Source organism: Octopus sinensis, unplaced genomic scaffold (genome assembly GCF_006345805.1).
Source record: "Octopus sinensis unplaced genomic scaffold, ASM634580v1 Contig08463, whole genome shotgun sequence".
In the NCBI taxonomy this organism is placed as follows: Eukaryota; Metazoa; Mollusca; class Cephalopoda; order Octopoda; family Octopodidae; genus Octopus; species Octopus sinensis.
Window position 1 is genome coordinate 1 of NW_021831041.1, and position 64,248 is coordinate 64,248.

The following is a 64,248-nucleotide window of genomic DNA, read 5'->3' on the forward strand; positions in this document are numbered from 1 at the left end:
CGAGAAAGTCGTTTGTCGGAATAAATGACGATACTTTTGGCTTTAAACAGGGAAAAGAAAGAGTCACCGTACTTCTTTGTTGCAATTCTATGGGAGAAAAACTTGAGCCATTGATTGTTGGAAAATTTAAAAACCCTCGATGTCTCAAAAATTTCAATGTGAAAGATTTTGGAATTTCATACTCATTATCTAAAAATGCATATTACTCAAATTATCTGATTCAGTTTTTGTGCTTTGAGGATGATGGTGATGAATTCAAACGGTCGATAAACAAAATAAACCTTCGTCAGGTAATCCTGCTAATTTCTAAAAGCTGGGAAAAACTTGATATTTAATTGTTGGAATCAAGTTGAAAAGATTCGTGATTCCGTAATAATTAAAGATAGCATTACAGAAGAATTAATCAACAATGCCGTAAACGAAACATTGGATGGGGAAAATGACGAATTCGTCGATAATATTTATAACGAAGGTTTAGAAAACGATAACATGGAAACAAGTCTAAGAGAAACGCAAGATTCTCTTGATCAGTTAAAAAAGAAAATTTTTCACATATCTCCTGAAATGCTCAAAGAATTTTACGATTTTCGACTTAATTTTATGAAAAACTAGCTCGGCAGCTCGCTTCGCTCACCGCGACCTAGCTCCTGCGGAGGGCCTGTTTCATCAAACAACTATAAGTTTATGTAGATGTATAAAACTACCTGGTTTAATTTAACCCTATTCTATCGCCTGTTGATAAACGATGTTTGTCGTCCGTCCTTCCTTGGCATATATGAATAAATTTTCTCTTCTGCTTACCCTCGAGCATCCCACATACAGCTGTCCATGTGAAAAGCACTCACTCTCTAAAAATAACCCAACTACCTTTAATGACTGTCCCTGGGCCTTGTTTATTGTCATTGCACACTTTTTTTTCATTTTTTGTGGTTTATTTTTTTTATATTTAATTTTTTCATTTTTCCTTTGTAATTTCCTTTTTTTTCTTTTTTTGTTTTTTACTGGCGGAAATGGGGCAGGGGGAGATGCGGCAGGCGGAAATGCGGCAGGCAAGAAAGCGACACACAAAAAAGCGACACACAAAAAAGATTTAATTAATTACCTTATTAAGCTGACCGTTTTTTCTTCAGCTTCGTTTTTCCTCCTTCGGTTATCTATTTAAAAAATTATTTTTGAATAATAAAAAAGTTTAGGAAAAGAGGCATACCGAAAATAAATTCTATCTTTACGAAAAACTCAAGTAAATAGTTAATATTTTTACGCAAATTCTTCTGATTGCGCTGTCAATTGGTGGTAAATTGTGTTAATGGTTGTGCTAATGTGGTTTCAACTATCAAAGAAAGTCCTCGACTCACATGATGTGGTTCCCCAAAACCTTCAAGGTAAAAATTAAAAAAATTATTTTCTGCGTTTTTGTTTGTTTAAATGAACAACAAGAAAGTCCTCGACTCACATGATGTGGTCCCCCAAAACCTTCAAGCCAAAAAATTAAAAAAAATTATTTTCTGCGTTTTTGTTAAAATGAACAACAAGAAAGTCCTCGACTCACATGATGTGGTCCCCCAAAACTTCAAGCTAAAAAATAAAAAAAATATTTTCTGCGTTTTTGTTAAAATGAACAACAAGAAAGTCCTCGACTCACATGATGTGGTCCCCCAAAACTTCAAGCCAAAAAATTAAAAAAAATTATTTTCTGCGTTTTTGTTAAAATGAACAACAAGAAAGTCCTCGACTCACATGATGTGGTCCCCCAAAACCTTCAAGCTAAAAAATTAAAAAAATTATTTTCTGCGTTTTTGTTAAAATGAACAACAAGAAAGTCCTCGACTCACATGATGTGGTCCCCCAAAACCTTCAAGCTAAAAAATTAAAAAAATTATTTTCTGCGTTTTTGTTAAAATGACCAACAAGAAAGTCCTCGACTCACATGATGTGGTCCCCCAAAACTTTCAAGCCAAAAAATTAAAAAAATTATTTTCTGCGTTTTTGTTAAAATAAACAACAAGAAAGTCCTCGACTCACATGATGTGGTCCCCCAAAACCTTCAAGCCAAAAAATTAAAAAAATTATTTTCTGCGTTTTTGTTAAAATGAACAACAAGAAAGTCCTCGACTCACATGATGTGGTCCCTCAAAACCTTCAAGCCAAAAATTAAAAAAAATTATTTTCTGCGTTTTTGTTAAAATGAACAACAAGAAAGTCCTCGACTCACATGATGTGGTCCCTCAAAACCTTCAAGCCAAAAAATTCTAAAAAAATTATTTTCTGCGTTTTTGTTAAATGAACAACAAGAAAGTCCTCGACTCACATGATGTGGTCCACCAAAACCTTCAAGCCAAAAATTAAAAAAAAATTATTTCTGCGTTTTTGTTAAAATGAACGACAAGAAAGTCCTCGACTCACATGATGAGGTCCTCCACAACCTTCAAGCCTCGTGAGGCCATTAATTAGCTTAGCTATCTTTTTTCGATGACATAAATTCTTTTTTGTTAAATTTTCGTTAAAAAAATAAAATAAAAGCTCTAATTGTTATCGACCATGAATAGACTGTGCAATTATCAGATTTTGAAAACCACTAAAAAGGAAAAAGCAAAAATTATTAGAGATTTACATAATTGATTCTTTTTAACTGCCGAAACTGACAAATTCGATTATGCTACTGTTTAGATTTCTTAAAAGATAGAGGCAAATAAAATTTAAATTAGTCATGTAAATTTCAATTTGCCTATATTTAAATCTCCTTGATTTAACAGGCTTTAATTTTTTTCCTTATAATACTACAAAGATGAAGCTGATTATCATTTTCTTTACCGAAACAGACAAGTTCGATTATGCTAAAGTTTCAATTCCTTTAAACATAGAGGCAATTAAGTATAATCGCTTTGATTGGATAATACACTTTACATAAATTTCACTAAATAAATTTACGTAGAAATCTTAATAATAAAATGGTATGGTGTGTGTCTGTCTGTCTGTCTGTGTGTCTGTCTGTGCACACCCACATTCAAATTGTTACAAACCAGATCAAATTGTCAAAACCTTCCCTTTTGTAGTTATTCGATAATGAGGCACAATAAAAGGTTGATATCCTCTAAGAACCTTCCTGTCAAAAAATTTTAATAAGAAAGAATATCCTCGATGATGAGGTCCCCCAAAACCTTCAAGTCAATTTTCTGCGTTTTTGTTAAATGAACAACAAGAAAGTCCTCGACTCACATGATGTGGTCCCCAAAACCTTCAAGCCAAAAAATTAAAAAAAATTATTTTCTGCGTTTTTGTTAAAATGACAACAAGAAAGTCCTCGACTCACATGATGTGGTCCCCCAAAACCTTCAAGCCAAAAAATTAAAAAAAATTATTTTCTGCGTTTTTGTTAAAATGAACAACAAGAAAGTCCTCGACTCACATGATGTGGTCCCCAAAACCTTCAAGCCAAAAAATTAAAAAAAATTATTTTCTGCGTTTTTGTTAAAATGAACAACAAGAAAGTCCTCGACTCACATGATGTGGTCCCCCAAAACCTTCAAGCCAAAAAATTAAAAAAATTATTTTCTGCGTTTTTGTTAAAATGAACAACAAGAAAGTCCTCGACTCACATGATGTGGTCCCCCAAAACCTTCAAGCCAAAAATTAAAAAAAATTATTTTCTGCGTTTTTGTTAAAATGAACAACAAGAAAGTCCTCGACTCACATGATGTGGTCCCCAAAACCTTCAAGCCAAAAAATTAAAAAAAATTATTTTCTGCGTTTTTGTTAAAATGAACAACAAGAAAGTCCTCGACTCACATGATGTGGTCCCCCAAAACCTTCAAGCCAAAAAATTAAAAAAAATTATTTTCTGCGTTTTGTTAAAATGAACAACAAGAAAGTCCTCGACTCACATGATGTGGTCCCCCAAAACCTTCAAGCTAAAAAATTAAAAAAATTATTTTCTGCGTTTTTGTTAAAATGACCAACAAGAAAGTCCTCGACTCACATGATGTGGTCCCCCAAAACCTTCAAGCCAAAAAATAAAAAAAATTATTTTCTGCGTTTTTGTTAAAATGAACAACAAGAAAGTCCTCGACTCACATGATGTGGTCCCCCAAAACCTTCAAGCTAAAAAATTAAAAAAATTATTTTCTGCGTTTTTGTTAAAATGAACAACAAGAAAGTCCTCGACTCACATGATGTGGTCCCCCAAAACCTTCAAGCCAAAAAATTAAAAATAATTATTTTCTGCGTTTTTGTTAAAATGAACAACAAGAAAGTCCTCGACTCACATGATGTGGTCCCCCAAAACCTTCAAGCTAAAAAATTAAAAAAATTATTTTCTGCGTTTTTGTTAAAATGAACGACAAGAAAGTCCTCGACTCACATGATGTGGTCCCCCAAAACCTTCAAGCTAAAAATTTAAAAAATTATTTCTGCGTTTTTGTAAAATGAACAACAAGAAAGTCCTCGACTCACATGATGTGGTCCCCCAAAACTTTCAAGCCAAAAAATTAAAAAAATTATTTTCTGCGTTTTTGTTAAAATAAACAACAAGAAAGTCCTCGACTCACATGATGTGGTCCCCCAAACCTTCAAGCCAAAAAATTAAAAAAATTATTTTCTGCGTTTTTGTAAAATGAACAACAAGAAAGTCCTCGACTCACATGATGTGGTCCCTCAAAACCTTCAAGCCAAAAAATTAAAAAAAATTATTTTCTGCGTTTTTGTTAAAATGAACAACAAGAAAGTCCTCGACTCACATGATGTGGTCCCTCAAAACCTTCAAGCCAAAAAATTTAAAAAATTATTTTCTGCGTTTTTGTTAAAATAAACAACAAGAAAGTCCTCTACTCACATGATGTGGTCCCCCAAAACTTCAAGCCAAAAAATTAAAAAAAATATTTTCTGCGTTTTTGTTAAAATGAACAACAAGAAAGTCCTCGACTCACATGATGTGGTCCCCCAAAACCTTCAAGCTAAAAAATTAAAAAAATTATTTTCTGCGTTTTTGTAAAATGAACAGCAAGAAAGTCCTCGACTCACATGATGTGGTCCCCCAAAACCTTCAAGCTAAAAAATTAAAAAAATTATTTTCTGCGTTTTGTTAAAATGAACAACAAGAAAGTCCTCGACTCACATGATGTGGTCCCCCAAAACTTTCAAGCCAAAAATTAAAAAAATTATTTTCTGCGTTTTTGTTAAAATAACAACAAGAAAGTCCTCGACTCACATGATGTGGTCCCCCAAAACCTTCAAGCCAAAAAATTAAAAAAAATTATTTTCTGCGTTTTTGTTAAAATGAACAACAAGAAAGTCCTCGACTCACATGATGTGGTCCCTCAAAACCTTCAAGCCAAAAATTAAAAAAAATTATTTTCTGCGTTTTTGTTAAAATGAACAACAGAAAGTCCTCGACTCACATGATGTGGTCCCTCAAAACCTTCAAGCCAAAAAATTAAAAAAAATTATTTTCTGCGTTTTTGTTAAATGAACAACAAGAAAGTCCTCGACTCACATGATGTGGTCCCCCAAAACCTTCAAGCCCAAAAATTAAAAAAAATATTTTCTGCGTTTTTGTTAAAATGAACGACAAGAAAGTCCTCGACTCACATGATGAGGTCCTCCACAACCTTCAAGCCTCGTGAGGCCATTAATTAGCTTAGCTATCTTTTTTCGATGACATAAATTCTTTTTTGTTAAATTTTCGTTAAAAAAATAAAATAAAAGCTCTAATTGTTATCGACCATGAATAGACTGTGCAATTATCAGATTTTGAAAACCACTAAAAAGGAAAAAGCAAAAATTATTAGAGATTTACATAATTGATTCTTTTTAACTGCCGAAACTGACAAATTCGATTATGCTACTGTTTAGATTTCTTAAAAGATAGAGGCAAATAAAATTTAAATTAGTCATGTAAATTCAATTTGCCTATATTTAAATCTCCTTGATTTAACAGGCTTTAATTTTTTTCCTTATAATACTACAAAGATGAAGCTGATTATCATTTTCTTTACCGAAACAGACAAGTTCGATATGCTAAAGTTTCAATTCCTTAAACATAGAGGCAATTAAGTATAATGGCTTTGATTGGATAATACACTTTACATAAATTTCACTAAATAAATTTACGTAGAAAATTTAATATAAATTACTGATTCGCGTTTACAAAATCATAAGAATGTCCTATAAAGAGAGATCTGAGAATGTTAACAAACAAGAGAATATGAACCATATAACAAAAAAAGAGAAACGAGGGAAGATGTGCTTAAATGGTGAGGGAACTTAGACAACAGCTGAACAAGGTCAGGACTGCTGTTAGACTCAACTACGGGTAATAGAATTATGCATTCTAGGTTAATTGTTTGGGATGAATGTACGATGGCTCATAAAGGCGCATTCAAGCAGTTGACCGAACATATAGAGATATCAAGAATTGTAGCGACCATTTGTTTGGCGGAGCATTAGTTGTATTGGCAGGTGATTTTAGACAGACGCTGCCAATTATTCAAAGAGGGACGCCTGCGGATGAATTGAATGCCTGCCTCAAATCGTCATATTTGTGGACACACGTGAAAAAGGTAAGCTTAGATGTAAATGTACATGCACATTTACAAGGCGTTAATAGCATATTCCCACAAATCCTTCTAGATATTGGAAATGGGGCAATCACTTCAAAAATGCACGACCAGAAAATTAGGCTACCGGAAGAATTATGTATTTTCGTAGAAACAGCAGAAGAATTATTGAATGCCGTCTATTCCGAACTATCTGAACACTACGTGAATTTCGACTGGCTGCGTGAACGAGCTATATTAGCTCCACTTAATGATGAGGTACTTAATATAAATTTAGATTTATTAATGAAAATCCCTGGCAGAGAAAGAATATATAAATCGGTCGACGTTATTATGGACCATGAAAGGGCCTGCGATAGATTTAAGAGACTACAATTTCCGCTGAAGATAAGTTTTGCTATGACAATAAACAAGGCCCAGGGACAGTCTTTAAAGGTAGTAGGCTTATTTTTAGAGAACGAGTGCTTTTCACATGGCCAGCTGTATGTGGGGTGCTCAAGGGTAGGTAGAAGAGAAATTTATTTATATTTGCCAAGGATGGACAGACTGCAAACATCGTTTATCCACAGGCCTTAGAATAAGGTTATATCAAAGCAGGTCGCATTTATATATCTACATAAATTTATAGTTATTTAAGGAAACTGCGAGCGTAGCGAGCTGGGCCTCCGCAGGAGCTAGCTCGCAGTGAGCGAAGCGAACTGCTGAGCTAGTTCTTAATACGTGAGATTTTTGCCTTGAAGGTTTTAATGGACCTCATCATGAATGTCGAGGACATTCGAGTTGTTCATTTTAATCAAAATGCAGAAAATAATTTTTTGATTTTTTGGGGGAAAGGTTTTAAGGACTTCATCATGTAAGTCGAGGACATTGTAGTTGTTCATTTTAACCAAAATGCAGAAAATTTTTTTTTAATTTTTTTTGGGGGGGAAGGTTTTAAGGACTTCATCATGTAAGTTGAGGACATTGTAGTTGTTCATTTTAACCAAAATGCAGAAAATTTTTTTTTAATTTTTTTGGGGGGAAGGTTTTAAGGACTTCATCATGTAAGTTGAGGACATTGTAGTTGTTCATTTTAACCAAAATGCAGAAAATTTTTTTTAATTTTTTTTGGGGGGGAAGGTTTTAAGGACTTCATCATGTAAGTTGAGGACATTGTAGTTGTTCATTTTAACCAAAATGCAGAAAATTTTTTTTTAATTTTTTTGGGGGGGAAGGTTTTAAGGACTTCATCATGTAAGTTGAGGACATTGTAGTTGTTCATTTTAACCAAAATGCAGAAAATTTTTTTTAATTTTTTTGGGGGGGAAGGTTTTAAGGACTTCATCATGTAAGTTGAGGACATTGTAGTTGTTCATTTTAACCAAAATGCAGAAAATTTTTTTTTAATTTTTTTTGGGGGGAAGGTTTTAAGGACTTCATCATGTAAGTCGAGGACATTGTAGTTGTTTTTTTAACCAAAATGCAGAAAATTTTTTTTTAATTTTTTTGGGGGGAAGGTTTTAGGACTTCATCATGTAAGTCGAGGACATTGTAGTTGTTCATTTTAACCAAAATGCAGAAAATTTTTTTTTAATTTTTTTGGGGGGAAGGTTTTAAGGACTTCATCATGTAAGTCGAGGACATTGTAGTTGTTCATTTTAACCAAAATGCAGAAATTTTTTTTTTAATTTTTTTGGGGGGAAGGTTTTAAGGACTTCATCATGTAAGTCGAGGACATTGTAGTTGTTTATTTTAACCAAAATGCAGAAAATTTTTTTTTAATTTTTTGGGGGGGAAGGTTTTAAGGACTTCATCATGTAAGTCGAGGACATTGTAGTTGTTTATTTTAACCAAAATGCAGAAAATTTTTTTTTAATTTTTTTGGGGGGGAAGGTTTTAAGGACTTCATCATGTAAGTCGAGGACATTGTAGTTGTTCATTTTAACCAAAATGCAGAAAATTTTTTTTTATTTTTTTGGGGGGGAAGGTTTTAAGGACTTCATCATGTAAGTCGAGGACATTGTAGTTGTTCATTTTAACCAAAATGCAGAAAATTTTTTTTAATTTTTTTTGGGGGGAAGGTTTTAAGGACTTCATCATGTAAGTCGAGGACATTGTAGTTGTTCATTTTAACCAAAATGCAGAAAATTTTTTTTTAATTTTTTTGGGGGAGAAGGTTTTAAGGACTTCATCATGTAAGTCGAGGACTTGTAGTTGTTCATTTTAACCAAAATGCAGAAAATTTTTTTTTATTTTTTTGGGGGGAAGGTTTTAAGGACTTCATCATGTAAGTCGAGGACATTGTAGTTGTTCATTTTAACCAAAATGCAGAAAATTTTTTTTAATTTTTTGGGGGGGAAGGTTTTAAGGACTTCATCATGTAAGTCGAGGACATTGTAGTTGTTCATTTTAACCAAAATGCAGAAAATTTTTTTTTAATTTTTTGGGGGGGAAGGTTTTAAGGACTTCATCATGTAAGTCGAGGACATTGTAGTTGTTCATTTTAACCAAAATGCAGAATTTTTTTTTTAATTTTTTTGGGGGGGAAGGTTTTAAGGACTTCATCATGTAAGTCGAGGACATTGTAGTTGTTCATTTTAACCAAAATGCAGAAAATTTTTTTTTATTTTTTTGGGGGGGAAGGTTTTAAGGACTTCATCATGTAAGTCGAGGACATTGTAGTTGTTTTTTTAACCAAAATGCAGAAAATTTTTTTTAATTTTTTTGGGGGGGAAGGTTTTAAGGACTTCATCATGTAAGTCGAGGACATTGTAGTTGTTCATTTTACCAAAATGCAGAAAATTTTTTTTTAATTTTTTGGGGGGAAGGTTTTAAGGACTTCATCATGTAAGTCGAGGACATTGTAGTTGTTTATTTTAACCAAAATGCAGAAAATTTTTTTTTAATTTTTTTGGGGGGAAGGTTTTAAGGACTTCATCATGTAAGTCGAGGACATTGTAGTTGTTCATTTTAACCAAAATGCAGAAAATTTTTTTTAATTTTTTGGGGGGGAAGGTTTTAAGGACTTCATCATGTAAGTCGAGGACATTGTAGTTGTTTATTTTAACCAAAATGCAGAAATTTTTTTTTAATTTTTTTGGGGGGGAAGGTTTTAAGGACTTCATCATGTAAGTCGAGGACATTGTAGTTGTTTATTTTAACCAAAATGCAGAAAATTTTTTTTTAATTTTTTTGGGGGGGAAGGTTTTAAGGACTTCATCATGTAAGTCGAGGACATTGTAGTTGTTCATTTTAACCAAAATGCAGAAAATTTTTTTTTAATTTGTTTGGGGGGGAAGGTTTTAAGGACTTCATCATGTAAGTCGAGGACATCGTATTGCCAATTTGAAGTTGGTGTGCACACACAGACAGACAGACAGACAGACAGACACACACCATACCATTTTATTATTAATTTGCAATTTTTTGCAATTTTTTGTAGTCATTTTACAATTTTTTGCAATTTTTTTAAATTAAAAAAAAAAATTTTTATTAAAAAATATGTTTGTTGTAATGGGTAAAAGGACAGTGTCACAGAAAATTTCATTTTATGCAAAGAAATTCCCCGAGTTTGTTATTGACAGTGAAGGGAATTTATTTTGCTCCAATTGCTCAACTGTTGTACGGTGTGACACAAAATTTTTTGTTGATGCGCACCGTTCTTCAAAAAAACATTTAAAAGCACACAGTATTTCTTTGAATTTAAATTTATAGAATGGACAAATTCATCTCAGAGTTCACAAACATTTCTTTCGGCGATAACGGATACTCGAAAGGATTGGGGGATCAAAGTAACACAAGCGTTTAATAAGAATCTATCGTATTCTTGAATTCTCAAATAAGAATCTATCGCCAGAAGTTTATTCACATCTCAGAAAATGTAGCGCAAGTTCAGCATCTATCGAAAGGGCAATATCTCTTTTGACGAAAATTCTTAGTAAAGAGAGGAACTTTAAACCTGAAAATGTTCAGGAATATTTGATTTCCTATTACAATAAATAATTTCGTTAATTTTTTGCATAATGTAATGTTTACAATTAAAAAAAATTATTTTTGCAATTTTTTACAATTTTTAAAATTCATTTTTGCAATTTTTTTTATTAAAAAGTGCAATTTTTTGGTTGCCCTACTGATTATTTTTCTAAAATTGATTTTTGATGTTTAAAAATCTCTGTTTTTATTAAACCCCTGTTTTTGGGGCACCCCCGCTTTTTGGGGCACTTGGTGCCCCAATTCGGGGTCGGACTGTACATTGAATAATGAATTTTCTAAAATATTCATTGTTTCTTTGATGTTATAATTAACAATTTCAGAATTACATCCATCATATAATTGAGAGTCATTTTCAGATCCATAAAATTCTAGTGATTCAGTGACCCGTGTATCCAAGCTCAATGGGATGCCATCTCATGTGAAGCTCTTGACGTACATCTACGCAAAAATTTCGATCAGCACAGACTTGCATGTCTCCGCGCAGGCTGCTGCACAGGGAGTGGGGCCTGGCTGGATGCTCTCCCTGTCCCTGCCACCGGTAACCTATTAGACAGAATACAAATGACCGGAGGGAGACGAGCTGGCTTTTCCAGCGCATCTCGGTTGCAATTCTTCGCGGGAACTGCCTCTCTATCCGCAGTGCTTCGTCGTCGGACTAACCCTCAAGTTCACGACATTAATTCTCTATTAATTATATTGTACAATTAAAAAAAATTAAAAAACAATTTCTCAAAATTCATTTGTAATGGGAAAAAATTGTTTACAATTTTCTCCAATAATATCCTTTACGATGTTCAAATTATTTTTATTGTTTTGACATGGAGGGAATTGTTCTACACGTCATATGTTATGAATGTGGATATAACCCCGAAAACATATATTCAATCTATTGAACTAAAGAAATTAAATATTGAAAAATGTATATAATCAATTTTTTAAGATTCTGAAATATTAAAGAAGAATCTAAAAAAACAAGGAATAGAGACGAAATGAATATTCAAGTTAGATTAAGGAAACTGATAGCCAATTGTAAGAATGAAAAGTTTTTTTAATCATACTTCAAAAGAACTCTACTCAGGCAGCAAGCTTCCTCACTAGCCACTGTTTTAACCTAACTATTTTACAGGGTAAAAAATTAATAAAAGTTAAATAAAAATTTTCTTTAATTTTCCACCTAGCCTTGTTCCTCGCACGTTTGCGAATGTCCTCAAGACTAAAAATAAGTAGATGGATGACTATTTGATGTAGTGCATTTAAATACAAAAAGCACAATACTGTTGCATCATTGGGAAACTACCATTGTATGGTAGTACTATGACATGTGCACAACATAACAAAAACCATACTAAAGCATGCTATATTCATGTTTAATTTAAAAATTATTAAATAATTTACATACAAATAAATATTATAATAAATTTTAAATCAATTTTCTATGATTTGTGAAGAGAAAGCAGCTGTTTTATAAATATGAAATTTGAATATTTAATTTTCATTTTATAAATATACAAAAAAGTAAAAGAATTTTGAAAGAGACGTCGTTTGCTTGAGACTTGCTAGAAATAAAGAAATCGGAAGAAAAGTCAAGAAAACCGCCTTTTTAGCTGCAGCTTCCTATTAAAAATTTGCCAACAAAAACTTTACCAGAAAAGAGTTTTCAATCCACAGGAATTAAAAAACAGCCTTGAATTAAGTTCTAATAAAACCAATGATGTCAAATATTTCTCATTTATGAAGTTTGAAATAAAGCAGGCCTCTGTTTCTCTATTTTATTATCTTGGAAACAAAACAGATACTGATGATAAACGTGTAATTCTTCGAGTTTGATAATGGCTCTCACATTCTTTCAATCATTCGAACTAGTCTCTATTTCCATGCCGATTGAACGTGTACAAATCTCCACGATGAACAATAAAGAACCGTTAGTGCATCAATTACTGTGGAGTACAAAATTATCCTAAATACTTCCGGTTGGTTTTTCTAATGAATGGTTGATTTTTATTCTGGAAAATTTGATGTACCATATTCTCTCCACGCTATTTTTCATTCTTAAGGCTGGGATAAAGATATATTAATCTAATCACAACAATCCCTATAATGATGTTAATGCAGCAGGAAATGCAACTCTGACCAAATTTAAAGCACAATTATTATAAAGTGCTTTGGAATATCCAATAAAAATACGGCATTTGGAAAAATGCTGAAAAAATTATTGCAACAAACGGCCAATTTTGTGCATTTTAAAAATTGATGCAAAAAATGTCTATATTGCTTATCGCATTGTCAAAATTGAATGTTGATCAAATTTTTTGATTAAATGCTGTTTTACAATTTTTTCTTCACGATTCACTAAATAACAGAATATTCAGTTACAGTGTTAGATATCTATTGTTTTTTGAAATAAAATTATTTGTAAAAAATTATGGGACTAAAAGAATCACAAAATTCAGAAAATCAATTTTCCGATGACAATAACTCTCCATTTCAAACACAAAACATGAATGAATCAGACGACTCTCTAAAGCCACTTGATTGGTTGAAGGACATGAAAACGTTTCCAGATATTACTCCCTTAGATTTTGATGACAGCAACTCTCCGTTTCAAACACAAAACATGAATGAATCAGACGACTCTCTAAAGCCACTTGATTGGTTGAAGGACATGAAAACATTTTCAAATTTTACTTCTTTTATGGATACTTCTCCATCAGAAGAGAATCAAGACAGGTTCTCTCCTTAAATGTCTTAAATACTAAAATACTAACACTACTAAAATACTAACACTACTAACCATGTCTCTCTCGTTAATTAACAATAATGGAGCTGTTGAATTTTATTAGTTAAATCTGGTCCTCTATTACAGAATTGGAATGACATTGTGAACAAAGTAAATAACTACAAGTTAATTAATAAAAGCTTCATGGGCGGGAAGCCGACGCGATCGAGAAAAAGTTAGAGCGTACTATCGCGAGGGATATCCGCTCAAAAAACCATCTCGATTTGCGGGCGTCGCCTGTGATAGCAGACATGCGGGAATAAAAAAGACGAAAATAATATTTTCCAAAGTCTTATAGCTGGATATATACATCTAGATTTTAGAAGGAAAGATTGTTTCTTACATTTTTACTAATTTTCAATCCAAGATATACTTTATCCCATATTTCAAAAGTTTTTGGTAGTGGATTTTTCATTTATAGTGGGCTGTTATATTCCAAGATTTGATGACTGTGATGTCTTTTTCCAATAGAAACAGAGCTATTTTCACCAGAAATCGAACTAAACGTTTCATGGAGCCTGCACTGTTCCATGAAAATGACAGGATTATTGTCTTTAACAGCGGCATGAAAATCTCTTTGACATCACTTGCAGTTGCAGGCATGATGATTTTTATTCCGAAGATATCAACAAATAGGTTGTGCATGTATTGGGAATTATGTGTCTCTTGTCCTTAACCTCTTTCCATAATAAGACGAATAACAAGTTGAAATTTAAGGTGTTCAGCAGAAATTTAGTTCCATTTCGCGGCGTTGTTAATGAGTTGATCACAGGCATGAACGAACAAAATTGACGTGGTGGGAACAAAGAATCGGTCGTATCCCTATTAAAGCTGTTCCAATAACAAAACCAGTAAACGAATTTTCTGACAGAGGCATATCCATCACACGCACACTGCCAAACTGCTCTGCTAAACTACCTGACTTATAACTTGTTGCACCCTGACCTATAAAGTAGACACTAGAATCGGCTTCTAAGATTTCTTTGTGGCTTCTAAAATCGTATCGTTCTATTTCAACTCTCTCATCAGGGCCTCACTCAGCGTATGTTTTTTCATCATCAAAATCGAAGATTGGGAATGCACTTTCTTTTGCAAAAGAAAAGTTATAGTCCATTTCAACATTTCAGCCCTCTTGGCTGAAGACTTGGACAGTCGTGAGTTCGATTCCGAAGGAGGCAGTTTTTCATCCTGGGTCAATTTTCGTTATCGTTCCCCTGCCCGTGAGGCAACGAGTACTTCTGGCACGACACAGTTGGAAATGGGGATCTCTTACCTTCCGGATTTAGCGTGGCGTTATGGAGTCCACCATGTCAGTTGGAAAATTCCATTCGGATATGGCAACGCTCAGGAGGCACTTAATGCCTACCGAAAAAGAACTTCTAGATCTCTGGCCCTGGGACATCGTCGTCTCTGTCCGATCATTGTGAGCAGGATTGAACCTTTCAGAAGGATCTCCCTCGCTTGATTTGGGGATCACGGGGGATTATAATCAACTGGCTTACCCTGGTCCTTTGGTCAATAAAATGTGTTAAATGTGTTAAAAGAGATATTTGATTCCATCGTTTCCAAGGCTTGCGTTGTTAGAGTTTGATCTTTGAAAACTTTTTTTTTGATAAAGTATGATGGGGGCAGCGCTCTTTCCGGGTTGTAACTTCGTTTTTTACTACATTTTTTTTGGTAATTGCGTCTTGCTTGTAGGAGAGCGTAACAATTATTTTTACAAAAAAAGTTTTTAGGGACGAAGTTCAGCGTTTCTGGGAGAAGAACACTTTGCAGTTGAAACAAATATCCAAACAAACCTGCCTACAGGCCTCTTAAAGACCATCCAAGATACGACTCCATTCACTTTAAACTTTTTGGGGACGAAGCCCAGCACTCACTGCTGATCGCCTGATGACAGCCGGCCTCATACAAGCTAGAGAAGTCGTGGTAACTAACTAACTAACTAATTGGAGTGATGGGGGAGCATTCCTAAGATCTATATTGAATGGTGCGGCAAAAATTTTCATTGCCTGAAAAATTTTATTAAAATTTTTAAAATGCACTTAATTTTAATAAATCTTAGAACTTTTTTCAAATTTAACAATAATGTGACTAATAATGATAGTATATTTTTCTAATGAATCTTTAGCTTTATTTTCGCTTAAAAAGTAAAATGAACCGTATTTTGGGAATTATTTGATCTCTCGAAAGTTTTAATTTTGATATAAAAGAAGCAATAGATTCACAGAGTTGATGGCAAAATGGTACTTTTGTAGTAGTCTACAGCCACTTTTTAGCGAGTTTCAAAATAATACCATAAAATTCAATTTCTATTCAAGCAAATATATCTTTTGAGGCAGGCGGAACGACTCAACATGAAACAGTGGTATGATAAAGCACATCACTATGGACTGTCAATTTCCACTAATATTTTTTGAATCTCCTATGATTGAGAGATTTGCCACGTATCCAATTCACAATAGACAACACCGTATTTATTACATTTTGCATTGACTTTGCGATTATATTCTCCTGATGAATGAGACAATGTTGCCAAAATATAGCATCAAGATTTATTTCGAAATCTCAATTCTGAAAAAAGTCCATAAAACCGTTTATTAGATCAATCATATTAACCCCTCCATCAATACAAATGGTCCTTGCTACTTTAATTGAGAGAATTTCCTGGGGTTTCATGTAAAAAAACTTAAAAAACCCTAACTTAATTATGATTAAAATAATTCTCGGGTTCGAGTCTGAACGCTGCTTATCCGATGAAAGATTCTATACATCTGAGATGCTAAAAAACTTGACGAGTAGGCCGTTATTAGTGAAGACTCATTGCAGAACTGGATCGTCTATCTTGGACCCAAACACAAAAAACAGATAAAGATAATTTCCTGGCTCTACCTACAATCAGTTAACCTTGAGCCTACCTAGTTAAAAAATTAACTCTACTTTAAAATACAGTTACTGTCCTGCCTTTGCGGAGCTATAGAATACTATGTTATAATGTTGTTATAAGAAAAATTAGAAGGGTTCCTATTTTTATTTGCTTTTCAACTAAATGTATATCAACTAATGTACTAATGTTTTCGCATAAATGTATTATAGCACGGTGAAATGGGATAAACGCTGAGTTTTTTGTTGCTGAATGAATACTTATATTGTAGTTATAGACAACTAAATAAAGACTCGTAGACCATTCGTGATTTTCTTTTACAACCAGTCTTTTTTGTTACCAACGCATTAACGTTTGGTTGCACTTTTTAATTTGACCCTGTGATTGATGGTGCCTTGGCCGACTAAACTTTGCATGGTACAGAGGCGTATATCTTTGTTTTTATTTTTATTATTCTTATTTCTTAAACGTATTTTTATATAAGTTTATAATAATTTGATTTATAATAAAAAAAATTCTGGCAGTTTCTCTTGCCAACAATGAATGTTAATTTGTCTGACTTTGAGTTCGAAACTATTCCTAAAACATTAAAGGTTTTTTAAAATATTTTCATATAAAATGTAGTCTGAAGAGGAGCTTCAAAGTCTATCAGTCCCTGAGGATGTTTCAGAAATAGAAAAATCAATTCTCTTGTTAAGGTTTTTATATATTTTGTTATCAACATTTTGCTGAGCTTATTTAAGTATATTTTTAAAAGTTTAGTAGGAATATGTTAGAAGAAATAGATTATAAATAATTTCCTAAGCAACAAAAATAATATTTTATCAATTTTATCGAGCAAAAAAGACTCTTAATCAATTTGATTCAAAAATATATTTAATGTAGTAATGGACTACAAGTACAAAAATTATGCGCAATCGGCAACATACCGAAATTGGTCAAGTCACACTACAATGAATGCGTTTCTAAAATTATTCCACTTCTCATCGTAATTTGTGATGTGGCATTATTTAGGACTTGATTAATGACTTTCCGTTTCCTCTCCACACATCTTTGTGCAACAGTTTTGTACTAATAGCAGAGGATATCTCTTTTGAGGAATACGACCAGCATTTTTTGCCTGTTGTTCTGAAAGGTGTTTCTAATGAAGTTGATGGTGGACATTTTCGATTATATTCTAGATATTTCTAAAACGTGGTTTGAAGGACTAATTCGAGTGACTCCTTATTTGACCCAAGACACTGTGATGTGCCAAATAATGCCTCTTTCAATACAAAATGCAATTATTTCCAAGTCAGTGGGAAGTAGGATTCTCAGTTGTCGACTAATCACTCCTATGTTAAATAAAATTAGAAACAAGACGTGTCATGTATGTTTTCAAATCTTAGGATGGTTGAAAAAATGTTTCGTCTAGTCAAAGATCTATGTCAAGATATTGACTACGACGTACGAGCTGCAATGTGTGGAGAATTACGTCACATATCGCGGTACATAAAATGTGCTATTAGAGTAGAATTGGTGGCCAGAACACAGCCATGTCAATAGTTCCAGAACTCCTGGAATTGTTGAAAGACGATTCTATTATTGTCAAATCGGCTGCAGTGGAAACGTTGGCTTGCATCTTGCCGATTCTAGACACCGGTAATGTACCGACATCTCCTCATTAAGTTTGTCAGAAGTCAAGAAAGGATACATTTCCATGATTATAAAACTGTTCCAAGAATCTTACAACAAATGCGAAGACACACTTCAAGTGATTGCTCGACAGTTTTCATTATTCCTCGACAATTTTAAACGTTTGATGAGAATTAAATGTCATGTCTCAGGAGACATCACTGACCATCAAATGCGTTGGTTCGTTGAGTATTTTGCCAACCTTTGTTTTCTCGATGATAAAAATGATGTTCTATTTTTTATTTATTATAGGAAATATTTCTTCTAAAAATTTCAAAATCGCTGAACCTTAACTGCAAACTGGGCTTTGCAATGAATTTTGGAGTATAACTGGATTTGTTTTTTGCTTAGAAAGTTTTACAAATTGCAGGGGTTGCTTTATTCCATTCACATCTCCACATCTGTCTTAAAACGCTCGTGAAAGATTCTGAACTTGAACTTAAAAAAACAGTCGCAAAAACTTTTTTGGAGGTTATTTAGTTCTGAATAAAGATGATAGATCATGTTGGGTTTGGGTTTGAGTGTTTACTGTGTCCAGCCTCAATTTGTAGAGCTATGTAAAAATGTCAAACTTGAGGTTTTTTTTAGCAACATGATTAGGTTATTTGTGAGATAATTCCCAATCTGGGTGAAATAGTCACTTTGTTCTTAAATATCCCAAAAGGGCACAAGGAAAGTAAAAATATAACCGTACTTCTTTCTAATAATCCACTAGTGTGAGTATATCAACGAATTTATAAAAATCTTTCAAGAAATAGAGGCCCTTTTGATTAATACATACGAATGGCATCTTCACGTAAAATTTGTCGAACAGTTTAAAAAGTGTTGGAAATTACTTCCATCGAACGTAATTTACCAAAAATTTGTTCCCTCTATTTGGAGACATCTTAAAAGCTCGGTGACTTAAAAATTTTTGTTTATATCATAGCTTCCATTACCGGTCATTGATTCGTATGTTTCGCTGATTATTATGATTATTCGGTATACAAAGCCAAAGCAGAAACAACAGGAATTTCTGCAAAAAATATTCAATGGTTTTTAGTGGCTTATTTGACATTTAGAATTCTGTTTCAATCAAAATTGTTATTTTCGGATTATATTCATTGATGTTGCAAAAAACTCGTTTGAACTAAATTCCAGGAGGTTCAACAAAATTCACTTTGTCTCTCATCTGATTGACATGATCAATGACCCCGTCCCCATTGTGCGACTGAGTCTCTGTTCGGTCATCATGCAATGTCGCCGGTGCATAAAACCACAAGACATCGACGAGTTGAAAAAATTGAAAATATCACTGAGACACGCTGCGATCACAGAGCAGGATAGTGAGGTCTTGAATGAGTGGATAAAAGTATTAGGACAAATAAAACTTTATAGATAATTAAAGAAATTGATTGCTACGATATATCGAATGTGCACGTAGCGTTTGTTTTTTATTTCATAGAGCAAATCTTTTGGCATAATAACGGACGAGGATCTCGATGATCTTACGAAAGAAAACGAAGAACTAGAACTTGAAGATGTATGGGCCTCTGGTTTATGTTTAGAATGTGGAACGCCCGAATGCTACCCCAGTTTCTACAAATAAAGGTTAGATGTTCGTGGTAAGTAATCAATAGCTAAAATAAGTACAAAATCTACTTCAGCTAAAAAAAAGTATCAATCTAATTTATATATTTTAGGAAATTTCCATCTAAAAAATAAAACGAAGTGCTTTTTAAATGTGAATACATATTAGCTCTAAAATAATTATCAATCAATTTTTTCCATTATAAATCTAATTAAAATATTTAACCAAGTTATTTTTAAAAAAAGCCCAATTTAATATTTTCACAGATTACGATGAGAAGTGAAATAATCTTTTAGTTCTACACGATGCTTAATTGATATTTACTAAGTAACTATAACACCTCTCGGTGAGCAGTCATGTTGTAATTAGGGCAACCGGAGAGTTGCTCTCAAAAATATTAAAAAAATGATCTTAAAAGTCGACTAAATTGCATTAAAAAATTAAAAGTTTCAAGAAACAGAAATTAATTTATCAAAGCACAACATTAAATAATATTTAACATTTTCAGGTAGGAAATTGCAATATTTGGTTAAAATTTTATGAATAATAGAAAATGACCTTTTTACTTTGCACGATGTTGCCGGACAATAATGCGTGACGAAATGAAGTAATTGGTAGCTTAGATAACTCCATTGTTTCTAAAATGTCGTTTCTTGAAATTTGTAAGCTTATGTAGTCTTGAATTTTACAGGAATCTTCTTTAAAATCAGTATTTTTCAAAAATGATACGCTCTTGAAATAGTGAATTTATTTGATTCAATATTTTTAATAAAAAAATCCTCTTCTTGAAGATTTCTGTTAAATTTTTTGCAAGTCAGCAGCATTTGACCAGCTGCCCCATCTAGTTACAATGGGCTCGGGTGAATATCCAATTTCTGTAAATAATTGACGTCGTAAATTCTTTTTGACAACAAGTGCTTTGACGCACAATACCAAGTGATCTACCGCTGGATAAATTAATATTTGTTCCTATATTTTTTGTATTAAAAAAAATATATTTTCAAAAGTTTTTAAAAACAATAGTTAAAGGCGTAAAACGTGTTTTTAGTGACGTAAAAATCCGGACACTTTTTAGCTAAAAGACTCAATTTTTTAATTATTTTGAAAAATAGTAATGGATTTTTTAAAGGGACAAGTTATATCCTACTGACAGCAAAATTTTTCTTATAGGAGAAATAATGATACACTTGGTGTCCCAAGATTGATTGTATTTTATGTTGCTTAGATATACATCAACGAAGGAACCATTTGTAGAAAAAGATTCTGAAAGACCAACATTTCTGGATACAAACAAAGTTAAAATACTTTTCGAACTTCCTGGAGCAAATTGTGCAAAATCCGCTAAATATCTGTCGTTAGAAATGGAAAAAATTACTAAAAAAGTAATTTTCCCCCGAACTATTACTCTCAATTTAAATAAGAATGGTGTATTTCGTGTCAAATGGTATATATCTTTTAGAATCGAGTTGGTAAACGGATTAATTTTTACTTAAATTCACAGGGCTAATAGATCTGATGAAAATGCAATATTTTTGCCATATAGGAGTAGAGAAGAGACTTATGGAATAATAAAAATATGATAAGAGTTGCTATGTTAGTACTCTGAATGGAATATAGGGTTGGGACGTCCACAGTGGAAAGAGATCTGGCAAATTTTTTAGATAATTTATTAAAAAAGCTGTTACTGTGCAGCGGGGTCGTGTAAACGAACGCAAGCTCCAAAATGTTTTGATAATAATAATGACGACTAAAATCTTCAAATTGTACGTTTAGTCAAGATTGGACTCATGAATATTTCTTTATTGAGGATAATGGAAAACCTATAAGCTTAATATCCTTCGAAAAAGTTGCTGTCCAATAACTTTATAACATCAATCGAGTTCAGATCTCATGTGGAAACTAATAACTCCCAAATGGACCTTAAAAACTTTCGTCTCTGAGTACCATCAAACACGGAAGCCAATCTACCTTCTGATTTTGGATTGTATATGATCTCTAAGAAAGCCCCAAGTATGACCTCAGCTTGGAAGAAACAGCAAACTGTGACTCCATTTTTGGAAGAATCGTCTGTAAACAGAAGTCTTTAAAAGCAGTGTATCCATTGGAACCCAAACGGATGAGCCTACGGACTCAAATATAATGACTATAGATCTGGAAGCAGCAGAAGTCTCAAAATTAATTCCGGAACAAAAAACAACGAAAGGCAGGGGTCTCAAAAAGAAGTCATCCTTAAAAAGGAACTCAATATGTCGATAGACAGGTGACTTAAATCAATTGAGGGGGAAATCATTTAATTGGGATAGAACGATGTGATCTCTAACGAAAAAGATCGATATTTACGAGAGATGGTGGCGTAAAAGGCTCTCTTGTGGTCATCCTCCTAAATGTCAGATCAATATGGAGACGGCCTTCCGAGCTAATCCGGCTCGTGGCTTTCCATCAGCCGGATATTTTAGTAGTAAACGAGTCAAAATAAAAACATGGAATGATATACCTTGGATGGCTATACTTCATATGGTGTCCAGTTGCTGGCACGGTCATCTTCTATATGAATTGGTTAAAGATGGAAAACTTGAGAATAGAAAACGAAACTATTTTTAAATTTTTGTCTCTCGAGTTTTAATGTAGACAGGAATGGGTTCTGCTTGGGGGAATTTACTATAAGAAATTAGCTGAAAACAAAAACTTAATTGCTGATTTCTTTAAAGAAAATCAATTTTCACTAATTGCTGGAAATCTAAATTCTAAATGCCCATCTTCAGTAGAAAAAAAGCCTGCGAGCTATATCCGATCATGTTGGTTTTGATGTTTAAACATCGGAAGAGCCAAATTATTTTTCATGTCATGGAGATGATTTCTTACGGCTGTTCCTAACTTCACCCTCATTGAAGCTCTTATGCAAACCTACGAGGAAAATCGAAAACATCGGCGGTGATCATACTTCCAAGATGATGACTATAATGCTGTATTCAACATTAATGACGTCTGAGAGGATGCCTCTCGATCCAAGAGGAGATTACTGAAATCCTCCGCAATCAGCTCGCAGCTGTTTCGGAAGCAGATCCATCTGCCTTTTTACCAAAGCGTCCTCCAGCAAACTACACACGCAGATTGCAACGTTACACGATTATTGAGTCTGAGACTCGAGAAGTAATAAGCGTAGTCAAAAATGCGGCCCCAGTATATGACAAGATTCCAATGGCCTGTATTAAGCATGCACTGATTTGTTTGATGTCTGTGCTTACAAAACTCTACAATTCCAGCCTCCGTTCTAACATCATGGAAAAAACCTAAGTTCGAATAATTCGAAAACCTAAGAAATTTAAAAAAGCCTTGGACTATAGGCCTATAAGTCTAATTTGATCTACATCAAAGATAATGGAGAAAATCATATATAGAAGTCTAGTATTGCATATAGAATCACTGGCTCTCTCACGATCAGTGGGGTTTTCGTCCGGGCCGAACCTTGCTGACTTCATCTATCGACTGAATTCGATAGTATCTAAGGCACGAGATTCTGGCTTATCGAACAGTATTGTCTGCTTGGATGTGTCGAAGGTTTTCGACAGTGTCTGTCACTCAATCTTGCTGGAAAATCTTGAATATTGTGATGTCGATGCAGAAACCCTTGATAGTTAGCGAGTTTTTTGAATGGGAGGATCTCCTTTGTCAAATATCTTGGTTAAGATTCAAAAGTTATTCTTCAAAAAAGGAAGTACCTCAAGGCTCAGTTCTCACCCCATTTTTGTTCATCGTGTACATGGCAGACTTTCCAAAAACCTGTGTGCATCTCAACGAATGTATTCCTTTATGCTGATGACGTTATTATCACGAACGAGGCAGCCCTTCCGACGACGTCGGAAATAAAACTAAAATCTACTTAAAGCAAATAAAACAGTGGATGGTATTGAAGTACTTGACTCTGTTAATTGAGAAGTGCACGCTCACTAAAGTATAAGCAAGAAGTGCAAAAACCTTACCATATACGATTGAATCTATTCGGAAGAGCTAATCGTTTTTGTACCTGGAAGTCTAATTTTTTTAATGAAATGTTTACACAAATGATTATGGACCTAATCAAACTACCCCGGAGACTGTGCTATTTATTTTCCGGGTAGTCATTCTTTCTGTGGTGATGTCTGGGCTGGAAGGGCGGATCTTGTCCCTTTCTAAGGCAAGAATTATAAAACTACTGGAAAAACGAGGAGATTAGCTCTCAAGGTGGCCTTTAGCGTAAATTTGAGAGAAAAAATACCGAGCTGTCACAAAACCTTTTTTATGAGCTGTCACGAAATTGGTGACTTGTCGAAAGCCAGTTCCTAAAGTTTCTAGACAAGAGAAGGAAATTTTTTTTTTTTAATTAAGTTAATTTATACAAACAAGACAAAAATTACAGATAGCTAAGTTAGTTAAAGGCCTCACGAGACACCCGACCAGCCGCGCGAATGGCGAAGACGTTCCCTCGGATCACAGCAATCGACAGACGTTCCAGGAGCCAAGAAAACTCTCTTGGATCGTGACTAGTCCTTGAAATATGTTGACCGAGCGAGCGAAGGAAGCGGAGTGTCTTGGGACCGAAGATCCCGGAGGACTCCAAGGCAATTGGAGTAAAGAGGAGCGAGTTGGACAGGTGGCCGTACTTGAGAATCTTTCGCTCCTCGGCCTGCCTGGAAGCGTGACCAGGATTGGCGGCGGACAGCGCGAGATTTCCCAGCGAGAACGTGTCCGAGCAGGTAGAATCCCAAATAAGGGATTTCCCCTGCTCGTAGGGGAAGGTGGACATGCCGTCAGGGCGTTTGCCATCCCCTCTATCCAATCCAACAGGTTCAAGGATAGACGGGATGCCTGCTGAGGCGAGGGCTCTCTGTACGACTGAGTTGAGTTCACTGTGACGGGGGGCACGACCGGCACTCCGCCGGCAAGCGAGGGGATGCAAACCGTACTCGTCAACAGTTCCGCCACAACGGCATTTGTGCGACTGGCAGATTTTCAGCCCGACACGGAGGGAGATTGCAATTCTTAGGCATTCCTTGTCCAACAGGTTCCCGATGGAAGGGAGAGGGAGAGCCTTTAACCAGACACCGCTGCTTTCACAGCGACCTGCACGGAGGCAAGCGACACGGTGTTGATTGGAGACAGGAAGCAGGCCTTCGAAGATTGCCTGACAAGAGATTTCGTCCCATTGGCGCTGTACAGATTGAGAGTTGGGCAGCTTCGAACCAAACCGAGCCTCCCACCGACCACGGGCTGCAGAGTAAACTTCAGACAATTTCCGTTCGGGGAGGTTTCTAAGAACGATGTCTGAGAGAGTACGAGAAGCGTGATGAGCGGATAGGAATGCCGGGAGGGCAAGATCGGAATAGGATCTCAAGCCAAGGCCACCCCAGCGCACAGGCAGGGATGCCTGAGTCCAGCCTGGATCGTCGAAAGCCAGATTGCAAAGAGAGCTCGTACCGAGCCTGAGGATATTGTGAAGGTCGGAAAGAAGGTCGCCTCTTTGAAAGCAGGGTGCACATCTTAGGGTGTAAAGGATCTTAGGAGAGAAGGAAATAGCCATGAACGACTTAGTGTATAAGGCCTGCTACTTTTCTTTAATTTTATATCAAGTATTCTCTTTGTGAAAATAAACCTATCTTTATCTTCCTATTTATTGGAAGTAAGGCTATACTTTCAGGATCATTTCTAAGAGAGAACGTTTATCAAAAATGTTTTTAGACAAAACTGTAATAATGTTCTTTACTCTGCATTGCCTGAACGTGACTTGGCGTTCGCTTTAGAACGTTAAGAAGATTGTTCCCGTTGACTGGAGAGCATTTTGTTCTTTTTTAAAATATCACTCTTTACATTTTAATTTTTTTCGGCGAATTTTTTTTTGATTTTGAATTTAAACATAGAAAAGAATTATTTTGAACTCTTCCGTACAAGATGGGTTGCAGTTCTCTCGGAAGATCGCTAACGAGACTTTTTGAAAAAGATGACAAGTCTGGTTGGGATCCTTATTTTCCCTTGTAATTTTCGTTCCAAGCCGATGAAGAAAAATAATTGTTTATAGTTAATCGTTTTTAAAAATTGTCGAATCTCTGCGGGAAACTGCTTGGGCGATCTCATCACTGAAGCGGTAAATTCCGGATGGACTTTTTCGGATCCGTCTTCAGTCCTTGTTATCAAAACCTCAGGAATATTCGAAAGGCTGTGACTCAACTCCTCACTGACAATGTTAGGAAAATCTCCTCGAAAACAGACGACTGGAGAAATACGAGCTGGCACTTTCGCGAATCTCGATTGCCGTGCTCCGCGGAAACTGCCATTCAATACGCATGGGGTGTCGTTGAGCTGACTAACATCTAACCTTTTATATTGAATGAGAGAAGATAGTGAGAAAAAACAAGCTCGATCTGCAGCATTGCCAGAGAACATCCTCGAGCGATAATGTGGGAGACGTTTTTCAGAAATTTTGATTTTTGCAAGCCGAAGGCTCCGGAGGTTTCGAATATCGGAAGGACAGAGAAATGTTGAGGGGCAATTTGATTGCACTTTTCCGTTATGTTGACTTCGCCAAAACCGCAGCCGATCCAGGAGAAGATGCGGATGGGGACTAAATTGTATTCGTAGCATCCCAGATGTGGCATTTGCCATTACGGAAAAAGAAGGTTCCCATCCTATTTAGAGGCTTGCCGTCCCCCCTGTCCAGACCGGCTAGTTCGAGTAAATTCAAGAAACCGGCAACATTGAGTGCTCACGAGATGACGTCGTTGAGTGCCCCGTGACGAGGCGTGCGGCCTGTTCTCGGGAGCTTCCACATTCACCATACCTTCCCATCGGCAACAACAGGGCGTACAGATATCAATACCCAACCGAAGAGCAACTCGAATTCGGAGATTCTCGTCATCCAATAACTAGCCCGTTGATGGCGTCTGGGAGACGTCGAGTCAGGAGTCACTGTGTTTGTGAACTGCAGAAAGCAAGCACGCCAGGCGATGTTGGTCCAGTAGCGGCTGTAGCATGGAAAAGGAGTGTGCTGCCCAGATCTCGTCCTAAATACTCTGTCTGGACATCTCAGAAGGAATTGGGAGGTTGACTATGGTCCGAAATTCCTGCAGGTCGTCGGCCGGTAGATCCAGAGAGAGTTCGTTTAAAAAGGCTACATGCAGGAAGCGCAAACGTATCAGCTGTAAAAATACCAGCGCGACAGAAAAATCAGAAAAACTAAAACTTAATGATGAACTCGGAAGAACCATCTACAACAACTAGGTGACAAAATTTTCGCTTGTGCTAAACAATTTTTCACAAGCCAGAGATAGAACAATAAAGTTAATTATTCTATGTTATTTTACGTCTATAGATTATTCTTTGTTGATTAAATGTCAGGCTACATCGTACGAAGTGGAACGATTATTTTTATTCTTAACAGAATCTTAACTAAAGATATGAATTTTAAAGCGGATAATGTAGAATATTACTTAATTGTAAATAACTCGATAAACAATGAATAAGATTACTTAAAATTTTCATAAGAGTAGTTTATTTATGAAAATAAAGTTGTAGATAGTATGAAAATTGTAGATAGCATGAAAATTGTAGATACTATGAAATATTAATAGCTTTAAATAATGATTAATTTATTTAATAAATAACAAAATATTAAAAAAAATAATAAAAGTACATCAATTAAATATCAAACCATAAATGGGAGTGGCACGATCTTTGAGCAGTATTATTCACACATCGATGGCTTCACGAAGATATATAAGCAAGATAAGAGGGATCATTCCGCCTATCCCAACCCCATTTGACGATAAAGGCAATGTTATCACCCAAAAACTGACCGAGAATATTGGCAAGTGGAACGAGACTGACATAAATGGAATAACCATGATCGGATCGAACGGGGAATACCCTCTATTGAGTCCTTCCGAACGTATCCAAGTGGTGAGCACTGCCAGAAAAGCTTTGAATAGTAGCAAAGTATTGATTTCGGGAGCTGGATATGAAAGTACATCCGTTAAGTATAACTGCAGCCCCGAGGGCAACGATCGAGCAAATAAACCAGCTGGCGGACTGTGGGGTGGATGCAGTGCTGGTGAAACCCCCATACTACTACAAACCACAAATGAATGCTGCCACATTTCGTTTGTACTTCAACGAGGTGAGAGTGCTGTAATTTATTCAGGTGGCCGACGCCTCGCCCCTCCCCGTCATTATGTACAACATTCCTCAATTCACGGGCATCGATATGGACTCACAAATCATCGCCGAAATGGCCCAACACCCAAATATAATCGGATTGAAAGAGAGCGGCGGAGATGTGAGTCTCATTTTATAATCTCAGATCATCAAAATATCACAAGTCGTCTCTTTAACTAAAAACTGTGAGTTTAATGTCTTTATGGGCTCCGCCTCTCTTCTTCTACCTGCCTACGTTGCAGGTACCCTTTTTTTCTTTACCCGCAGGAGCCAAATACTGCATCAGTTCGTTGGCGGGAGTACTCCCTCGATCAGCCTGCAGGTTGTACTCCCTCCTCCAGTCATCGTCCTTCCAGGAAGCTCTTGAGTTGCAGCAGAGCTTTCTTCCACTCAATCACCTCGTTCTATTATTGCTCAGTCACTGAAGGTTGCAAAAAAATCTTGTTCTGCCGGGTATAAGTTTGCCTTGGATGTGATTGGACTTTACGGGGGACCTGTCCGGGCTCCTCTGGTTAACCTCGACTCCCAGGGACAAGAAGAGTTGAAGACATTGCTTGTTCAATACTACAATAAGTATCAAATTTACTAGCAGGACTTATTTACTAATCACTCGTTATCAATTAATATCGATTTGTTCAGTACTTATTAGTCCTCTTTTGTCGTTCGAGTTTACCATTATGTAAAAACTTTCTAAGGTGGCAAACAGGGCAGTTAAGATATAAATATTATTAAGGAGCATCAGTCACAGTATATTGTCAATACACATTCTCTGCCTCTCTGCAAACGATCTATCGACGGTGTTGGCTTCCTGTGCAAGATTCATTTTAAAGTTGATTCGGCGATAGAAAATATTATATTGATTGCCCCATCATTAGGAAAATACTGATGCTCCAGACTAGCAGGATTTTGAAAGATTTGTCGCACCCATTCGAATGCGAATAGAAAATTTGATCAACGCGCAATTGAATGCAAAACCTATTTAGAGCTATAAATGCGCTGTCTTGTGGGCGGATTTGTGTGGAACCTCAATAGTAGTAGATAAAATTATTTGATTCAAATTAATAGAACGTCAAATAAATCTTGGACCTGTGAAAAGCTTAAAGAGGAAAGGAATAGAAGATTGAATCGGGAAATGACTAAAAAGGCAGAAAAAAAGTCGGCATAACTCCCCTCTAAGAATAGGTTACAAAAATGAAATTTATTAATTCAAAGATTGAATTATGTCATAAAATATAGGAGAAAGCACTTTTCTGGAACTAGACTGATCGTCTTGTCTAAAAACAAGACAAGTGGGGAATTTCATCGACAGACCAAGATTGATTCGACTACAAAGACGGTCAACGAACTGCAAAATAAACATCACCACCCTTTCCTCATTCATACGCATCAAACAACTGTGGTGTACGACTATTCCTCGTTCGAAGCCTGAGTCATCCAAAAACCAAGTCAGAATTATTAAAAAGTCCAAATTGTTGCTTTTTGAATAATTCTCAATTTCCTGGTCCAATTCCGGAACCACTCTAATCAACTCCTAGCAAATATAAATGAAAGCCAACATCGAGTTTGAAGGGGACTGATGCAATTTGTGTTGAAGGACGCTTCGGGTTTGGCTGAATTTCCTTCATGTCTTTCCTGAGTATTTGTTCGAAAGTTAAATCTAATAAGTATTTTGATTACTTGACAGGTCGCTCCTAGCAGACCATAATTCTCGGGATATGAGATGCCTCTCCTTTGGGTCCCTACCAAGCAGATCTTCAAGAGTATTAATCATCTCCAGATCTCTAGGAGTACCCTTAGAACACGTTTTGTGGTCAGTGAATGCGCAATCAAGCAAGATTGTGTCTAAATTGGCTGACAAGACCAACCATATAACAACTGGGCTAAAATTGTGTCGAATGGTGTCAAAGTGAGCACTTTTTCGGCTACCAATGTCGAACAGGACCCCACTTTGTGAATGAAAACGTGGTCGGGGATTAGACTGAGTGAAGACTCGTCGGTGATTTGGTGATGGTCGACTACTGAAAATAAACATCCAGAAAGTCGTTTTGAAAATCCGACGGGAAAATTGTGGTCTACCAAGGATAGCCTTGTGGATTGAGGATTTGTGGAGAAAGGAAAATTCAAGTCATCAAAGCACACCAACAGAGAGTCGTGTATGTCCATTTTGCGGAATAAATACACCACTTCTGTTTTCGTCGGTAATTCTTTACGGTGAGTATTACAAACAGGAATGCAGGTCCATTCTGGAAAAGCGAAATGGCAGTAGTAGGCCAATCCTATTGCGGACACGACAGAATCCAAATCGCATGATTCATTCCCGACAATGAAATGGACGTGGTCGGGAATTGAGGATTTGATCAACTTTGTCGTTTTTATTAAAAATTCCTTTAAACTCATTACAACAAAAAATTTTATTTAATTTTAATAAACAACTTAAATTTGATAAATTTTCAAATCTTATCAAAAAAATTATAGTTTATAAAAGCTTAGATCGCTTTCTCAATTATCTGAGCGTAACTCGACAACTTGAATAAATATTGAAGGACTGAATCGGTACAACTGGTAATCCTAAGGGAAGAACACTCTTAATCTTGAAAAAAGACTTGAAAAGATACTAATTCACATTATTTGTACTTTCCGCCGTACCAAGGTGGTTTTTCACAAAGGAAGATCGACGTTGTGTAGCCACACAAATGAGATGCGCGACCGTCCGATACTCCGTCTGTCAACTTTTGGGGATCAAGGTATCAAAACATTTGAATCGGTCGAGAAAATCAGGCTCCTACAAATATATGGAGGCGAAAATTTTCCCATTCAAAGGGGACTAATATTTGGGATATCCCCTGATTAACTTTAATTTCAACTAAAACATGAAATCATCAATTTGAAAAGTTGGATCCCATCTGAACGGGCCAGGAGAAAACACATGAAAATACGCTGGATATCTACAAATAGAAATTTATAAATTTAATAACTAAATGCAATTCAATTTTTAAATAAAATACTGTTTTTCGTGTGCTGTCTTTATGGGAGTAGTGGACAAGTCAAAATATGTGGCAAGAACAGTATTTTGCAATGGAGATTTAAATGAGGCATACAGCACTCTTCAAAAGTACCCCTTCTTGATTGTTTTTAGAATTCTATCAAAAGAAAAAATAGATAAAGAATTCAAACGCAATCTTTTTACTGAGAGACCTGCAATCAAACGTAACAGAATCGGCAAAGAGCGTTTTATGAGGATTTACAACAAGAAAATGGATAGCAAGGTTCAACTAGTCAAAACCATACTTCTGCGTGATAATCCGCACCCCTGGAATTGTTAATTAAACAAAATAAACCTTTTATATTTAAATCGTTATATTTATTAAAAATATGGAAAGCTAAATTAATCAGAAATTAATCGGCCAGCAAGCCGGATGGAACAGCTGTTCCCACGCACAACGGCCAACAGGATCCTTTGGATTAGGAATGTAAATTCCCTAGGATCCTTGGAGCGTAAAGAACAGAGGTGGCCAAGTTTCTTTAGATGATCAACTGTCTTTGTGCCAAAGACGCACGAAGTCTCAACAATTGGCCAAAACCAAAAGCCGTCTAACAAGCCCTGGTATTTTACGGATTTTGTATGTTCAGCCCTATTAGCACGGGACCCGGGCAGAGAGGCGGATTCGTTGATGGCCGACTTAGAGAAGGAATCAACACACGTGGCGTCCCAAACTAGTGGTTTACCAGTGTCGAAAGCGAACAACGTCGAGCCATCAGGCCTTTTTCCATCACCACGGTCAAGACCAATTGGCTCAAGGACAGAAGGATACCCTGCCTTTTCGAGGGGATGGTGAATGATCTTGTTAAGAGCCGAATGACGAGGTATGCGACCTGCGCTTTTCTTGCAGGAAAGGGCATGGAGCCCGTATGTGTCCATCGTTGATCCACACCGGCAGGGGTGGGGATTACAAATCGGTAGTCCCAGACGAAGGCATATTCCAAAACGGAGGGCATCAGAGTCTAGGCAGGTATCCAAATGGGTCGTGGGAAGGCAGTTAAGCCAGGAGTCAGAATACGGTTGGCGACTGGCACGGAAGCAAGCTAGTCTGTGCTGGTCCAAGAGACGCTCCAACGAGACAACGTAATATTCACAAATAATTTTGTCCCATTCACGTTGGAGAGATCGTTCTGACGGTAAGACGAAATGCTTTTCCTTCCAAAGCAAGAGTGCAGAATTGATATCAGAGTCCAAAGTTGATTCGGGTGATTTTTCAAGAATCTTATGGACAAGAAGATACAATCTGAAGAAGATGAAAGGAAAGCGGGAAGAGAAAGGTCGAGCGCGGAGCGAAGCCCCAGACCGCCAGAGGATACAGGAAGTTTGGCCTGACACCAACCAACGTCATCAAACTTGACATTAAAAATCTTCTCAGCGGAAGAACGCACCAGAGCGTCGAAAGAATCCAAGGCAATAGGAATAGAAAAGCAGCGGGAACTCCTTAGGACATAATTGATTTTCGGGATCAGAAGATAATTTTTGAGAATGAAATAAGCAGGGTGGGGATCAATATCTGCAAGTTTATCACAAAGGAAAGAAAGGGCATTCCTCTTGGAATTAAGAATACGAATGGCGGATTGGTCGTAGATCGGAGCACCCAAGATTTCGAGATCAGCAGTGAAAGTATGTCTCAGATCGGGCAAAAGGCCTCGAAACTGAGAAAAAATGTTTTGAATACTAACACGATCGATGTTAACATTTACGATTTCAGATTTGAGAGAATTAATTTCGAGACCAATGGATGACAAAGCTGGGATTAGAGATTCCAAGTCCTTTATCAAAATATCGGGCGGACCACCAATAGTACAATCATCCAAATACCAAATATTCAGAGGCGACAAATTCTTACGGGCAATAAAAGGAAATAAAGGAATCACCTGCAGTCAAAAGGCTCGGGTATCCATATAAAAGAAAAACAAATGGCAGCAATGAAGGAACTCTGTCTTTACAAACCTCAAGTAGATGCTCTCTGTTGAGAGAATTGAACGCATTTTAACATCCAATTTTAGCAGTAGCCGGGGCTTTTCAGAGAGGTGAGTCGAATCAATAAAACACCGGGATGCGTGGACCGCGGCCTCGCAACCGCCAGGCACGCCAACGCCCAACTGAATGGGCTGGAGTTCGTCACTAATAGACGGAATTACCAGTTTGCACCCGACTTTTGCAAACAAACGGCGGAAAACATTTCCGACGGCACCTTTTATATTGTTGCGAATACTAATTCGAATAATGTCAGCTTTTTGTTTTGCTTGAATGGCCATGTTCTGAAATTGTTGATCTTAGAAACAAATGACATTTTCTAAATAGATAATTTCACATAAGAATTATTAATGATTTCAAGTATTGTAAGAGATTAGGTAGACAGTTTTGCGTATATTCATTCATTTGAGGATTGGTTGTCAGGCTACTTTCAAAGTAAGTATCTAAATTAAGTATGGACATAATTTACATGCAGAAATAAAATGGATTATGTTAGTGTTTGTTTACTTAGCTATGAACAGGACGGAAGAGTCAGAACAGATTTTAGGTTTTGAAATTCTGACTTTTAACGTATTTGAGACTCTTGCTGTAAATGTAGCAAAATGACTTATCAGTCTGGTATTTATTGTAAACATTAAGTTTTAACAGAAATTGTATCTTTTCTGTCTACGAGCAGATTATATTTTCTTGAATATGCCATTTTTTATTAAAAAAGAAACTAATTAACTAAGTAATTTTGCTAACTAAGTCCAGAGCCTTCGAAGTGAGCAGAAGGTGGCACTCCACGCACCTCCTCCCCTTCTTCCTCCTCTTCTCTGGCACTGTAGACCTTCGAGAAGGTGCAGTCCAGCGCCTCTTGCTGACTAAACGTCAGGAAAGGGCTGGATCGGCGAGCATCAAACGAGACACTCTCCAGAGTCCTCTTAAGAACAGTTGACTGTATATAAGCCTGTAGAGACTTATCTACATCCAACTGTCTTAAGTACCGCTTGTGGTATTTGGTGACCAGTCCATCCCATGTCATCACACACGGATGACATGGACTTTGCACTGGTGCATCAGTCCTAGCTCGTTTGCAAGGAGGTCATACTTCCTCCTTTTCTCCACTTCCACTATCTGCAAACGGTCTAGGCACGTGATGCCCACCTCCACGATAACAATCTCCCCGGTGACCTTATCGTGGACCACAATGTCGGGTCTGTTGTGCTGGACAACAATCGAGGTGCGTATGGGGGTATCCACCTTAATGCACACCCGCGAGTTCTCACACACCGATTGAACTCGATGGGTTCGCAACTTTCTGGACCGCCTCAAGCCATACTTATTGCAGAGCAAAAGATGGAGGGACCTCACCACCTCGTTATGCCTCCATGTGTAATCATGGTAAAGCATACTCCCGCACTTCGTGGCTAAATGGTCAACAATCATTGCCTTACTCTTACAGTGGTTACACTGTTTCCGTTGACCATTAAAAAGTTTCTATCCTGCAAATATGAGAACAACCCTTCTGATCGGGGAGAGTTATTCCCATATTTCAGCCACGTAGATGACGACGATACGTCAATGTGCGTTGAATATGCCATTAAGTGAATTTTATTTTATCAGTAATATTTTGAAAAATTTTCCGAACTATTTGATTGCTAAACAGAAAATTCAGGTCTAAAAAATTAAATCTACAGGATTGCTATAGAACAATACTGGTTGATAAAAACACATGGCCGGAAAAAATGTTTTCACCACAGGCCTGGATAACGGTGGGCGAAACGTTGAGGGACCAGAGTTAAAACGACCATGCTGGGACTCGAACCCAGAATCTCCCGATCCGTAGTCGGGTGCGTTATCCATTGCGCCACACGGCCGTTTGTTGGGCCAATGATTCCTTATTAAATATTTCTAAATTATCTGGTATTTCATGAATTACTGTGTTAATTCTACAAATTCTTTAATATCAATTTATACATGATATTAAATTAATTAAGATCGATTAATCGAAGGAAAGGCCAGCAGCCTGGCGGATTGCCAAACTGTTTCCCCGGATAACGGCGATCGAGAACAGTTGCATTAGCCAGTCCACCTCCCGAGGATCGTGAGTGCGCATTGAGATTTTGGCTCCAAGCTTGCGGAGGAACTTTTCAGTCTTTGAACCAAGAGCACCCGACGTCTCCGCTGCTATCGGCACCACGAAAAACTCCTCCGAAAGAGCAGAATATTTGGATAGCTTTAAATCTTCAGCCTTTTTAGCAGCAGATTTAGCCTCCAGAGCACATGAAATTAAATGTGAAGCAGAAAAAGTGTCCCAGCAGGTTGCATCCGATACGAGACCTTTTCCGCCTTCAAAAAGGAAAAGGGTCATCCGTCAGGACGTATGATGTCATTCATAGCAAAGTGCCTCGGAAAACGTCCGGCACTCCACCTGCACAATAAAGAATGCAGACCAAAAGAGTCAACAGTGCAGCCACAACGACAAACGTGAGAGACACATTGCCTTACCCCGAGAGAGATTCCGATCCTTATTAATTCATCGTTGAGGAGAGTCCGTTCGGGAATGCACAAAGCCAAGCTCAACTAGCTGGGGATGCTGCCGAAAGAAGGCAAGCGCGGCGGTGCTGGTTGGACTACTCGAGCAGCAGATTGAAAGTTTGCTTGCATCTAATTCGATCCCAGGCTCGTTGAGACATTCGATTTTCTGGAAAGTCAAGACCTTGTTCCCTCCAGACTTCGCTGAAATGCGTCACATTTGTGTCCAAGGAAAATTCAGAAAAAGAGCGTAGAATTTCCATGACAAGTGTGTGGCTCGATTTTTCATCACCCCGAAAGATACCAACCGGTTACAGGATAGACGGGAATCCCGCGGAATTAAAAGCCCTTCTAATCACTTTATTCTTATAAATTATTGAATCTCTTACAATGTAGGTCACTCTTTTCTTCGAAGAATGAATTTTTGTAAATCAATTAACATTCCACAGACACTTGGTTTTAAGAAAGACATTAGAGAGCATAAAATATCTCATTTTAAATTAAACGAAAAATGCAGTGAATGACGGCAAGATTTTATAATTTCAAGAAACGTGATAATTCGAAAAGGGCAAATAATGAGAAATCGTTTAAAAGAACAAACTTGTCTAAACTCGAGCAGAAGTGCATAATCGAGGAAATATAATTAATTGTTTGATTTTTACTGTTCGATATTTTAATAATATTCTTGCAATACACGTTGATTTTGATGTCACGTTGAACAAAAAATTAAATTTAAAATCAATTTGTTGGACAATTTACATGCCCATCTTTACTCTCGAATATATTTGGCCACATCCTTTAAACAATCCACCAACTTTGATCGAATTTGTGACCATTTCCATAACCGAATGTCAAAAAATTTCACAAATCCTGACATATCTCAACAAATTCTTCCCACTGACTAACTACCAGCATTTAAGACGTATCAAAAAATCCAAATCTACCCAAATTTTACTTTGGCCTAACTCTATTTCCTGCAAGAACGAACAATTTAACGACCTGCAAAGAAACTACCCATTCCTTAATGAAAGTGACCTCTCAATCGTGTCCGTCCCCAGTACTAACCTACATTAAAACTCCACCACCGACAAGCAATGTCCCACTGGCCAGTCAACTTCTATCCTAATCCCCAATTGGAGTTCAAAATCTCTTCTGAAAACCTGACAAACCTGGCCAACAAAATCAGTCCACAAATCACGTGCCTTCTTGATTTGATTTCCCTTTCGACCCACAATCCGGACTTTGGATGTCTCTGCACGAGGGTTCAAATCGTGGATCCGAGGACTGGCAGGGTTGTGGGGGAAAGCACGTATCACGACAGTAGACAGGCCCATTCCACATTCCGAGCAATAGAGAGAGTGTCCTCAGCTGGATTGGATTCCTCATATTACTTATGCACGGGATTCGACGTGTATTGCTGTCATGAGCCCTGCCTGATGTGTTCGATGGCATTACTCCACAGTCGTATTCGCACGTTGTTCTACATGTGCTCGTCTCCCAATGGAGCTCTCGGGTCACGGTATTGTCTCCATCGTGTCCCCCACTCTCTTAATCACCACTTTGACGTTTACTACGTGCACGTGTCCTAAATTTATTGTGTTTTTTTAAATTAAAAAAAATTGTCAAAATAAACAAAAAAACAAAAGTGGTTAAAATTCAGTTTTTACTTCATTTCCTATAAATAAATTAAAATAGAGAATTACTAAGGATTTCCAGAAGGGCTTGCTGGGTCTGCTTTTCGAGGATTTCAAGTCGGGCAGCGAGATCCCTCTTCACGTCACTGTCTCTGCTTTTAGGGGCCAAGTCGTGAATGTTCTGAATGTTTAAATGACAGTACAAGTTTGTCCATTTCGTCATTGACATTGTTGGTCTGTTGTCCTACTTTAATGACTGAGATATGATTAATGGAGGGTACATTCTGGCAGGTCGGGGGTGGGGAGGGATGCCTTCTGGAGAGATTCGTCGGTGGGTTGGTAGTTCCGGAATTTCAGTCTTTTAGACTATAAATTGTGATAAATACTTTTTTAGTCGTTCTTTTCGATTTATCGCATTTTCTTCCAACTTTCCAATTTCTGTCATAACACGTTGAATAAGCACCACAAAAACAATAAAATTGATTTAAATTAATTATTTGTTTCAATAAATACAATTATAAATTAATAATCCTTAGATTTAAAGCTAAAAGAATTTATAGTATCAATATAAATTAATAATCTTTGATATTAAAAATCAGAAATCCAAGAGGGGGCAGAAGTATGAGGCCGAAAGATATGAAAGGGATAGAAAAGGATGCTCATCCAATTTAGATTTATTAAATTAAATATAAATTAAATAAACAATATTTATTTGTTTATAAAATAGACTTTATATCACATGTCCTCCCTCTCTAGTGTCCACCAATATATTGATGACCACCAAGACACCTTTATTCAGAGACTGGCAGATGCCGTGGCTGTACAAAGCGTGTCGGCCTGGTTTGAGTCCCGCCCAGAAGTAGTCCGAATGATGCAAATATTCGGAAAAGTCCAATTTAATATATAAACAAAGATCCTGGAAAACCTGGGAGCCCACGTGGAATTAGTGACCCCACAAGATATCCAGAAGTACCCCGACGGGCGAGAACAGGCACTCCCTCCAGTCATCCTGGCCTCCCTGCCCTGCGGGAGACCCGACGCCAAAACAGTCCTCATTTATGGCCATTTGGACGTCCAGCCTGCCAAAATAGTAAATGTCAATAAATATGGCCAAAGCAAGACGGATGGGACACTGATCCATTCATCCTGACCAATGTGGAGGGGAAACTCGTGGGGAGGGGTGCCTCTGATGACAAGGGACCCGTCTATGGCTGGGTACACGTCATCGAGGCCTTCCAAAAGACGGGGACTCCCCTTCCTCTCAATATCAAGTTCTGTCTGGAAGGAATGGAGGAAAGTGGGTCACTCGGACTGGCCCAAGTCATCGAGTCACGGAAAGACGACTTCTTTTCCGTGATTGGACGGAATAATGAATATAGGGAGTGGACTATGCCTGTATATCCGACAACTACTGGCTGGGGACACGGAAGCCGTGCATAACCTACGGACTGAGAGGAGTCGTCTATTTCGAACTGAAAGTGAGATGTGCAGAGAAGGATCTCCATTCGGGTGTATTTGGAGGGACAGTGTGAGATATCCTCATTAGTGGCAGGAATGAGGCACTGGTGGACTTGGTGCATGTCATGTCCTGCCTGGTGTCGTCGGATGGGAGGATAAGAGTGCCCGGAGTGGACGACGAAGTGGAAGGACTCACCTCTGCCGAGTCACACCTGTATGAAGTGATGGATTTCGATTTGGTTATTCTGTGAAATCATGGTAGGAGGAGTATAGGGGGGGCATTGGGTGTGCTCGGTTAGTGCATGACAAGAATGGCACACTCATGCACCGAATGCGGTATCCCTCCTTGTCCTTTCACGGAATCGAGGGAGCCTTCCACGAGGCAGGGTGCAAGACTGTGATCCCTGCCTGTGTGAAGGGCAAGTTCTCCATTCGGACAGTCCCCAACATGGACAACCACGATGTTATCAACAAGGTGGAGAAATACTGTCAACAAGTCCATTCCGCTCTCAATTCGTCCACGGAAATGACGTTTGTGGCAGTAAATAGTTGGCAGAGTGAGGTGTATTCACGAGGGGCCGTGCTGGTTGGGGGCGATTGGGGATAAGAACTTTGAGGCGGCCAGACGTGCGACAATGCAGGGTGTTGGGTGGAGTAGAGTGTAGTGTATGGAGTTGAGCCTGATCTGACCCGGGAGGGTGGCAGCATTCCGATTGTGTTCGACATTGAACGGGCTACTAGGGCGAGTGTTGTCCTCCTTCCCTGTGGCCGTGGGGACGATGGGGCTCATTCTCAGAACGAGAAACTCGACTTGTCCAATTATATTAATGGTACTAAATTGTTTGCTGCCTATCTCACCGAACTGGCCAATTAATTTCTCTTGTTTTGGTTTCAATTTATTGTTTTTTTATTTATTTTAATAATGTTAGAATTTAGATTATTCAAATTTATGGAATAAAGTTTTTTGCATGTTTGATTTTACTTGCTATCAAAGTTTTTAAAGCGTTTTATTTAATAAACAAAGATTTTAAAATTCTTCTTGTTGGATTCGGATTGTTATTTATTCTCTTTGGTTTTTCGATTCTTGACCGAGGACTGCTGGCATTAGGAAATGTACGATTCTAAAATCACATTAGGTATTTACCTTATTTGGAATTTTCTTGCACATTGGCCTAAAAAACGCTGCTATTTTCTTTACCAATGGAAACAGAAAGGTTGCGACTTCTCTATTAGTCGGAGGGATTGTCTTGGTTATCAGTGGATGGCCATTTCTGGGCATTTTGTTCCAGATTGTTGGAATTGCGAATATTATTAAGACTGTCCTTCCTTCCTTGTTTGACCATATTTCCGGGGCTCGATTTGTCAATATTATATTTTATTGCATTCAATTAATTAAGAATATATATAAATCAATTTTATAATCAATTTATTTAAATAAACTTATTGTTTATCACGTGGTTGTTATGGTGGGTTTTAGTGGGCATATTAAATAGGTAAATATTCCAAAACAAATCAAAAAATGTTGCATTTACTGCAAAACTCACACTATGCACAAAGTGAGTCTTTACAAAAAGTCAAAAGAGAGGAAGACCGCCCAAGGGAGAAGACGATATGACCGGAAACAGCAGGGATTTGGTGGTCAAACTAAGCCTATTTTGCGTAGAAAGGTGATTGTTATTGCAAAACACACAGGCGAAAAACACAAAGAAACCAGTTTTAAAGACCGAGTGTAGCAAATGCAAGAAAAAATCACAAAAGACTCTCAAACGATGCAAAAAATTCGAATTGGGGGGAGAAAAGAAGAAAAAGGGTCAAGTAATGCAATTCTAGTTTACATTCAAATTTTAATAAATTTCTTGATTATTTTAATTTCGTGGTAAAATGATTAAATTCATCGTTCGCTTTGTTCTGAAATTAAGTATTTTCATTAGTCCAACATGGTGGGCACGTAGGCTGATTTTTGTCTTGCGGAACCTTCTACAGTACATCTGATTGAGTAGAGTATTTTATTCTAAACGTTCATTTTATCACATATCTACCCGAATAGAGTGATGCTGTGATTTAATTAGGACTACAGTGTTCCGAAAACAGGGGTTTTGTTTTTTCATTATAAAATCTTTTATTTTAAATCCCATAAATGTAATAAAAGGTAAGATTTTATCTTGTGATTAATAATATTTTTCAAAGCACTCTTTAACAAAGTAATCGGTTATTTTTCCTCCAATATGTAGCTATTTAGGATGTTTCTAATCACTGTCATTTGGAATTTTTAGTATTTTTACTGATTTTATTTTTATACAGGAAATGTTCCATTGTAATCAAAGTTTGTAAAATTTATTTCTCGGCCACGTTTTTGTTTTCAGCTATATTCTATTATATACAGTCGCATTCAATTGTTTCTTCATCAGCTTCTGTATTTCATTTACAACTTTGGTCATTATTTCATTAGTTAGGTGATCGTCAATAACTAAGACATCACGATTTTATGTCAATTTGTAACCAAAAATCTGTGATTTAAATTTCTGTTAAGTCAAACAATTTTTTGAAACCATTATTGACAAGATTTAATTTTGAAAAACGTTCTTTAGTATCACTTTCGATGATAGCATAAAAATTCAACTAAAAAATAGGATTAATAGTTTTTGAATATTTTGCATGATTCACATATCTAATGATTGTACATAGCATTGTTTCTTAACTTTTTTTGATTGGGGACCACTTTAGTCTGCTGAATTTTTTTGGGGACCACCAGTAACAAAACAATTTAATAAAAAAGCTAACAAAATTAAAAAGTCATAGAGTGAGAGTGATTTTTGATCCTGCTTTTCAGAAACTAGCTGTTCAATTTTTGGTACAATGTTGGTAAGTCGGTTACGAACTTTACTTTTCAGAATAACAAGACATTACCATTTCACATAAATGAGTGGTTGGAAAGGGAATTATCTCTATCAGTGCATTTTTATTTAAGATTGGATATTAATTAATAACAGAAATCCAGAATTCCATAATCGAATGCGAATTAAATGTCAATTTGCGAATTTCGTAATTCAATCAACGGTTCTTGGAAATCAATTTCTTGGCCTTCATAAATTAATTTATTTAAAAGGGTGTATTATAAAAGTCGCAATTGGTTCAGTAACTGGGAAATAATCTTCGATTTTACTTTAAGATTTTCGAGATGATCAATAATCAAAAAAGAATATTCCCCGTAGAACCATTGACTGAGCAGAATTTTATAGAATACGGCTACACTAAAAATGACGAACTACTCGAAATGTTTCAAGATGATGCATCTGAAAATTTCAAAACAGTTAGAAAAAAAATGAAAATATGGATATTTTAGAATCTTTTCGCGCTTGGACAAACTATTTTAAACTGAATGTGACAGATATTAAAACTTTAAACATGTTGAAAAATATTGGTAAAAAACTAAGAAAATCGGCATTAAAACTAAAATTTCTGATTTTTTTAATAAAAAAGTTTTCATGTGTTCATAAGAAAATAATTAACAAATCGATAAAAAAACCCCTCTAATCCGCCAAATTCTCGAATTCGCCACATTTCTGTCAGGAACCAAAAATGGCGGATTCGAGAGAGTTGTAATTCTATTTTTTAAATATGGTTTAATATATTCGGATGATCTATTTCTCTGGTTATTAAAAATTGCAAGTCTAGAGTGCCGTTATGTGGTCCATCAAGTCAGTTGGATCTTTTATTTTATATGGATTTTGAAACTTTCAGGGGACACTTAATGCCCACCAAAAAAGGACCATTAGCATTCATTTTTCCGAGACATTCTAGCACAATGCACTTTCGTACGATGGATCTTTCCAAGAGGAAATCCTTAGAAGTGGAAAACACTTTACTGCTATCCTGCTAAACATAAATGAAATTAAAGGGAATATCATAGAACTGCGCTCACTACTGACAAACCTGAAAAGTAATGTGGCTATGAGACCAAACTATTTCCTATTTTCACATTCCCTGATTGCAAGGCTATCAAGTGAAACGAGGCGATGGACTGATCACACTAAATATCTTGAAATGTATTGTCAATACATAGAACTGTCAATACATCGAACCATCCTTTTCCTACGCCTGTGCTTTATGGGGACTGCTTTTATCTTGGACAAACAGGAGGAAAATCGAGGAGGCCCTGTATTGGCAGCTCAACTGCTGATCAAATCGAGAACGAAATATACACCCCAATCAAGACTTGGAGTACTCACTAGACTAATTCTCAGAAACAACACATAATTATTTTCGAGACTGCGGGTTTCAACTGTCCAGATACTACGTCTTACAACAACAAATAGTCGACTTTGAAGGATGCCGCCATCGGTGATCGTTTCTTGTGTTGCACATGCCTTGTTATAATTATTATGGCAAAGCGAGAAGTGCTTAATAACATATGTAACAAAAACATATCAGTATACTAAGAAAGGTGGTGTCTGTCTCAGTAACTGTTAGTTAATATGGAGCTGGGATGCGATCTACTGCTCAAAGAAGTGCGATTTTGGGTGTTTTTTTATTTAATTAGTTAACAAAAGGACCAGGTAAGCCAGTTAATTAGAATCCCATTGATCCCAGATGCATTTTGGAAGCAATGGGGATTCTCAGAAAAGGCTCGATCCTGTGCAAAGTGATCGTTCTAAAGATACGATGTCTCATTTTGGCTGTTTTGAAGCTTTTTATATGCATCGAGCCATCCTCGTTTAAAATTCTATCGTGTTACACTTATAATTATTTTCTGTACCCAATTCACAGTTTACTGAGCAGGATACTTAATTCCATGTTTCCAAACTACGAATCATTTGTTCTCTATTGACGATCTAAAGATATTCGCCTTTAAAAAACATGTAGTAATTAAAATGATGGGAGCGGTGGATGGATTCTTGAAACCTTTGGTTTGGAAATGCATTCAGAAAAGTCTGCATCAAATGTTAAATCGTTGTCTTGGGAGACGTTGGAAGGAGTCAATGGAGGAAGTAATATCTTCAAAAATAAAGTTATGAAATCCATTCTTGAAAATGTTAAGAAAAGGATAATAATGCTTTCGAGCGCAAAACTAAATTCGGTTAACTTATTCCGTGCTATGCCATTTCCTTATACCACTACTAACTACAATGGACACATCAATTTTAAGCCTCATGAATTTGATTGTATCTACCATCAAATACGACAACTTTTAACGGCTCTCAGAATGCATCTCAAAACTGCAAACAAAAAAAAGGTTATATCTAAACCGGAAATCTTTGGGGAGAATACTTGCTTTGGTTTCTTCAAAGACTGAACTGATGCTCCTCTATTTCTGAAAAGTTTAGAAATGCAGTCGACAGTATCCTTACGAAGGACGGGAATTCTGCGAGTGATAAAAAATAAATGGCAGTAAGCTACAATTGCATGATTTCTCGCATTCAAGTATGCAACTGTCGACATGAAGAAAATGGATGTTGAGCTCATCAAAGATGTTCAAAGAAAAGATTTGCTTAAGAACATTAATTGTCAAGTGCTACATTCGGTGTTTTAAAATGTATTGGAAGAACAAAATGGTGACCTAGCCACGTCCTAGAAGTGGTTGTCTAAAAAACAACGATCTACGAAGTGTGGGAGTGAGGTCTGCAGACAGGGAGTCCAAGGCGATTGCAGATACCCAAAGGGAGTGAATCCCCATCAAGGACAGTATCCAAAAGCGGAGAAGAGAGTACATTCAGCCAGAAGCCTGAGTATGGGTGACAGGCGGAACGGAAACAAGCCAATCTGTGTTGGTCGAGGAGTGCGAGGCCCGAATTAATATCAGTCCAACGATGATTCAGTGATTTTTTTAAAAATTATAATGAATTTCATAAAATGCTTCTTTTAAACCTTCATCTTTTGTGAAAATTTTCATTGAATCCGAACCTGATGAATTTCAAGCTCAATCACAACAAAATGCGTTATTACGATGTTAGTCGAATTGTGGTTGCTGAGTTTTATGTTTTTCTTAAGAATTGTATGTTTATATTCTTCTCAGTTGGTTTCGGTACAAATTTGTTTATTTCATGTTTATTCCCCATTCGATCCGTTATACGTCAGGACGGGGAGAACAAACGTGTTATAGATCTTTAGTTTTGTGTTTGTATTTAGCTTTCTTAGACACCAGAGCGATTGATTCATGTTTCTACGAGTGACATCTTCAGAGTCACCCAGCAGTGATCCAACTTTTGTATACTTTCTCAAGAGTTCTAAGTACGCTTAACTCGAAAAATAACTTTCTCACTTTTGGTATCTAATAGCCTGTTTTCAATCAGCACCCAAAACGTAAGAAGATTCAATCTCATGTAAAAAGGCTTCAACTTGCTAGAAATCTGCTACGAAGCAAAGTGCCCATCTGTTGTCTGCAAGAGACAAATAACAGAGCATGCAAGATATCAAATCACACACTTATTACCATCCCATCGACCTGTCGTCACCACAATCTGGGATTCGCTTCCACCGAAAATTGGAAAAGCACGTATCCCCGGTGTGGTCCGTCTCGAACAGGACAGCGTTGTTCCGACTCAAACGCGTGTACACATTGTAAACCCGGAAGAACTTTCTAGATTGGGATGGTGAGTGACCTCAATAACACAACGAGGTTTTACAGGCCCGAATGGAGGCTGCTTATATTACAAAATAGATTGTGAAGGGTATTAAAGTCCCCACACTACTCGCACTCATTTTCTCCCATCAGAGGACGATGTCGACTTGTTTGTCAAAACAGTTCCGACATATTTTAAATCAGGAGCAAATTCCTTAATTTTCAAATGGAAAATAGCCGTCACTGCACTCACGGTTTTATGATTGTCAGTGAAAATTGAACTTTTGCTTTGTGTTTTTTTGCTTATTGTAAAGTTTATGATGCAATTTACTAGCTAAGAGCCGTTCTCATGGAATATATGAACAGGGCTATTGGGCCGTCTCACTGACCGGTTCGGTTTACAAAAATTGGTCCTTTTTGCTCGCAGAAAATTTTTTAACTTATATTTACTTTCATTTTAACACTTATATTTCCATTTACTAAACCACCCTTTAGTTGTCAAAACCAGTGTCTTCTGGCTGCGAAAGATTTATCTGCCTCAAATGCGTCAAAACGGTGCTTTAAAAGTTGCTTCTTCAAACCCAAAACGCCTTGCCTCTATTCCTGTTGAATGTTTGAATTCCTCTCACCCCTCTTCTGTCGGAAAAAGTCTCAAATGCTCCCGTCTTTGTTGGGTCTCTATGCTTTGGAAGTTGATCCATCGAGCTGCAGCCATCGGAACAAAATGTTTTTCTCGTGGCTGGGATGAATGAGGCATCAAACCTCTCAGTGACTCGGGGATATGACTCCTTTAAGGGAATGACTTGGAAGATCCTGCGCTATTTCTCAATTGAATTTGACATTTCCTAATTTGTTAAGACATTAAGTTTAGTAGATTTTATAATGACCTAAATAAATTCAATATTATAATTGTTTTTTATAATAGTTAATAAATAGTAATTAAGGATATTAATTGGAATAAATAATAATTAATCAATTCCTAATATGGTTTGATTAGGTGGTGCCTTAATCTTTGTTAGACAGACAAAGAAGTAGACTGTGCCCTCGACCTATGCCGTCGTCTTCCACCACAAAACATAAACAAAATAATGAACGACATCATCAAACTCAAACCAGAGATCTGCGAATCCCTCCTTGCCCTAGTAGACCGACCTCTCCCAATAAAACGAGACTCCAGTGGAAGGGACTTTCTCATCTGCGACTACAACCGAGACGGGGACTCCTACCGTTCTCCGTGGACCAACACCTACACCGACAATTTCGACGGAATACTCCCCTCCGATGAACTCCGTGAACTGGAAATGCGATTCAACGACGTTTTCGTGGCCTACACGGACATGTACTACGGAGGGGCAGTCTCTTCCGTGTATTTATGGGACATGGACTCGAAGAAGATCGCCAATTTCGGAGGGGCAGTCCTCATCAAAAAAGTGGGGGAGAATTCAAGCAAAGTGAATGCCACGTGGGACTCGATTCATATTTTTGAGGCGAATGTAATCCTAGAATGTGAGTAGTAGACGTCGGGAGGGAAGTGTACTTACAAATTGGTGACCTCCATAATGTTGTGGATGCACTCTGAGAAGGAAGTGGACATCAATTTGGGGGGGAGTCTGATAAAGGAGGTTGTTGTGGTGTGTGAGGGCAGACCAGTCAGCAAATGGCACTGTCGGACATTCAGGGGCATATCAGCAATATGGGCAGTATTATTGAAGCACAGGAGAATTCCATGAGGAGTTCTCTTTCGGCTGTGTATTTTGATAAGACTAAACATATTATGAATACGCTCAGACAGACCGTCTCCAAGAAAGACAGAGAACGACAGACAGCTATGATTGATACTTTGGCCAAGGCTATCACACACAAGGACTTGCCTGTTTCGGAGGCTTAGATTACTATACTAATCTTATCAACAGATCTATTTAATGTTATTACTGCCTTCTTAATGGGCTACTAAGAACAGGAAGTCAGCAAGTGCGTCTAAATTATAATAATGCGGAAGAAAAGATTAGGTTGTATTTGGGATTAAGTTTTGACCTGGAAATATATAATAATTGTTTTATATTATTTAATTTAATTTATTATCAACAATAAAATAATTTAATTGTTGTGGGACTAATGAATACAACACGAAGTGGTAGAGTAATTAACAAACCACACCACCTCGAAGACCAATCAGCCAACATGGTAATTTATTACAATTATATGCCCAAATAGTCCACTCAATCCACTGAAAAGATCCCCTATGGAGAAACAAGTCAGGAAACTACCCAGGAGACCTCCCAAGTGTCCCGTAGACCTGGTCCTCAGCGAAACCTGGCATCGAATCGATTCGAAGTGAACCACTCTCGTCTCCCAACAGTCCGTCTGAGCAACAAAAAACGGAATCGACTGAAGAAGCGGAAGAAAGTGTACGCGGACGGAGAACATGACAAAACACGACCTCAGTTGACTGAGGAAGAAGTTCGGAAAAAGCGGAGAAGACAACGTTCTGAGCGAGTTGGCTGCCTGGTTGACCGTAGAAACTGAAACGGCCGTGGAATGCCTACCAAGTGTGGGGAGAGCCCCTTCGGAAGCGCATTCTGACGAAATACCCGGATATGGGTAGGCGTAGGTTAAGTGAGTGTAGATCTTGGTCAGGTGAGCAGTCGACTGGCGGAGATGTGGAGAAATGTGCCCGAGTCGGACAAAGCTGTACTTGTTGTGTGTGATAAGTCAGTCGTGGAGGGCGAAGGCGCGGATGTTGGCAGGCGGGTCATTTCCCCCCTCCCGTCCGTCTGCGGGGTCGAACGAGTTCACGTCGAATTACCTGGCGGCGACGGAATTCCACCGTCTGTTGCCCAAGACGTACCACGACGACGTGTTGTTTGACAATGTGAGTGGAGGAGTGTATTGTAGACCCCCTCTCTGCATCCCATTTCCACGGCCACCTATTTCAAGTTGTTGGGGGAGTCACTCACCACTGTGGGGGAGAAGTTGTTGGATCACAGGGTGGGCAGGCTGCTTATTGTAGGGGACTATTGCTATTAATGGGAGTTATTCAGTCATTCTTGATTCCGTTCTGTGCATGATTGGCCCCATGTTGTGTCTCACTCACCAGGTCCCCAGTCTGGCCTGTCTTGACAAGTCTCAGCTCGGCAATATCCTCGAGTCTATCGTTTACATTATGCCCGGACTTTGATTTCTTTTTGGTTAATTTCTCTTCCTTTTGTTACTTATTATATTTCTTGTTAATATAAATTATAAATGGGCGCATATTTAATATTTGTTGTGGTGTTATGGATGGGTCTATAAAACCAAGCAATATTTTACACAAAGCTATTCTTAGAACTATAACTGATTCAGCATACGCCATCAGGTTAAATTATAATTATATAAATCACCAGTCCTAATGAAATGATAAAAATTATTCCTTCTCTGAACTCGGATCCTGATTGGTTGAATGAATACAGCAATGTGGTGAAGGACTATGTCACCTCCATCTATGTAGACCCATTATTTACTTCCAGAGAAAAGTCCTCTCCAATTTAGAACGTTTGGATGTACTCCAAAGAGTCGACAGTCTCCAATCCTTAGAACGAGTGTCGTCGGACAAGGCGTGGTTTGACGGACATGCTCGATTTGTCAGTAGGCCGACGTGGAGGGCAGACCAGGATGGCATTTGTTTTCAGAATTGTGTCAAGAAAAAACATTTGTCCAAACTGGATGAGTTGTTGGAGTTGTTTTCACGTGCGATTGACTCAAAAAAGTTTAAATTTGAAATGATGAAGGAAAATTTTGATGTGCTTCAAAAAAAGCTCTCAGATTTGACTGTCGAGGCAGATAATGATAAAATGCACATACAATTTGCTGACAAAATGTATAAAAGACTCGACAGGACTTGTAATTTTGTTAGTTTTTTAGATTAAACTTTGTGTTTATTTTTTCTGTTTTAATTGTTTATTTTGGTGATCCTCATACTATAGATAGGGATATCAAAGGAATTGCAAATTATTGATGAGGGTGTGGATGTTTAATTAGACTTAAACAATTAACTAAAAGATATACTCTCAACTACATTTCCTGGTTTATAACAGTGAGTGGATGATAAAACTGGGAAAGCTGTTGATCAGTGCTTAAGTGGTAGTGAGTCTAGTCCTCTGGATATTGTGGGAGACTGTCTTGTCCATCTGAGTTTGCTTATTGAGTGATGTGTATTACTCGACTGTTTGGTTTCTTTCCTTAACGAGACCAGTAGGAGTGGTGATCTTGTCAGTCAACAAACACATTTCTTGATTCTGCACATCCACTGTTTCTGGGATGTGTTTTGGTTTGGTGTATTCTCTCTATTCTGGTTATTATCTCAGTCTACCATGCTACTCACTTCTCCTCCTTAACCCTCATTAGTCGGTTGTGTCGAATCTTGACACATATTCATCCCATAATTGTTGATTTAACTCGAAGTGCTTGTTTTGATAAAAACGATTATGCTGTCCAGAGTTTTTGTTATAGTTAGAGACTGTCCGAATGTTGAATAATTTTGAGTATTCTAAAAAGCTCGAAAATTCAAACTCGTTAGAAAAAAAAATCATATTTCCATAAATTTTTCCTTGCAGATTTTTTTAGACTTAAGGATATTACACTAAGAGGCAATACTAACACAAAGAGCATCGATTATTCTCTATGTGAACATATAAATATGAGTTTAACAATTTATTAATCTCAATCAGGTATAGACAACTCTCTTTCTTCACTTCGCCATTTTAGTGTCCACAATTTCCCAGAGTTTCACAGCTTCTTATTACTTATTGTCAAACTTGGTTTCTTTTTTCAATTCGATCTAAATGTTGGGAAAAACAACTAATCATTAATCGGTTATTAGACATTGTAATTTTTACTTTTCATTTTGAATTCCAATCCGTTGTCCGTGTTTAAAATTTGACAATATCCAATTTGACAAATTTTTTTTAACTTATTTTTTACTTTTATAAGTAGATGTTTTTAACTTTTAAGTTTTGTTAAAAGCAGATTTATTTTTAAGAATTTGCAGACTACGAATTTGCTGTAAATTTCAATAATTGTTAATATCCAATTATATCCATCGTTAAAATCTATATCTTCCAACATCAATTAGATCTGCCTGAAAAATACTTTTAATGGCCGAGAACATTTACAAATTTCAAAGTCATTTATAATTTGTTCGATAATAGGTCGTTTCACAGTAAAATCAATGATCTTTTCGTCCAGCTTGGGACGGGGCTTCGTGAGTCAAGCCTGTAAGCTAGCATCAAATTTCAAAGTCATTATAATTTGTTCGATAATAGGTCGTTTCACAGTAAAATCAATGATCTTTTCGTCCAGCTTGGGACGGGGCTTCGTGAGTCAAGCCTGTAAGCTAGCATCAAATTTCAAAGTCATTTATAATTTGTTCGATAATAGGTCGTTTCACAGTAAAATCAATGATCTTTTCGTCCAGCTTGGGACGGGGCTTCGTGAGTCAAGCCTGTAAGCTAGCATCAAATTTCAAAGTCATTTATAATTTGTTCGATAATAGGTCGTTTCACAGTAAAATCAATGATCTTTTCGTCCAGCTTGGGACGGGGCTTCGTGAGTCAAGCCTGTAAGCTAGCATCAAATTTCAAAGTCATTTATATTTGTTCGATAATAGGTCGTTTCACAGTAAAATCAATGATCTTTTCGTCCAGCTTGGGACGGGGCTTCGTGAGTCAAGCCTGTAAGCTAGCATCAAATTTCAAAGTCATTTATAATTTGTTCGATAATAGTCGTTTCACAGTAAAATCAATGATCTTTTCGTCCAGCTTGGGACGGGGCCTCGTGAGTCAAGCCTGTAAGCTAGCTTCAGCGCTTAGCGTCGAATTTTTCTGCATTTCCTGTTAATTTTCTCAAGATCTTTCAAGTAGTACTATGCTTACAGCAAGCTGGGAAGGATGGTTGCGTGGAACACAAAGAGGAAAGTCCTTGGATCCAGATGCATGAGAACTGCACCGTCAAGAAACAGTCGCTGCAGCTCCGTCCCGAGCGGAAACCCCATTGCTGCAGAACGTTCTTCTCTTCGGCCAGGAAATCAAGGGGCTTTGCCATGATTTTTCAATTAGCCTTGAGATAGTTGGGATAAGGCTTATTGGACGGTAACTGCGAGCTCGATTCGTCGGCTTTCCAGGTTTCTTGATTATTCGGATATTGGAAATTTTCCATGCTTTTGGGACATGACCCCATCTTTCTCAAACTCGCTGAAAACTGTCGCCCCAGGCACATGTGTAGCTCCTCAGAACCCTCCTTGAAAGGCGGATAGTGAGCTTGTCGTGCCAGGTGCGTTATCTTTGGACAAACGGATAGCCCAGGTCACCTCAGCTGTAATGATTGGGCAGTGTTCCGACGGCAATGGGCACGACAGTGGCTTTTACACTGAGGATTGCCACTTCCCTTGAGGAGCCTTTTGAGTTACGGCCAAATATTCGGCAAAAAATGTTTGGGATCTCCTCAGGCGAGGCAGGCATTCCAAATTGGTTGTGCAGTCTCGGCGTGGAGGACTTTCCTGCGAGGTTTGACACCTTATGAAAACATTTCCAGAAGTTTTGGTTTTTGTGGTTAAGGTTTTTACAAGCCTTCTCCCTTTTTCTGTCTGTGTCAAGCTTTGTACAGATATCTATTTTTCACTGATTTCAGAGATCATCTCCTTGAGTGTGGCCCAGTCAAAGAGGTCAATATAGCGTCTGAGTTTATTCCTCAAGCGCTTTCTCTCCAAGACAAAGATCGTCACTTTTGCACATAGTCCTCACCACGTATCCATTGCGTAGGAGGTGAGGTAGTCGTGCATAAATTTGATTAATCCATCGCTCGCAGTCGATATCGAGGACAGAGTCGTAGCGAACCTTGCTATTGTTGTCCCGTAAGAAGACATTTAATGAGTTTCTATAGTGTAGCCAGTTGATCTACAAAAGTGAGAACCGAGTAAATTCGTATTTCTGCCTTTCAATTCCGGCGTGAATTTTGATCTCCATTAACAGGTGGTCGCTCCCGATATCATCAAGGACTGTGAGCTCTTCCATAAGGTTAGCAACAGTGTGGGTGCAGATACTTAAGCATAAGTTGTCCGGTCCGTTAGGCGAATAATGATTCGGGATTTTTGAGGTCATTAAGCTTGTCAGTGACTTTTTTCGGTGTCTGACCATCTTGGTTGGTCGTCCGACAGCCAAACGCTGTATGGTTCGAGTGAGCAATATCCTGGGAGTTCATACGACTGGTTTTCCCTTAGCTTTGACTCGTTGACGACAATAATGTCAGGATGGCTGCTGTTTACCATCTCAACAAAGTCGTGATGCCGTCTCTTAATAGACCGGACAATCACAGCAATGATTTTCAAGGGGACTATGTTGCTGAATTGCTCCCTTCTAGCATATCCACTCAGAGTTTAGTCAGGGTTCCTACACAACTGCAAAAGAATTCATTAAAGCTTCTCTGTTGTGTAGGTCCAACTCGAAGTGGAAACCTTGTTGTGGCAGGGCTTTGTCACGGAGGTCTTCTGCCTTCTTACGGAGGACAGCCGAGCGGTCAACTTTTGTGTTATGAAGCTCATCAGTGTTTGACTTCGTGTTGTTGTGGGGACCGGGGTCAGGCGACGTCTGAATGCACGCATCGGACGGGCTTGAGGGTGACCCTTTTGTCCAGACTGACTCAGTGGATTTGGCTTTTACCCAGCGGACTGGGCTTTTAGTCTGCGGGTTCTTCGCAACCCTTGAGGCTGCTGTGGCGGCTTTGGCAAACGGACATCCACCGTAGCACGCCAGGTGACCAGTGTTCTTGCAATCAATGAAAGTTTTTGCAGCTGGGACGTTGGGTATGACCACCATGTCGGCTCCATTCCGAGTGTATCTTTCGAATTTGAATCCTGATTCGAGAGTTTAAATGGAGTTCAAGGTCGTTGTTCGAGATCCAGTGAGGGATTCCCGTTAGGATCAAGACAGTGACCTTCCTAGATACTGAGGCAAGTTTATCAAACATTTTGGTTTCCGAGAGCTCAGCTTTGAAAGCAGCAGCATCATCGGGGCATCAGAATCTTAGATTAATTGTGCCCGACCTCTGCAAAGTTACCCGGGCTTTTGAAGTAGTTGGCGATTTGGAAAGAAGGCTAAACCTCTTGATCTTTCCCAGTGCTGGGTTTTCGATATTGAGGATGTAGAAAAGGTTTGAGCTGTCAGGCTCAGTTACCCGCTGAATAGGTTTTTTAGGTTCAAAAGATTTTTGAGTCTCAGTGGGTTTTTGAGGTTCCATGGGTTCAGAGAAAGATTTTGGCTCGTTTTTGTGCTTTCGCGCAAGCTTTAACCATTAGAAGATTATCGTTTTTCTTAACGATCATTTTAATTAAAATGACGCTGTTATTCGTTTCGTTGTTATTTGAATGTCAAACTATGTAGGATAGTTATTTGTGTAGAATGCAACAAGTTTATTCAAACATATAACAGTATTGGGATGTGGGATCTTTTTTGATATTTACGATTGTTCAATACCAATCCTTCTATCTTCTACTTCTCACCGCCAGAGACTATTCTTATATTTTCAAAAATTCTCCAGTCGCTCAGACTATGCTTAGAATAATCAGTGTTGCTCCTCGACGAGCGAGAACAGAAGCCTTTGTTTGGGATCGAAACAAAAAGTCTTATTCGTTATTCACGTTCTACAATGTTCGCAGTCTGAACAAGTACGACAAGAATAAGCAGTGCATTGTGTGATATACTTTATTGTTGCAGATTTTCATTCCACTGGATTTTCTTCAGAGTTGGGTACATCAGCAATGTAAACTTTTATCTGCCAGGATGTACGGGAAACCTTTTATCCTTGCTTTAGGTCACCACAGTGTGTTCCAGTGTAATTGCACTTTAGTAATTCCAGAGTATATAAATTAAAAAATTGACTCTTACACCACGGTGAGCGTGGGTAATCCACTCTTTTCAGCAAGGCCATGAAAGCATCAAGCCAGAGAAATATTTATCTTATGCTCATTAATTTGTCGATAGTGTGTTGTCTGTCTTTTTTGAAAGTGGATCCTTTAATGGAGTACTGCTGTCGTATCAATGCTCATCCGTTGAAACAATCGGAGCAATACATCAAGTTGTATTCACCAGGACTGTCTCATTTAAACAAGTCAATTCCTCCATTAATTATGATAATCGAAACGTCACTCTACACCAGGGGTCACCAAACTTTTTGCACTCGCGGGCCGGATTGACCCCAACACAATGAACGCGGGCCGGAGCACGTGCATAGGATTATAATTTTACTAGAAATTCATAAGTGTGTTTTTTACAATAAAACTAATTTAAACAAAATAAAGTAAACAAAAATTTTAATGAGAGCTATGGAACTGTGATCTTTTTTGATAAGTTCATCAATATTGGTTTTAATTGCTGCATCCTATCATGAGAATTGATTTTAAGTGTCCGTCAGTCAATCTTGCACGATGGGCAGACTTAGCATATTTCATCCTCGAAAACGTTTGCTCACATTGGTAAGTTGTGCCAAATATAGAAATCATCTTTATCGCAAAATTCTTTAGTCTCGGAAACTCATCATCCTTGAGATATTCGTAGAACTCAGAGTTTGGTCCGTCTGTGACAATCTTTGAGCTGTTCATTTGATTGTAAGTCAATAACTTCTAATTGTAATTCATGTTGAACATTTTCAACATTACAAGAAAATGGATTTTCGAACAAAATTATATCGCTTTCAATTTTGTCAAGTTCAGAAAACTTATGTAAAAAATGATGTTTTAATTCTTTGATAATTCCAATTTGGAAAGTAATGTCGATCTCATTACAGTTTGCCTCACAAAAACTTTTAAAACAAGAAAAGTGTGAAAACTGACGTACTCCAAGTTGTGACTCGAATAACATCAATTTTTGTCGAAATGCTTTAATTATCCTGTAGAAATCACAAATTAAGTTTTCCTTTCCTTGTAATTTCAGATTTAGCTCATTCATGTGAGTTGTAACATCAACCAAAAATGATAATTTTGATAGCCAAGCAAGATCTGATAATTCGAGATAATAGTTATTTTTACTGGTTAGAAAAATATAAATCTCATTCGGAGTTTATAAAATCTATTTAATACATTACCACAGCTAAGCCATCTAACTGCAGTGTAATATGGTAAGTCAAAATATTCAGATCCAAAATCGTCAAGTAAAACTTTAAACTGACGGTGATTAAGTGAGCTCCTCGAACAAAGTTTATTATGCGAATAACTGGATTCAACACACATGAAATATTAAGAGCCTTCGCACATAGTGCGTGCTGATGAAGGATGCAATGAATGAACAAAGTGTTTGAAATATGTAATTCCTCCAATTTATTAGTTATTTGCCCAACTAGACCCTTTTTAGAACCAGCCATATTCTTTGCCCCGTCAATCGTAACACAACTCAGTTTCTCCCATTCAAGGTTATAGTCACTTATAGTTTGTTCCAATTCATCAAAAATATCTTTTCCAGTGGTTGTTCCATGAATAGAACAAACAGATGCCAGTTCTTCAGTTATGGAAATATTCTCATCAACTCCACGAATAAAAATAAGAAGTTGCGATGTTCCCGAAATGTCAACTGACTCATCCAATGCAAGAGAATACCACAACATATTACTTGTCTTTTCACAAATTTGTAAATATATATTTTTTCCAAGCTCTTCAGTTCTCCGTGATACAGAACTCGCCGACAAACTTATTCCATCAAATAAGGAAGAATTTAGTGGGCACAAACAATTAACTGCTTCAATAATGCAATTTTTGATATACATCCCATCACTAAAGGGTTTCCCGTTGTGTGAAATAATTTTCGTTATCTCGTATCCAGCTCTTGTTACATTTTCATTATTTTCAAAATTTTTTTATAAGGCCTTGTTGAATTTGTAAAGTGCGTTTCAGTGATTCAACTTTATCCTCACGTAGCTTTCCAGTGTACTTGGAATATATCGGAGCATGATTCGTTTCATAATGACGTCGAATGTTATACTCCTTCATAACAGAGAGATGTTCGTGGCATATTAAACAATAAGCTTTCTGCTTTAATTCATCTTTCGCAAAAAAATACTTCAACTCCCATAATTTATTGAATACACGGCATTCGCGGTCAACCTTTCTTTTCATATTAGACATAGCAACAAAGAAAAATTTAACGTTAATGCTGATAAGTTTTTTTTCGAATTAAATCTTGCAAAATAGTTTAATTTTTTAATTAAAGTTTTTATTTAAGTTAATTATTAAAGTATTAATTGAATATCTCGAAATAGTGCGCGGGCCGGATAAAATGTTGTCGCGGGCCGGATCCGGCCCGCGGGCCGTAGTTTGGTGACGTCTGCTCTACACTGACAGTCTTTTTCTCAGACTTAGGTTAGTAGTTGTTAGTGGTAGCATTCCACCGATATAAGACAAATGTTCCCATGTTCACACATCTCCAGGCATTTTATCGACTCATTGAACTGTGGATTGACGACACCACTTGAGCCAACATGACTCGGTCGCCCCCTTCTTCCCTTTAATTAGCTAGTTCGGAAATGGTTACAAAATGCATGCTGAGTTGATCGGTGTTAAAAAAACATCTGATTCAGGAGATAACTACTTCTAATACAGATTTAGAAAAGTCAGGTTTACCTAAATAGATTGTCAAATAGAGAGTCAAACCAAGACTAAATAGAAACAACAAAAGAAGTGATTAAAGAAATGACAATAATTATAATATTAACTAAAATAGGAATCCAATTTGTCTTTAACAGCCGTAATAAAGTCCAGTGTGGAAACATAATGAGAAGTAGAAAGACTAAAAACATGCAAAACAAAAAAAACTCTTTTCCATGAACACACAAAGCAAGATCCTTGGTCATGACCCCTCCTTCGATAGTATCAATACACGCCTTCTCCAACGAGTCACAAAACTGGACAAGTCTCTCATTCTCGTCCAATTTACCACGATGACGGAGCCCACCCGTCCATGCAAATATACTGGCCACCGAATTAGTACTCGTTGGCTTGTTCTACAGAACTACGGAATAAACAAATCACAGCTTGGTGGAGTCTGTAGTGCCTCGTCACCGTCCCGTGGGCAGCCTCAGCCTCCACTGTCCTTCCGTCCGAACTGACCAACACACTTTTCATAAGTCCGAGTGATCCATAGCCCTGTGCCACAATATCCGACTGCACATCCCCGTCATAATTCTTGCACGCCCAGACAAATCCGCCCTCCGACTTTAAAGCCTGAGCCACCATGTCGTCAATAAGTCTGTGTTCGTACCACAAACCGACCTCCTCAAACCTTCCTTTGAAATCTCTGAACACCTCAACCAAAGGGGATACCTTTCGTACATATCTTGGAATATATCTTTAAACCTTCCGTCATATATTTTCAATATTGTGTTCTTTGTGCTTAAATAAAGCGGCAGTCCCCTCCCCAGTGCATAATTAAAACAACACAAAGCAAAGTCCCTGATAGACTGGAGTAGTATATATATGAATACTTTATCCGTGTTGTACATGCCCATAGCTATCCCCCCCTCTTTGTAGGAGAATAATGTCCTCGCAGTAGGAGGGTCACCACAGTCGGGAGTGAATATCAACTCGACCTTCCCTGGTTGACTAATCGATAACTCCACTGCCTTATACTGACATTTTTGTGGTTAAAAATTAAACTTGGTCAGCATGAGAATGTCGGCCGATTATTATTGGGTTAGTCCAGTTGGGGACTATTCGAGGAATATTCCTGCAGAGGATTGGCTCACGGAAGATTGTTCCTTCCACAATATTCCTTATTGTTCCATTCGGACTTGGATACATTCTTTTGAGGTTGAATTCTTAAAAGTTGGGTTTTGGGGACTTGCCTGCCACACGGGCTTGGTCTGGGGTGATTGTGGCACATTTTATTCCCACGTTGCATTCTTTGATTGCTAGGGCTGCCTCGGTCGTTATTGGTCGTCTGTGGCGTCTCTGTTTTGGATGGACAGGTCAAAGTATTTTATATCAATGTCCAAATATGGGAAAATCAACTATGCTTGGTTGTAAAGGAATACTTTTTCTTTTATTGCTGCCCAGATTATTCCTGTCATTTCATCCCCGTCTAGTTCGGCTACTTTCCCCGTTACTTTGATTGGAAACTGAGTGCACATCCACTAAAACTAACAATAACTTGAGTTTTATTTTCTAGAGGTTTATTATTTGAACAACAAACAATTTTATTAAACATATAATTGTTTTAAATTCAATTATTTAAGAAATTTATTAGATTCTTGTTCAAATTTGAAAAAAGACGAAATTCTGTTTGAGAAAATGGCATGGGAGATGAAAACTGATAAAATTTTGACATCAAAGTATTTTTAAATAAATTTTAAAATGTATCAAAAACAGTATACTCCGAGGAATTTTCTAACCTTAATGAAGCAGAGATTTTCCACAATCTTATTTCATCTAAAAATATTTTCAAGACTTATTGAAGGATTTAAGGATCGGGTATCTGTGCTGTTGTGTGCAAATATGTTTGAGAATCACAAACTAAAGCCTGTTTCAATTTGAAAATGTCAAACTGATTAATTTTGACAACTTTTTGACAAAGGAAACAGTCAATTCTACTTTTAATTATGTCATTGTCATTTTATTGTCATCTTGTAACTATAAAAATTATGTTTTTCGCAAATTCCAACAGGAATAATTCAACCAGACAACGTGTCGGCTTATAAATCTTATAAACATTTAAATCTTAAGGAAATTATTGTTTATAAAAATGGATTGGAAAGATGTATAACAAATGAAAAATTTTTCAAAAAACTAAAAAAATAGATTTTGAAGAACAGTCTACAAATAAAATTTTAATTGAAAAATTGATAATTAAAACAGATATTTATGATCTTATTCGAATCGAAGAATTCATTTATATTTTTGCAACAGGATAGAACTAGGAGTGACCATCTGCCAATCAATGTTGTATCGGACGTCCACGGGGTACGATGTGTCTCCCATGTTCAACATATACACGAGACCCCTCTCCTACATGCACTTGTCCACAAGTGAAGTATGATCTCTCGAATGTCTCTAAGAAGCCATGTGATAACTTTTCTGGATAGATTTGCATCTAAAAAACTTTATTTCTATGACTCCAATGTCACTAAAGTCCACTTATCGTCATCTACGACATTTCTCGCTATTACTTTGTAGTAAAAAACATCAAGGGTTTTTGAAACATGCTGCCTTTGTTAGTTAACTTTACACTGTTGTGAGGATAAAAATCTTGTCTGAATGTGCACCATTAATTAGATTTTGGTGTGAAATGATATCCAAATATCACAACATTGGATTTTTTGATTTTGTTTCCACCATCTGCAAACAAGGATTTGGATCATTGTTAAATTTAGAATCAGTTCATCTTGCAAAACTAAATGTTCCGGTATGTCTGTCATCGAAAGATATAAAGATTAGTGGTTGATAAAAAACGTCTCATTAACTAAAGATTTTTTTGCTGTACTAAAGGTGAGTATGAAGTTGTTATAGGGGATGTTATTACCATCAAATTAAAAGACCAATTCGTAACAGAAGATCATTTATATATGTCTAATCATGTATATAGTAGATCTTGTTCAAATAATTAAAATCCGTAAAAATGACGAAAATAGTATGAAAATCTGCAACAATAATCGGGTGAAAACTTCCCCTGCAAAAAACGTAAGCAGAAACTGAAATATGCACTATAAACAAGCCTACGGAAACATTTCTTTCTTAACAGGTAAAATTAACTGAAATTAATTTCAAGATGAAAAAAGTCGTGAGATCATAAAAAAATTTTTGAGTAAAAGAAAGATGAACAAATACTACATTTTTGTAAAAAATAGTAAAAATTTTAGAGCTTGGTTCAACTTGTTTAAACAACAATAAAATGTAGTTTAGTTTTAACAGAAGAGGACAACATTCTGTTTGTTGTTCGGTAAACTCAATTTTTCAAAACAAGACTTGGTTTGTCAATGAGTGGGAAATGAGGGACTTTTCATCAACAAATACGGTCGAGTTTTGATTAGTGGAATCAATCCAATCGTCTACAGTTGAGTTTCCACTCCTAACGAAGATTTGGTTTCCACAATTTTTGTTACAATTTTTATTTGCCAAAGCAATTGTGCCCAGATGGCTAATCTGATTGATGAAAGTGTTATTGAATACATATTGGAATTGATTGTGAGAATGGTTTTCCACTTCATATAATTTTTTTGAATTATTTTTAGTAAATTGGACCAATTTATTTCTTTTTATCACTGAGGTAATGACAATAAGCGCTGGAGTGATAACAATTTTTGGATATTCTGTTTTTCTGCAAAATTTGATAAAATAGGTGTTGTTTGGATAGGAAATATTTTTTATTAATCTGAAATATTTTTTTATAGTTTTAAACAATTAATATTAATTTTTTAAATTATGTCCTCGTGTGGATGTAGTTTAGACTTTGATTGTGCAGTACTACTGGCTACAAGGACCATGATATCCGGATTGGAAAAACTTTTTAATTCATACATTGAAGTAAAATATTATTAAACATATTCATTAAATAGTCTGCTAACGATTTGTGTTCTTCTCTGCTTGCTAGCATAGTCAATATTCTTGAACAGAAAAAGTCATTGGACTTGTCCAGGAAGTTGGATAATATCGAAATACCTGAATCATTCATTTTCGAAAAACTAAATTCAACATTTTTCTCAAAAATTGGTTTACTCCGACACCACCTGTACGACCATTTTATCACATTCTCACAGAAACGGACTAAAAACCCAATATTTGGGACTTTTTGACGAAACAGTTACTTCCTTTGGTCGTAATTGCCTGGTACCCCCACAAGGAGTGCAATCCAACGCCACCATCCAGATGAGTCAGATAATTCCCCACAATTCCCAGGTATTCCAACAGTTCTACTTGTTTCGACAACTTTTAAAAAGAAGGTTTGACATAAAACTGAAATGGCCAGTTTGGAAATAAAATACTCAATTATCGAGGATATTTATCAATTTAAGGGGTGTCCTGAACTGGTCGTGAAGGTTTGGAATAGCGGGGATGACGTGTTGATGTCCCAATGGAAGTCTCTACATAAAGTCTGTTAATGTAATAAAAGTGCTTTTTTAATAAAAATAAACAAGAATAAATAATGCAGTTAGTCTGTAGGGCCACCATTTCTTAGTCGTGGCAATATGCACTTTTAAGTAACAGAAATAGAGGAATATTGCAAGTAGCAACTAAAGGAAGAACAATTATTAAATTTTTTTAAAAGTCGTCAAAGTTAACGAATAATTTGAAGTTAGCGAATAACGATAAAGAATTCTAGCAATTGTATAGTCGAGCCCACAAATTATAGTTTTGAGGCATTCAGTAACGTACACTCTTCTGGCATTTTTTCGACATTCATCAGGTTTATCATGGACGATTTCATGTTAGCCAGTCCATATTTTTAGTATTGATTCATCAACTGCAACATTTTTAATGAAACCATATTTGATATTCCAAGAAGTAAAACTGCTAGTCTCTCAACATCGTGGACTCGTCTATTTGAATAAAAAACCATTATAATTATTTAATCGGATCAGTAACTACGCTTCGATATTTCGTGAAAGTTCCCGAATTCGCCTTGAAATAGTATTATTGGAGAAAAATACAAAATCTAGTTCCTTAGACATTTCTTCACCATGAATAAACTCGATGATCTTTTGGAATATGGCTTTATAAGATTTTCGGCAATATATTAATTTTATACACCCCAAAATGCTCTGGCAGATTTCTTTCGCAAAATGTGACATTTCCAACTTGCACTTTGTAGATACAATCACTTTGTTTCGAAAAAAAACAAATATCTTTTAAATGAAGATGCTTCAGCAATAAATGTCCAGACATTCTGGTAGGAACAAAAAATGAGCTAGGCATTATATGATGGAAAATTACACATTCTGCAGAATCAGATCCGTTCTGAGAAAACCCGTATGAAAAGTAGCTTTCATCATATTTTTTTTTTATTGTTAATTAACCTTATCATGGAAGCCATTTTTTAAAAGATAATAATAGTTAGTTATTTAATAGCACTTCGATAAGTGTCTAGAGCAGGGGTTCTCAACCTTTTTAGCTCAAGGGCCAAATCGATAATTAAAATTAGCTTCGCGGGCCGCACAAAAAATATTTTATATATTTTTATATTTTTCATTTTACTAAATATTGATTTGCATAAATATGTAGATTCATATATCCATTGTGTGTTATATTTTTGAATTTTTCTTGAGGAATCGCACCATGCTTTGCCAATCCCGAGAGTCTTTCCAGATTCGACCATGCTCTTAGGACTTGCCTCGAATCAATATGTAATGCACCATTCGACGATCTTGGCTGGGAACAGGCAATACTCCCTATCAGTCATGGCGGCATCGGTGCGCGCTCAGCCACTGACCTTTCTTTGCCAGCATTCCTTTCTTCCACACATGCCACGAGCACCCGCCGCAAAAAGCCGCTGGCTTGGGTTGTCTTTTGAGCTCCCTCAGAATCCGCACGCACAGGTCGAATGGGACAGGATCCTCTGCGACCAGAAGCTGAACAGCTCAAGCCTAAGCTTAACCAACATCGCTTGACTTGCTTATTGGCTGCCTCACAACCATATTCGGGGGCTTGGTTGACCGCTATCCCAATGGGTTCTATTGGAACTTTATTGGACGATGATTGCCTGAGGATCGGCACATCACTGCGCCTAGGACTGAACGTATGCCGGGAACACCGGTGTCGCTGTGGATCGACCGTTGACCCCTTTGGATTGCACCCGTTATCGTGCTAAAGAAGTTCCGGACGCTTCCCTCGACATACTGCTCTGAACGACATAGTCAAGCGGACTCTGGAAACGGCCGGATTCCCTTCACAGCTGGAACCGGTCGGGCTGGCTCGGGAGGATGGTAAACGTCCTGATGGTCTAACGACCTTCCCATTTGAAAATGGCAAGTCTCTCATCTGGTACGCTACTTGCACGGATACCTTCTCCGCCAGGAACATCTTGACGTCAGCCTCAGAGCCGGGCTCTGCAGCCAACCTGGCCGAAACGCTAAAAATCAAGAAATACAGTGCATTATCTCACCGCCATATCTTTGCCCCGATCGCAGTGGAGACATCGGGAGTCCTCGTCCCCAGAACTAAAAAATTCCTTATTAAACTGGGGGATTTGGCAAGCAGAAGAAGAAATGATCATCGGGAACGGACATGGCTTTTCCAACGCATATCAATAGCCATCTTGCGTGGGAATTGCCATTCCATCTTATCCTCTGCTGCTAATTAAATACTAAATAACAGATCTATGGCCACTGCGACTATCAGTTTGATTTGAGGAATTAATTCGTAAAAATTAATAATGGATGCATTTTTTAGCAATGCTGCCAGTTCTATATCATGTTGTAAATTAATGAGTTCTAGTTGAAACTTTGCAGACGCATCCTTAATTTCCACGCTGAATGGAGTTGCGAATATTTTCATTAAAGGAAGGAATTCTTTAAAATTCTAAAAATTAAATTTATATTAATGTACCCCAAAACGTGTTTCAAATTGATTAATGAAATCACCAATTATGGATATGTTTAACCTTAAGAATGAATAATTAAATTTAAACATTATTAAAAAATTACAAAAGTTAGTTCCTCTAGAGGGGCCGCAAAAAAAATCCTGGGGGCCACATTTGAGATCCGCTGGTCTAGAGTTTTGCTTGTCCCCTACTCTTAACTATCCATCTAACCTTGTTCCTAGCACGTTTACAAATATCCTCAAGATCGTCACTAGTTTTTAGTCGGCTCCCAATTCTTGCAGGATCATCACTCAGGCAGAAGGGAAGCATGCTTCTTGTCGACACGGAAATCCAATTCCGTGATTAGAAAAGTAATATTACATAATTGGATTGCAAGAAATCATTTCGTCCATTATCAGAACAAGTCCGAAAAATCTCCAGAGTCGTTTTGGATAATCTGTCGCTATTTATATTCGCAATTTTTCTCAATTGTTCTCTATGAAAAACGTCTAATCTTCCAAGGTCTGTTTTCGATGTTCCCCTGAGATTTATAATAAAATTAGTTGTAAAAACGCATGGTACAATTTTAGGAGATAACTTCTCTGCGTGTCCAGATAATCCATGTTTTTTAGTACACACGATGCCAACATTTTCCTGTGGGAAATGTCCTTAGAATCCCCCAAAAGCCTTTTAGTAAACCTCCACTTCTCATCATTTTGTGTCGACAGCCGCTAAATAGAAGTTAAGTCCTTTTTTCTGAGTTAATTTTCAAGAATCATCTCTTCAGAACTGTTTTGGCTTTATCCGCTAAAATCTCCACATCTTCAGACACAATATCGATATCGTTATCGTATATTAGTTCCTTGTCGGTTGAGCTGGTTGAAACTTTTCACTTTGTTATGTCTTTATTGTACTCTTGATCTGT

At 37.2% G+C, this 64,248-nt stretch overlaps 4 protein-coding genes, 1 non-coding gene and 1 pseudogene across 5 annotated transcripts; 4 read left to right on the forward strand and 2 right to left on the reverse strand.

Moving 5' to 3' along the window:
* Window positions 1-34,417: 34,417 nt before the first annotated feature.
* Window positions 34,418-34,490, reverse strand: Trnar-acg. Its single transcript has one exon. It is a non-coding gene; the product is annotated as a tRNA-Arg (tRNA).
* Window positions 34,491-36,834: 2,344 nt separating this feature from the next.
* Window positions 36,835-37,227, reverse strand: LOC118761094 (annotated as a pseudogene).
* Window positions 37,228-38,167: 940 nt separating this feature from the next.
* On the forward strand, window positions 38,168-39,150 carry LOC115227866 (cys-Gly metallodipeptidase DUG1-like). Its single transcript, XM_029798579.2, has 2 exons — window positions 38,168-38,781; window positions 38,899-39,150. Exons 1-2 carry the CDS (start codon window positions 38,563-38,565, stop codon window positions 39,112-39,114), a joined length of 435 nt encoding a protein of 144 aa, XP_029654439.1. The 5' UTR covers window positions 38,168-38,562; the 3' UTR covers window positions 39,115-39,150.
* Window positions 39,151-43,677: 4,527 nt separating this feature from the next.
* On the forward strand, window positions 43,678-46,705 carry LOC115227867 (F-actin-capping protein subunit beta-like). Its single transcript, XM_029798581.2, is given in 2 exon segments — window positions 43,678-43,761; window positions 45,819-46,705. Coding segments are annotated over 2 exon segments (795 nt in total). The 3' UTR covers window positions 46,530-46,705.
* A 190-nt stretch (window positions 46,706-46,895) lies between these two features.
* Window positions 46,896-47,394, forward strand: LOC118761098. The gene is made up of 2 exons (XM_036498768.1): window positions 46,896-46,983; window positions 47,014-47,394. The coding sequence occupies exons 1-2, from the start codon at window positions 46,915-46,917 to the stop codon at window positions 47,323-47,325; spliced, it is 381 nt and encodes a 126-aa protein (XP_036354661.1). The 5' UTR covers window positions 46,896-46,914; the 3' UTR covers window positions 47,326-47,394.
* A 27-nt stretch (window positions 47,395-47,421) lies between these two features.
* LOC115227868 (HMG box-containing protein 4-like) lies at window positions 47,422-47,977 on the forward strand (the record flags this gene model as incomplete). Its single annotated transcript, XM_029798582.1, has 2 exons — window positions 47,422-47,490; window positions 47,810-47,977. Coding segments are annotated over 2 exons (237 nt in total), but the record flags the coding sequence as incomplete, so codon positions are not given.
* Window positions 47,978-64,248: the final 16,271 nt, after the last annotated feature.

Coding starts and splice junctions, on each gene's coding strand:
- LOC115227866 (XM_029798579.2), top strand. CDS start 38,563: ATGCACCGAATGCGGTATCCCTCCTTGTCCTTTCACGGAATCGAGGGA. Junction 38,782..38,898: donor CGGAAATGACGTTTGTGGCA/GTAAATAGTTGG, acceptor TGGGTGGAGTAG/AGTGTAGTGTATGGAGTTGA.
- LOC118761098 (XM_036498768.1), top strand. CDS start 46,915: ATGAATACAACACGAAGTGGTAGAGTAATTAACAAACCACACCACCTC. Junction 46,984..47,013: donor AAGACCAATCAGCCAACATG/GTAATTTATTAC, acceptor ATGCCCAAATAG/TCCACTCAATCCACTGAAAA.